This window comes from Lepidochelys olivacea, assembly GCF_965140295.1.
Source record: "Lepidochelys olivacea isolate rLepOli2 genome assembly, chromosome: 7".
Classification (NCBI taxonomy): domain Eukaryota; kingdom Metazoa; phylum Chordata; order Testudines; family Cheloniidae; genus Lepidochelys; species Lepidochelys olivacea.
In genome coordinates this window covers 109,242,546-109,314,634 of record NC_140417.1, presented here as the reverse complement: position 1 = coordinate 109,314,634, position 72,089 = coordinate 109,242,546, and the positions used below count along the sequence as shown (strand labels likewise).

General features: G+C 41.5%; 1 protein-coding gene across 3 annotated transcripts; it reads right to left on the bottom strand.

Moving 5' to 3' along the window:
• Positions 1-24,474: 24,474 nt before the first annotated feature.
• TIAL1 (TIA1 cytotoxic granule associated RNA binding protein like 1) lies at positions 24,475-52,006 on the bottom strand. Of its 3 annotated transcripts, none has more exons than XM_084635445.1 (12): positions 51,780-52,006; positions 42,149-42,245; positions 38,125-38,223; positions 37,835-37,889; positions 35,873-35,960; positions 33,841-33,916; positions 31,020-31,128; positions 30,614-30,709; positions 30,429-30,513; positions 29,650-29,773; positions 29,021-29,160; positions 24,475-27,607 (listed from the first exon to the last, which is right to left on the bottom strand). In XM_084635445.1, exons 1-12 carry the CDS (start codon positions 51,806-51,808, stop codon positions 27,490-27,492), a joined length of 1,116 nt encoding a protein of 371 aa, XP_084491571.1. In that variant the 5' UTR covers positions 51,809-52,006; the 3' UTR covers positions 24,475-27,489. The 3 variants fall into 3 exon arrangements, with proteins under 3 accessions (XP_084491571.1, XP_084491570.1, XP_084491572.1); XM_084635444.1 differs by having other exon boundaries at positions 38,125-38,274; positions 51,780-52,005; XM_084635446.1 differs by lacking the exons at positions 35,873-35,960; positions 37,835-37,889; positions 38,125-38,223; positions 42,149-42,245; positions 51,780-52,006 and adding an exon at positions 34,389-34,488.
• Positions 52,007-72,089: the final 20,083 nt, after the last annotated feature.

Genomic DNA, 72,089 nt, shown 5'->3' with positions numbered 1-72,089 from the left:
CTCAGAGGGACACAGAGCTATAACAATACAAAACAAAAACATAGCTGAACATAGCTCCATTGAATTCAATAGAGCAATGCCAGTTTCTTCTTCTTCGGCTATCCCTTGATTCAAGGATGTCTGCCAAGCGGGTTCATGGGTGAGGTTTTAAGTGGCTGAGGAGCCCAATTCTTGCCTTGCAGATTTTCCCACAGAAATGACAGGTGTAATCTTGAAGGAGACATAGCTGTTGGCTGGAGTGTTGTGCCCTTTCTTTTCTCCTTTATTGCTTCTCTGTTTCATGAGCACATCTATTCCAGTTTATACCAGGTGGGGATCTGGCCCCATTTTTAAGTCATTATCCTTCTTTACTTATGCTACTGGAAGCATTGCAAATAATTAAAACAAAGCATGAAAATTCAATTTCCTGTACTTAACTCAGCTTACACAGTGAAATCAGACCAGTTGGTCTGAATGTCTTTTATCATGTACAGTGTACATTTGCAGCACTCCTGGGGAATGTTTAGATATGATTTAAAAAAAAAACCTCCTTAGGATTGTTAGCATTTTACTATTTCATTTAAAATTGTATATTTGTATTAGGTTTTGTAAACCCAATCCCACCCCTCCCCCTGCATTTTGGGTGTAAAGTACTTGACAGCATCCATTCAACCAATACAGTACATGAAAATATTGTAAGACACGAAACCTTGGACCCATTCCTTGTCCCACTGAAATCAATGCCAAAATTCCCATTGACATCAATGGGACCAGGCACTGGCTCCAAGGTTCTCAAATAAAATAAAGTACATAATCTGAACAATAAAAATATAGCTTCTCTACCAACAAGAGAAAAAACTGAAAATGTGCAAAACATCCACAAGATTGGGCATGCATTCAGTTCATCTGTGCTATCATGCAAGCAGATCCTATTTAAATCCTACTCATGTCCTGGATTTGAGTTTAAATACTTTCTTTATTGAAAAGAAATAAAAGTACTTCTGCTTACTTATCTTTCATATAAAATCTATTCTGGCAATATTTACCATGAGTAAACTTACAGAAAATTTACATAACAGCAGATGGTTGACGGTTGATTTAAAGGCCAAATTCCAATTGGAGGGTTCAGAAAACTTTATAGGATACAGTGACAACTGGAGCAACATGTATGTCGGTTTAAGGGCCTGATCTCACTTATACAGTTATATGTTTGAATTGTTAGAAACAAACACACACCTAATTTAAAAGGTTTTTTCATATTACAGTTCGTTACTTGCTGTATTTTTGTTTGATCTTCTATCTGTAAAAAAGGTATATCGCCTTTTCCCAATGGTAGGGTTTTGAGGTTTAATTAAGTTTATGTAAAGCACATGAAGATAATGAAAAAGTACAGAAGAGCAAGATAATGAAAAAGTACAGACGAGCATGTATTATACCAATTTAACTCCATTGGTTTCTGTGAAGCTACCCCCCGATTTACACCAGTGAGAGAGCAGAATCAGGACCTACATTTACAATCAGAAACAGTTTGGTTTTCTTTTAAAATGAAAACAGGTATCTGAAAGGATTCAGTAGCCCAGTGCTTGAGTCCTTTTAAAAAACAACAACAAAACCCCCCCTCACACACACACTAGAGTGCCAGAACACTTTTCTGGTACTATCGCTCCTAGAGTGATGATAATGCAAGCTAGGGCAGCTTGCTCAGGCCAAGGAAGCCCAAGGCACCAGGTTCCACCCAGCACCCTCCCCCCTACCCAAAGGAGCCTACATCACAGTCCAACACTCACTCAGGCTCTCTGCTAGCACTGGCAGCAGTGTGTCCCAGCAGCCCGTGAAGCACCCTCTCCTTCCTGCGGCTTGGGACAAAGCAAGTGAACGAGAGCTGGCAGCACACCAAGGCTCGGTGAAGTCTCTGCCCAGAGCCAGCAGGAACCACGCTGACAGCCAGCAGCCCGTCAGTTGGTACAGACAGGGAGCTCTGGGCTTAGGGGGTGGGAAATGGCTCCAAGACCCAGTGAGGTGAGGGGGGGGGGGCAGGTGTAAACCATCCAGTCCATGACCCGCAGCCTCCCTATAATAGTGATAGTACCAGAAATACTGGAGCACCATTCCAGCTCCCCAAACAAGTGCTAGAATCATATTGTGGCACGAGGAGTCTTATAGACTATATAGGAAATCCTTTAGAGCCAAATTCTGGTATGACATGGAACAGGGACTCTAGGGGGTGAGTGAGAACTGGGTTTGAGACACACACGGCATACCCTATAGGTTTGTACAGCACTCTGAGAACATAGGATGGAATGCATTATATGAGCATTAACTGGTTTGTATTACACTTAAGTCATCTGTTCTGCAGGAGATGCTCATACCAGTAGGTGATGTTTCTGATGCCAACTTTCCTTTAGGTGCCTGCCAGGGAAGGTTGCTTTAACTCTCACCAGAGCACCCTTGACAGAAGCTGCTGAATCAGCACATTCTCTGGCTGCCTTGCCATACTACCTTCCCAGCTAGAACTGTTCCTTGACAGCTTATCTCCTGGCACCACTTTCACTGCCAGGGCCTATGACAGCGTAGACTCTAAAGGGAATTTCACCCTGCATGCACAACAATATATTGTACTTCAACAACGCTATTTCAGGCTCTCCTACTTTTTATTAATCAAATCATAACACCTTGTGAGATTGTAACAGACATGAGAAAAATCTTGGCTTGTAATTGACTGTGAAGAAGCATAACTACTGATTAGACGGGACATATTTACTTACCTCAGAGTAAAATACTAGTAAGTAGCCAACATGCTCGCAGATACCTGTAAATGATTATGTCCTGATTGGCTACACTGAGTACCAAGAAAACTTTTCACCCCCCAACTTTTTGTTTGTCTTAAACCCCCAAGGACTAACAACTTCATCCCCACTATTCAAACATTAGTTTCAAAGGAAACAAACACAGCTATCATGTTATAGCTTTGAATAGGATTCTAGCCTTTTTCAACAAGGCTTTCAATTGGTCAGTATTTAGCTCTCAAATCCATAACATGTTCACTTCAGTAGAAAGTAATAGCTGTTTACACCCATTTTCCAGAAAGCTAAAGTGAAACAGCAGTTGTATCATAACAGATATGATTACTGGTCACCAAAAAGAGAGAAAGTGTACGATAATCAGTTTATGCGGTACCAAAAATATATACATTAGCCAGAGATTGTCATTTTAATCCATGATATAAAAACAAACAATCTTGGTATTTGTTTTATTTGACCAAAGCACTGATATCACAGCATAACTAGTTCTTGGAGACATAAAGGTTATTTATATCAAAATATGTTTCTGGCCCTAAATCTAGACATGTTATTTTTATTGGTTTGCTTCAAAGCATCAAATGTATCTTTGTATTCATTGTTGTTTTGGCAAACATCCTTTAAAACATTTTGTCTTCCAGGAAAGTGAATGTTGAAATATATACATAGAGTCCCTGTATCCAGTGAGACTTTAAAAATATTTAGAGTAAAAGATCCCTCCTGTATATTCTCAGTTTACACACAGAGGAATCAGTGACAGATTGCTCCTGGCTCATTGCTTGAATACAGTATAGAGTGTGGGTTTGTAAAACCTACTCCTCTTGAAGAAAGAAGTGTATTCCACAACCCTGGGTGTTGCCTATTTTCCAGTGTCAATGTTCAACGCCCAAGAGTCATTCTTTGGAAATGTTAACCCTGGAAGAGCAAACGATCTGATGGGAACAGTTTCATATTGTAGGTCTCAGTTAAATGCATCCACTCCTTTGAGATGCTTATGTAGCTGGACACAAAACTATAACAGGAAAGGAGTAGCTGATACAAAATTTCTTAATTTAAAACAGTCTTAAAGATGAACAGCATTATCTTATCCACTGCGTTATCATTACAGTTGGACTTGTCATATGGGTTTGAGGCATAAAATTATATTCACTTCATGCTTTATGTGATATAAAACTACTTAATTAAATGTTAATTTGCAGGAATTTAATTACAGTGTAAGCAGTTTTTATTATTGTTTATGGTTTGTATTACAGAAGTGCCTAGACCCCAACCAAGATCAGGACTCTATTGTGCTCAATACTGTGCAAACACACAGCAAGAGAGACAGCTACCCTCCTGAAGAGCTTGCAGTCTAACTAGACAGACAGAGGATGAGGGAAAAGGTACATAACAGAGAAGACTGGAGACTGAGGCACAGAGAGATTAAGTGACTTGCCCAAGGTCACACAGGACTGTAGCAGAGCTGAGAATTGAAACCTTGATCTCCTGTCATAGTCCAGAGCCTTAACCACAAAACTATCCTTCCTCCTATACTGTACCATACAAATGATGGTGACTGAATCTGCTACTGAAATTAGTCAGGAGTCCCACATGAAAAGGACAAAACAGGTGACCGGAAAATGGGGTATAGTTGTTGTGACCTCCCTCTTCCCTAGGGGGTCATTAAGAACCTAATTTTGCAAGTGGTTGGTGTTCAGCTCCCAGGGACTCAAATGGGAGAGCAGTACACAGAGGGTTTTGTAGGACCAGTGCCTAGGATTTCAGGACCCTCCTTAGGATACTCTAAGTTATGCTCAGTGGGCCCAATTCCTTCTCCTGAGGGTGTTGAAGTTCCCCATGCAGTGGGACTAGTGAGGTTTCACTGCACTGGAGGTAGAGGACAAGGAGACATCAGTATTGCCAACCGTGGCAAAATTTGGTGTTTTTCGTAAGGTCCCAGCTCCTGGAATCAAACCATCACAGGAAATGCTCACATTTCATTTTTTAAGATTTACCAGCCCTCGGGGTTGTAGAAGAAAGCTTGAACGTGTGATCCACCTGCACCCTAAAGTTGCAGAACCCAGAAGACAAAGAAAAAACAATCACTTATTTTAAAAATTCCATCAATCAATTTTCTATTTAGTCAAAGTCATGATTTATGGAGAACTGATTCATGATGATTTTTTGTATGTTTGGGGTTGTCAATTCTAATCTCTGTGGAGAACGTGATTCCGCACAGCATGGAACTCAGCTCCAGGGAGAGCCTGGGCTCCAATCACAGGAGGAGAGGCTGGGAAGAAGCTGCTATGGGGATCTTCCTTCCCCTAAGAAAGAGCACGGCTCAGGGGCTAGTTAGAAATATTGCCCATTTGTTTCCCTTCCTTCCCCTTTGTTTTTCGCAGCCCTCCAACTACACAACACATGGGGTAGAAAAGAAACTGCACTCACTCCCTTGCTGCTTTGCCCCCATACCCTGCTTGGGGCATCTAAAAGGAGTTCTGTTCATGCTTACCCTTATTTCCTTTCTCCATTTTCCTTCTCCGCTTTTACCCATTGGACAAACCTGTTTATAGATTTCAAAGACCTCCACAATTGGGTATCAAGACAAAGGCCCAGCTTCTGCAAACACTTAGTTAATCTTAAGCACAGAAGAGTCTCCTTGAAGTTAAGAAGACTAATTATGTGCTTCAAGTGTTTGCAGGGGTATGGGCAAAACACCCTGACCTCAGTCTGAGTGAAGTACACTTTTCAAAGTGAAGCCACCTACACAGTGGGTAAAATTCAAACAGGGTAGTATGAGCCATACAAGGCTCCTAGGAGAGCAACACGATGATAGTTCTGCCATGCCAGAGTTTGGGCACCGAGAAGGGGCAAGTCACACCAATATCAAACAAGCTGACAGACAGGGCTGCTCAGAACATGGTTGAGAAGAGCTTACTTGCTCAGATCCACATGACATATGGCTTCACTGGGGGGAAAAAGTGTTCTTTACTCAGGTTAAAATAGCAGAACACATGGCAACTCAGTCTTTAACTCAGGTTAGCCGCTCTAGTTCAACTCCAGCCTCCCCTATAGGCTTTAATTCATGCTCACCCGAGTTCCTGTGTCTTCACTGCTATTTTAACCCAAGTTAGCTTAGCTAACATTTTCTTGGAAGGAGGGGGGGCAGTGAAGACATCTTTATAAAGATCCTGTAGCTTGGGGTAGGGATCTAATCTCCACAAAGCTTGATTATTCTAGCATTGTGCTCATGTTGGAAGGAGTGTGTACTTGTCCTCAAATGCAAATTTGAAAACCAAGTTTGCAATGAGAGTAAATTATTTTTATAAGTGAGTGCACTGAGCCATGGAGTTTATCCTGGTACACCAATAAAGTTACAGAAATTACACATACATTTGTTTGGGCTGTGTGACATTGTCTAATTAAAATAGAACCATGCAAATTATTATTGCTAGTACTGTTATATAATTGCAACGAATCTTATACAAAATATAACTCATGGCCAGAAAGGGTTAAACAGCTTGTAGACTAACTAACCCAAAGCCGACCTTTAAAGACATGTTAGAAATGGTAATTAGGGCCATTCTATGGCTAGGTAGGCTAGAACTTTGAAATGCAAACCTATATTGTTAGAAGTTAGAAATGATATTAATTGTGTGCATCTTAGATACTACCAATGTAAACAGACAGTTCCTGTCTGTCACTATAGCTACTAATTCAGAGATCAAAAGGGAATATTAACATTTAGATGAATATTGGGTGAAATAATGTCATTGTCTATATGTCTCTCTGAAGTTTTTGATAGACTGCCTCCTGGATAAATTGCCCTATGTTAATTTATGTAACTAATTACTGGTGGTGTTTACCCAGGACTGTAAGGTCAAGTGGATGCAAGAACACTGAATAAAAAGACCCTTGGTCTTGATCCTGTTTATCTCAAATTTGCTTGAGGCTTCCCCTGCATGAAACCTAAGCCACAAGGACTGAGATCCCAGTTCTGACTCTACCGCCCTAAAATATAAACATTGGACTATAACCTATGGACTAAATTCTAAAGGAACTCTTTACAACTACAAAGCTCACCATCTCTGCTATGTATCTGAACCTCCAGAATTGAACTCATGTCTGTATGTATATTGATCTTTTAACCCCCTTTTCTTTTTTAATAAATTTTAGTTAATAGGAATTGGCTGTATGTGTGTATTTGGGTAAGATCTGGAATATTAAATAACCTGGGAGGTAATGTGTCCGAACCTTTGGGATTGGTAGAGCCTTTTCTTTCATATGATGAAATAAGATATTCAGAAATCATCATATTTGACTTGGGTACCTGAATGGAGGCCTGAGTCTGGGTTACTTCAAGGGAACTGTGTTGTTTGTGACTAAACTAACTACTTTAACCTTCCATCTCTTCCTCCACTTGTATTCCACCCCAGTTCCTCAATCCTTTTCTGGCAGATCCCACTAGTGGCTGGCAAAGCTAGTTCCTCTTGTTGGCTTTAGTTTCTGACAACTAAAGGGGGAGGGGAAGGCTCCTTCTGAGGGGAAGGCGGGGAAGGCTTTAGTTTCTTGTGCCTTCCCCTCAGCTGTAGCAGTAGCCTGCAGAAGAACCTAGAAACTGTGGTGAACCAAGTACTACACATGGCCTACCAGTCTGAAAATCCGTTGCGTGCAGAATGGTTTTGAAAAGTTATTCAAATCCAAATGTATAAGTTGTCAGACTTCTACAGTTTGATAAAAAGCACTCTCCACTCATTTTAATTTTGTGTGTAATTCCATCAGATATCTGGTTTGGGTAACAGACAATTCCATAAATATGCTTATCATTGGAACAAATGGGAGGAACAGGCATATTTTAGAGCCAAGTTCTGTGGCTCTTATTTGTGCCTGCCAATGAAGGAATGAAAAGCCTCCATTGGTTAGTTAAGTACTAATTAGTCATGCTCATTAAATGCTTCACTTCTAAAAATAACATCAATCTTTACTTTTCTGTAGCTTCTCTCATTAACACCAATGAGCCTTCATCCATTTCCTGACTAAACAGAGGAAAAAGGTTGAGGGGAAAGCACTTTATGTTTCTTTTCCATTACCTTTGAATTACAGATGGAGTAATTTTAGACAATTTTAGACTCTCCAAAGATCAGCGATGTCCATTCAAGGCTGGTGTTTCATTTCTTCCAATATACTCGCAAGACTTCAAAGCAACCTTAAAAGTAGCATAATGCATTACGAACAGGGTGAGGAAGAAGGACGAGATAGGGGAGACCTTTGATAATCAGCTATTTTCATAGTATTGATAATGCTTCAAAGAGTCAACAGAAGCCTCAGAGCAAAACTCAACTCAGTAAGTCAATGCAGTTGCTTCAGCTGTAAATGAATTACTTTAAAGACATAAGAGTGAAATGCTTACACAAACTCTTAAGGCCTTTCAATTAGTCACAAGACTGATGACAAAACCATCTCTTAATAGGTTCAGTATGAGGTTAAAGTTCAGCAGCTATCCACATTTGGTGGCCCTGAGCAATCAAGTACATGCCTTCTCATCAACAGGCTCTGCAGTTATTTTAACACCATATGGCCAAATATTGAATAGGTTGCTGTAAAATGTCATTTTTTATGCTGTCCTCAAATTCCTTGACAAAGTTTTCCTCTGTCCTTAAAAATTGAAAGCTAAAATACAAAAGGCGCAAAGATAATGCTATCACACTGTTACAACAAACAGCAGTTGGTGCTGTTATCTATTGTGGTGGAAACAGGAACTTGTAATGTATCATGGATATCAAAATAGTGCTTAGTTTTGCCAAAAGGACTCAACTTTAAAAAAATGGTGTTTTCAAGGAACTGAAAGGGGAAGTTTTAAGAGAGAATTTCTACTGTACTTTCAAGGGTTTAAGAGTAGTCCAGGGAATATTGATAATGTCTATTTGAAAATAGCTATGAAGTCTTTTAACAGGTCTGAAAAGGTTTCACTGACCTTTTATTTACCCGTAGAAGGGGTTTCCTCTACAGGAACATGGCTTTTGATTTCCGTAAGGTAGGCCTTCTCCCTATTCTTAATTGATACTTATATATTTAGGAGTTAGAAAAGTAGTGTCAGACATCTATCCCCTATATGTATTTACACACCCTTCATAGCTATGTTTCATTAAAATACCAAATTTATAGCCCTTATGATTGCAAAGATAAATGTCTGAATATGAACCACTACAGTGGTCTTCACTGGCTCAGGCCTGGTATATGCTTAAAGTTTCAGTTAACATTGCTATGGTACTCAAAGGTGTGAAAAATCCTAAGCCCCTGTGTTAATACAGCTAAACTGACCTAACTACCGTTGCTCATGAAAAAATCCCTTCCATCACTGTAGGCTAAGTCTAAGCTACAGGGTTATGCCACCATAGCTCCGGCGCTGTAGTGTAGACATGGCCTCAGAGAAATGGCTGACTCTTAAGATTAGTGTTGACAGCATCAGGGAAACTGTGTACCCATATCAAGTACTTTCATATGCAAAAATACAGCAAAAAATGGCACAACAGCACTGGTCATAGAAGTGCAAACCCCGCTGAGTGATACTCAATGTAAGAATATCTTTCATAACCAGAAGTCTAGTTACTACATAAAGGATCAGTCTACAACCTCCTACTTTCATCCGTAGGATATCAATTACAGATTGTGGCTGGTATATGGAGTTTTGGCCTCTATACTAATTACTTTAATTTGGCACTTTAGCACTCCACAGTTAGAGAAAGGCTTAATTTGCAGATTAAAACTTCACCCCTTTTAAAGATGAGCCAAAATAAAAAAAAAAAATTGAGAAGCATTAATAGATACAAGGAAGCAGAGGTCCTACAAATTAGCTTTCTCCTTGTGGGAGCCAAGAACTAGCCCCCGGAACATAAGCTATGTTTGTACAAAAGCTTGAAATAACATCTACGTGTGCTCTTTAAACAGCTGTACATGTGGCTTTAACAGGCCAGTTTTCATCTAGAAGATGGAAGCTTCATCCCTTACTTTGCCTCCCCCTGCCCCTCTTATGCCCTCCAAAAAACCAAACGGGTTAGCAGTGGTGCTGCTCTGGTTATTTTACATGACTTTACCCCTACTCTGCTCCAAAGAGAATGCTATATTTTATAAGAATCCTGCTCTGAGGCATTCAACAAATAGACATTCCTGTATATTTCAAACTTCTACCAGTGACTAGGAACATAAGAGATAGGTGCAAGACGGTACACACAGACACCAACGCAAAACGGCAGCTGGATCTACTACCATGACCACTTAATACCATGTTTGTTTTTTACAAACAGCTGTCCAAAAGCATTTGTTTCCTTCATGTTTCATTAACTCCTCATGCATTCTAACTTGGCTTCCAACCATTAGTTGCAAATTTTCCCAGAAGAAAAAAAACAAAGAATCTATAATTAGCTGTTAGTAAAATTTGATCTTGAATTTTTTTTTTAATGTTTAATTACTTTTGTTTTAAAGTGTCTGCAAGATACGGACAAAATTTCCTATTTGAAAACTATCCAATCAGATCAATACTAACTTCTAATTCCTTAAAGCCATCCTACTGCAAAACTTATGTTTACTCCGATACACAGGAATAAGAAGTTTTAGTGGAATTTTGATAGTTTACGAATACAGGCAGAACCCTGGTAAACTGATGCAGTAACCTTTCTTCCCATGCTACATACACATAGGGGACGTAGAAAAAAAAGCGCTAGGTAGGTGGTTGACAAACTCATTTGCTGGATAATGCAGCTAAAGTGATCAGTGGTCAAATAGTTAATACTGACATTAAAGTTGCCATCATTAGACTTCAGGGTTATCAGAGTGAAATGAGGCAGAGTAAGCTGCCCAGAGTCATCATCTGAGATTGTTAGCACTCTCTTTCTGAATCTGCTATCAGTTTACATTAAAAAACTAGAGCATTGGTTTTAAATGAAAACTTAATATATTACAGCACAGGATTGTGGAATGCATTGGGCCATGCTCATGGTACTAAACAACCATATTTGAACTCTCTTCAAAAAACAAAAACAAACATGCACTACCATAAGCCATTTAAAGCGGGTAAGTGCAGAATTAATCTTAAAACAGCATCAGAGCTGCAATTACTGTTTCCAAATGTAAACAATGCCTTTCCATTACACAATTTATAACCAAAGCGTCAGTTAATTTTTCCATTGTGTGTTTAATTATGCATTTTTGCATGATTGTTTATAGACTGCTGCTTTAATGCCTGTGTACTTAGGAGATCAGGACTAAGCATGTGCTTTTTAACTACGTTGTTTTCAATTGCCAAATACATAAAAATATGAGAAATTCAACTTACTCTTTAGACAAGCTGAATTCTATATTTATGTTTCAGCTGGATCTGATGGAAATTGTAGGCATCTCTTTACACAATTTGAGCTCAAACTGTGAGCAGCTACAGCAGAGATTTCCTGTAGTCACAAGGAATAGTACAAGAGCTGTACCTATGTTATTACAGGAAAAATGCTTAGTAATGACTGCAAGAGAAAGTTACTCAACTTGTGCAGTAACGATGGTTCTTCAAGATATCCCCCTATCGGTGCTCTGCTGTAGATGTGTCTGCGTCCCCGCGCCTTGATTGGAGATTTTACCTAGCGGTGTCAGTTCGGCCCACACATATGCTCTTCCTCCCTCATGCTCTGCCTTGAGGCTAACTAGTGCTGCATGGGCAAACCACCTTCAGTTCCTTCTCTACTGCAGAGCCCCTATTGAAAACTCTGAAGTAGAGGGGAGGAGGGTGGGTTGTGGAGCACCCATAGGGACACACATCTCAAAGAACCATGGTTACTGCATAAGGTGAGTAACTTCCTCTTCTTTGAGTAATGTCCCTATGGGTGCTCCACTGTAGGTGACTCCCGAGCAGTATCCCCAACGGAGGATTGGGACTTTGGAGTCAAGTCCGTTATTGATGATAATAAGCCAAAGATAGCACTAGAAGCTGAGTCCCTAGTAATCACATAGTATTCTGCGAAAGTATGCGCAGACACCCAAGTCGCTGTCATGCAGATTTCTACTATGGGAACATTTTAAAGGAAGGCAATGGAGGTGGAAACTAATCTCAGGGCATGTGCAGGTGAATCGCATCATATGCGCATTTAACTTACACGAATTCAACTATACACATTCGGCAAAAAAGAAAAACAACAAGATACTTGTAAATAGTGTGTGCGATTCCACCCACCATTCCACTCAATGAGCGTATGCCCTGGAGTGAGCATGAGATGGGAGACATGAATCTGCTGTTCCCTCAGTCAGTCTCAGTTCCCGCGTGCCTCTCATAGCGTGAGCATCTCACTGCGCTGAGTGTGATTCTAGTGTTTAAAGATACTGTACATATTGTTCGTACAACATGGCCCCTAAATGCAAGCCAACTACTTCATCTGGTGCTCAACCGAAGAAACAGTGATCTGTCCCAACGCTGGAGGAAAAAATGGCTGTGTTGGACTTACTGAGAGATAGTATGTTGGTCTCCAACGTGGCGTGTAAATATAGCCACAACGAATCTAGCATCTGTGCCAACAAGATTCGAGAGAGAGAAATTCGTCAAGCCGTGGTATCAAGTGCTCCAATAACTACTAAGGTGACAAGCCAGGTGTGTGATAAGACTTCAGGGAAGACTGAGAAGGCATTAAACTTATGGCTGGAAGACATGAACCGTAAATGTGCCCCTATTGATGGCAACATGTTGTGAGAAAAGGCTCTTAGCCTCTATGCGCTGTTCAAACCTCCCACCAAAGAGGGACAGACTTCTGATGAGAAGGAATTGAAAGCCAGCCAAGGTTGGCTTAACAGTTTTAGGAACCACTTCAACCTCAAAAACATGCAGACTACTGGTGAAGCTGCATCTAACCAATGAAGAGGCAGCAAAAGTCTACCCCGAACAATTAAAGAAAAATCAAAGAAGAAAAGGGCTGTCTTCCGGAACAAGTTTTTAAATGCTGATGAGACTAGGCTCTTCTGGAAAAAAATGCCCAGTCTCATCAGCATTAAACGCACTTACACTTTGAAATCAGAAAGACAAGCACCTGGCTTCAAAGCAGCTAAAGACTGTGTGACTGTGTTGTTTTGTGGCAATGTGGCTGGGCATTTAATAAATCCAGGCTTGATCTACAGGGCTCCAAATCCCCGTGCCCTAAAAGGCAAGAACAAAAATCTCCTGCCTGTGTCCTGGCAATCAAATAAAAAGGCTTGGGTAACAGCAGTATTATTTCTGGATTGGTTCCATAAGCGTTTCATTCCGGAGGTCAAGCAGTACCTTGAAGAGAAAGGACTTAACTTTAAAGTCTTGCTGATGGTAGACAATGTTTCTGGCCACCCTGCGGCACTTCGGTTTGCACATAATGATGTTGAAGTAGTCTCTCTCCCCCAATACAACCTCCATCCTCTCAACCAAGGCGTGATTCGCTGTTTCAAGGCCACGTACACGAGGTTTACATTCTCACGGATACGTAGTGCTATGGATGCTGATCCCCAATCTTAATGTGATGGAGTGTTGGAAGTCCTTCAACATTGCCGATCGCATCACTTATATTAAACAAGCAATGGATGCAATCAAGCGTGAAACATGCAATGCATGTTGGCGAAACCTATGGAAAGAATGTGTGAATGATTTTAAGGGTTTCCCGACCATTGACAAAGAAGTGAAATGCATTGTTCAGGTGGCCAAGCAAGTGGGTGGTGATGGTGATCCTTAAGGAAGAAATTGAAGAATTGAGAGCAACAGAGAAACATTGACTAACGAAGAGTTAGAGGAACTGATAAAAGCATCTACAGAAGACTAAGGTGACAATGATGAACAGGAAGAGCCAGCAAGTTGGAATCTTCATCAATTTTCTGAAGTGTTACAAGCAGCGGAACACTTGAATGATTTAATTTCTGAATATGATCCCTCTATGGAACAAAGCCTGAAAAATCACACGTAGCATTACGGACTATTTGAGACCCTATCAAGAAATGTTTGAGCAGCTCAAGAGAAAACAGCGACAGTTGCCCATCACCATGTTTTTCAAGGAAAAATAACCAGCAGCAGATGAGCCTACTAAATCAACTTCTCGAGCTGAACCAGAGCCAACCACTTCGTCTACGACTCACTCTCCATCACTCAAGCTCTCCATCACCTCCGTCTCCTGGATCAACATCAAGCCCTGATAACCCCCTGTAATTAAAAATACAGTACTGTAAAATTATATTTTGCATATGTACTCTATTATATACTGTACATTACTGTATACATTATACATATTACTGTACAGGGTTGTATACACAAAACCATGTACAGTATACTGTACTTTATGAGCGATTTAAGGGATTTTCAAGGGTAATTTTGACCATACGCGATTTTTGCCTTATGCGTTGACTTTAGAATTTAACCCCCACGTAAGATGCGACTCCACTGTATATGGATTCTGAATGCAGGTAGCAAATTACAAGCATAACAGCAATAGTTAATACTATTGGAGACCCATTTGGAAAACCTCTCAATGGATATTGCTTTACCTTTTGACCTGTCCGCAACTCAGAGGAAGAACTTCGGAGATTTTCTAAAGAGCTTTGTCCTGTCCAAATAAAAGGCCAAGGCTCTCCTAACATCAAGTGTATGTAGTATATAGTCTCCCTGTTGCCACCATGAGACTTTAGGTGGGAAGGTGAATGAACTGGTTCATGTGAAAAGACAAGGTCACCTAGGGGATGAACTTCAGGTGCGGCCTCCGAGTGACTTTGTCTTTAAAGAAAATTGTAAAGGGGTGTGTGTGTGCCATTAATGCTGCTATTTCCTCTATTCTTCGTGCCAAGGTGATGGCTACTAGGAACATGGTCTTCATTGATAGATGCTAAGAGAACAAGTGGCAATAGGTTCTACTTAGGCTCTTTAGAACTAGATTTAAGTCCCATTTAGGTTGGAGCAGGGTGCCTGGTTTTCAGAAAGAGGTTTTCTACGCCCTTGAGGAATCTCTGTCATTGGATGGGTAAAAATAGAATATCCCTCTATCATTTGGCAGAAGGCTGTTATGGCCACAAGATGTACCTTGAGGGAGCTAAGAGATACCCGTCCTCTTCAGGTCTAGTATGTAGTCTAGCATGAAGGGGACGGAGGAAGACACCCGTGGAATTTGTTTGGAATTACAACAAACCTGGAATCTTTTCCATTTTTTCAGGAAAGTGCAGTGGGTAGCTGATTTTCTACTGGGTAATAATACTTCTGCTGCTCCGCGTAGGTGCAAGCTTTCTATGTTGGAACCATGAAGGAGCCAAGCCTTGAGCTGGAGGATCCGTAGGTTGGGATGGAGGGTTTGTCCGTCATTCTGGGAGAGAAGGTGAGGAGTGGGTTGAAGAGGTACTGGTGGACACATTGCTTGCTGTGACAGGTATGGGTGCCATAGTCTGTCTCAGCCAGGTGGGAGCAATCAGTATAACTTTTGCCTTTTCTTTCTTTATTTTTAATCAGAACCTTCAGCATCAGAGGGAACGGAGGAAAAGCATATAAAAGGCTTCTGTCCCATGGGAGGAGGAGAGCATCTCCTAATGAGTGTTTCCTGAGGCCAGCTCTGGAGCAATAGAGTGGGCGTTTCCTGTTCAGGTAAATGGCAAACAAATCTATTACTGGGGTTCCCCAGTGATCCAATATGCAGTGGTGCACTGCTGGGTTCATTTCCCATTCATGGTCATATGAGAACTTGCGGCTAAGACTGTCTGCTACTTATATTCTGTACTCCCGGCAAGTAAGTGGCTGATATGAGAACATTGTGGCAAATGCACCAATTCCATAACTTTAGTGGTTCCGTGCACAGGAAGGATGATCTGGCGCCACCTTGTCAATTTACGTAAAACATGCACACTATCTTGTCTGTCATAATTTTCATATGAGTGTCCTTGATTAGTGGCAGAAAGTGTGCACAAGGATTTCTGACCGCTCTTAATTCTAAGAGGTTGATATGAAGAGTCGACTCTGTGGGGGGACCATTTGCCATGAACCTCTGGGGTTCCCCAGCATATTAGGGATGCATCCATTGTTAGAAGCAATATGGGGAGGATGGTGCTGCTTGAATGGGACCACGGCACAGATGTTCATAGGGTCTTTCCACCATTTCAGGGAGTGTTTGATCCTGGAGAGTATTGACAGAGGTTTGTCTAGTCTGTTTATCTGGAGTGTAGACCAACCTGATCCCGGCTTAGGCACCTCATATGTAGTCTGGTGTGCGATGACAAAAATATGCATGCCACCCTGTGCCTGAGGAGCTGGAGGCAATGTCTGGCTGGTGTTTGTGGATTGGCTTGAACCGTCTATGAGAGTGGTCAGGGTGTGAAATCTGTGTCAGCAGAGGAGTGCTCTAACTTGTACTGATTTGAAATTGGCCCCTATAAACTCCAAGAACTCTACTGGAATTAAGGTCGATTTTTAGGCATTGATTTGCAAAGCCAACTGTGAGAATAAATCCATAGTCCTTTGGGTGGTCCGTAGGACATCTTCGAAGGAGTGGGCTCTGGGGAGACAGTTGTCCAAGTAAGGGTAAATCACGATCCCTGATACACATAGATGAGCAACTTCTACAGAGGACCTTGGAGAATACTCTGGGTGAGGATGAGAGACTGAAGAGAAGTATTTTGTACTGGTAATGGTCCTGACCTAAGGCAAACCTGAGGAATTGTCTGTGGGATGGCTAGATTGATATATGGAAGTAGGCATCCTGGTGGTCCAGGGCTCAGAAACTGATCTCCCTGCTCAAGAGATGAAATAATCACTGCTAAAGTGATATTTTTGTGCCTTCATGTATTTGTTCAGTGCTCTTAGATCTAGTATGGGTCTCCAACCTCCCTTTTTCTTGGGAATTGGAAAATATTGAAAATAAAAACCTTTGCCTCTGAGATATACAGGAACGGGTTCTATGGTGCCTAGGCATAGAATGTGATCCATTTCTTGTCTTAAGTCTCTCATGAGAAAGGTCCCTGAAGAGGGATGGAGAGGAAGGGTGGTGAAGTAGATAGAGTACCCATCGGAAATGATCTCCAAGACCCATCTGTTGGAAGTTAGGTTTCCCCAATTTCGGAGGAAAAGAGTGAGGTGACATCCAAAAGGGATGTAGAAGACCTATAGGTTGCATTTGATGTTGTGGGGAGTGGCCTCTAGGGCCGCGACCAAGACATCAAATCTGGTATTTTGAGGACATGGGCTGAGATATTGAGAACTCAGGGTCTGATAATTTTCGCTTTTGAATCCTAGGCCTCTTTTGCTGTGGCACATAGCCCTGGTCTACACGAGGAGTTGAGGTCGAATTTAGCAGTGTTAAATTGATTTAACCCTGCACCCGTCCACACAATGAAGCCCTTTTTTTCGACTTAAAGGGCTCTTAAAATCTATTTCCTTACTCCACCCCCGACAGGGGATTAGCGCTGAAATCAACCTTGCTGGGTCAAATTTGGGGTACTGTGGACGCAATTAGACGGTACTGGCCTCCGGGAGCTATCCCACAGTGCTCCATTGTGACTGTTCTGGACAGGACTCTCAACTCAGATGCACTGGCCAGGTAGACAAGAAAAGGCTCGTGAACTTTTGAATTTCAATTCCCTGTTTAGCCAGCATGGCAAGCTGCAGGTGACCATGCAGCATCAGGTGACCATGCAGGTGGCCATCAGCAGAGGTGACCATGATGGAGTCCCAGAATCGCAAAAGAGCTCCAGCATGGACAGAACAGGAGGTACAGGATCTGATCGCTGTATGGGGAGAGGAATCCGTGCTATCAGAACTCCGTTCCAGTTTTTGAAATGCCAAAACATTTGTCAAAATCTCCCAGGGCATGAAGGACAGAGGCCATAACAGGGACCCGAAGCAGTGCCGCGTGAAACTTAAGGAGCTGAGGCAAGCCTACCAGAAAACCAGAGAGGCAAATGGCCGCTTCGGGTCAGAGCCCCAAACATGCCGCTTCTATGATGAGCTGCATGCCATTTTAGGGGGTTCAGCCACCACTACCCCAGCCGTGTTGTTTGACTCCTTCAATGGAGATGGAGGCAACACAGAAGCAGGTTTTGGGGACGAGGAAGATGATGATGAGGAGGAGGTTGTAGATAGCTCACAGCAAGCAAGCGGAGAAACCATTTTTCCCGACAGCCAGGAACTGTTTCTCACCCTGGACCTGGAGCCAGTACCCCCCGAACCCACCAAAGGCTGCCTCCCGGACTCGCCAGGCGGAGAAGGGACCTCTGGTGAGTATACCTTTTAAAATACTACACATGGTTTAAAAGCAAGCATGTTTAATGATTAATTTGCCCTGGCATTCGTGGCTCTCCTGGATATACTCCCAAAGCCTTTGCAAAAGGTTTCTGGGGAGGGCAGCCTTATTCCATCCACCATGGTAGGACACTTTACCACTCCAGGCCAGCAGCATGTACTCAGGAATCATTGTAGAGCAAAGCATTGCAGTCTATGTTTGCTGGCGTTCTAACAATATCCAATGTTTATCTCTCTGTTATCCTCAGGAGAGTGAGATATCATTCATGGTCACCTAGTTGAAATAGGGTGCTTTTCTTAAGGGGACACTCAGAGGTGCCCGCTCATGCTGGGCTGTTTGCCTGTGGCTGAACAGAAATGTTCCCCGCTGTTAGCCACGGGGAGGGGGGCAGGTGGAGGGGGTAGCCACACGCTGGGGGGAGGCAAAATGCGACCTTGTAATGAAAGCACATGTGCTATGTATGTAATGTTAACAGCAAGGTTTACCATGGAAGAGTGTACCCATTGTTCTAGAAAATGTGTCTTTTTAAATACCACTGTCCCTTTTTTTCTCTCTCCACCAGCTGCATGTGTTTCAAGGATCACAGGATCTTCTCCTTCCCAGAGGTTAGCGAAGATTAGAAGGCGAAAAAAACGCACTTGTGATTAAATGTTCTCTGAGCTCATGCTGTCCTCCCACACCGACAGAGCACAGACGAATGCATGGAGGCAGACAATGTCAGAGTGCAGGAAAGCACAAAATGACCGGGAGAAGAGGTGGCGGGCTGAAGAGAGGGCTGAAGCTGAAAGGTGGTGGCAGTGTGATGAGAGGAGGCAGGATTCAATGCTGAGGCTGCTGGAGGATCAAACCAATATGCTACCGTGTATGGTTGAGCTGCAGGAAAGGCAGCAGGAGCACAGACCGCTGCTACAGCCCCTGTGTAACAAACCGCCCTCCTCCTCAAGTTCCATAGCCTCCACACCCAGACGCCCAAGAACGTGGTGGGGGGCCTCCGGCCACCCAGCCACTCCACCCCAGAGGATTGCCCAAGCAACAGAAGGCTGGCAGTCAGTAAGCTTTAAAGTTGTAACCTTTTAAAGTGCTGTGTGGCCTTGTCCTTCCCTCCTCCACCACCCCTCCTGGGCTACCTTGGTAGTTATCCCCCTATTTGTGTGATGAATGAATAAAGAATGCATGAATGTGAAGCAACAATGAATTTATTGCCTCTGCAAGTGGTGATTGAAGGGAGGAGGGGAGGGTGGTTAGCTTACAGGGAAGTAGAGTGAACCAAGGAGCAGGGGGTTTCATCAAGGAGAAACAAACAGAACTTCCACACCGTAGCCTGGCCAGTCATGAAACTGGTTTTCAAAGCTTCTCTGATAAGCACCGCGCCCTCCTGGGCTCTTCTAACCGCCCTGATGTCTGGCTGTGCGTAACCAGCAGCCAGGCAATTTGCCTCAACCTCCTACCCCGCCATAAACATCTCCCCCTTACTCTCACAGATATTGTGGAGCACATAGCAAGCAGTAATAACAGTGGGAATATTGATTTCGCTCAGGTCTAACCAGCGCGCTTTTAAACATCCAAATGCACATTCTACCACCCTTCTGCACTTGCTCAGCCTGTAGTTGAACAGCTCCTGACTACTGTCCAAGCTGCCTGTGTACGGCTTCATGAGCCATGGCATTAAGGGGTAGCTGGGTCCCCCAGGATACATATAGGCATTTCAACATCCAACCGTTATTTTCTGGTCTGGAAATAAAGTCCCTTCCTGCAGCTTTTAAAACAGACCCGAGTTCCTGAAGACTTGAGCGTCATGAACCTTTCTCGGCCATCCCACGTTGATGTTGGTGAAACATCCCTTGTGATCCACCAGTGCTTGCAGCACTATTGAAAAGTACCCCTTGCGGTTTATGTACTCGCCGGCTTGGTGCTCTGGTGCCAAGATAGGGATATGGGTTCCGTCTATGGCCCCACCACAGTTAGGGAATCCGATTGCAGCAAAGCCATCCACTATGACCTGCACATTTCCCAGGGTCACTACCCTTGGTATCAGCAGATCTTTGATTGCATTGGCTACTTGCATCACAGCAGCCCCCACAGTAGATTTGCCCACTCCAAATGGATTCCCGACTGACCGGTAGCTGCCTGGCATTGCAAGCTTCCACAGGGCTATTGCCACTTGCTTGTGCACTGTGCGGGCTGCTCTCATCTTGGTATTCTTGCGCCTCAGGGCAGGGGAAAGCAAGTCACAAAGTTCCATGAAAGTGCCCTTACACATGAGAGAGTTTTGCAACCACTGGGAATCGTCCCAGACCTGCAATGCTATGCGGTCCCACCAGTCTGTCTTTGTTTCCCAAGCCCAGAATCGGCGTTCCACGGCATGAACCTGCCCCATTAGCACCACGATGCCCACATTGCCAGGGCCCGTGCTTTGAGAGAAGTCTGTGTCCATATCCTCATCACTCATGTCGCCGCGCTGACGTCGCCTACTCGCCCGGTATCGCTTTGTCAGGTTCTGGTGCTGCATATACTGTTGGATAATGCGTGTGGTGTTTAATGTGCTCCTAATTGCCAAAGTGATCTGAGCGGGCTCCATGCTTGCCGTGGTATGGCGTCTGCATAGAAAAAAGGCACGGAACGATTGTCTGCCGTTGCCCTGAGGGACAGAGGGGCGTCTGATGACATGGCTTACAGGGTTGGCTTACAGGGAATTAAAATCAACAAAGGGGGTGGCTTTGCGAGAAACTGAACGGCCCCCCTCAAGGATAGAACTCAAAACTGGGTTTAGCAAGCCGTTGATTTCACAGAGGAAGGGAGGAGAAAATGAATACAAAACAAATCTGGTCTATTTCTTGTTTTGAGCCACTTCATTTATCTTTATATATCTTGCTGGCAGCAGAGTGTGCAGTACGACCGCTAGCCAACGTCAACACCTGGGTGCTTGGCAGAAGACGGTACAGTATGACGACTAGCCATCACCTTCTGCTAGCTGCAGGTTAAAAGACAGTGCACTGCTAGTAGGACTCAATTGCCACGAGACGAAACAAGGGAAATGACCTGGCTGAGTCACTCCTATGTTTGCCCAGGCGCCCGGTTAAAAGAGCACCAGTCATACTGCACTGTCTGCTGCCAAAAGGCAATAAATTGCTGCTGTGTAGCAATGCAGTACCACGTCTGCCAGCACCCAGGAGACATACGGTGACGGTTAGCTGAGCGGGCTCCATGCTTGACGTGGCATGGTGTCTGCACAGGTAACTCAAGAAAAAAGGCGCAAAATGATTGGCTGCCCTTGCTTTCATGGAGGGAGGGAACGGGGGCCTGACAATATGTACCAAGAACCACCCGCGACAATGTTTTAGCCCCATCAGGCACTGGGATTTCTACCCAGAATTCAAATGGGAGGTGGAGACTTCGGGAACTGTGGGATAGCCATCCACAGTGCAACGTTCCAGAAAGTCGACGGTTGCCTCAGTACTATGGACACACTCCGCCGACTACATGAACTTAGAGCATTTGTGTGGGGACGCACACAATCAACTGTATTGTCAAAGTTTGACTCAGACTCACAATTTATCAGACCACTCTGTTTCATTAGCAAAGCTGCTTTGCTAATACATTTAGAAGTGAGCCCCCCGAGTGGGGCTTGCGTCTCTTAATTTATACAGTTTTTTGGAGAACAAGTTACAGAGAAGTTACAGACAAAAGAAGAAAAAGATTTTAGTCACCACCCTTCGAGATCCCTGAGACCAGTCACATATCTTCAATTACCTGCCACCCTTAACAATCTCCTTTAACAGCTTCCAGTTAACTTAAGTAATTGCCCTTCACACCTTCCATTCTGATGCCTGCTTCTTAGACATGCTGGCTCTATCTTAATTGCTTCTCCATTCAAAAGCTAACTGTCCCTACGTGTGCTCCCTCAGATACTTTGTAACATGTTTTGGCATGCCCTCTCATATACAATGTATCCAGCATGTCCCCTTATACAACGTTATACTTATACAATGTTATACTTCCACATTACAAAAACGCTTTCTACAATTCAACCTAATTTCGTAGTGTAGACATACCCATAGTAACACTATGGTGGTGGGTACTGGGGTAGCCAGGATCTATGGGATGACTGGGGACTGAATTTCCTTTTCTGTCCTAGTGTGTAGATCCCTAGCAAGTGTAGTGCGGCTCTGAAGTCCTTGAGTATGGAGTGATGAGTTGGTCTTGTCTGCAAAAAGTTTGGAGCCCTCAAAAAGGAGGTCCTCAACAGTCATCGGCATCTTCTTCAGCAGTCCAAGACGTAACCTGTCACATCACTGTTGTAGATACTGAGTGGGCTGCTGTATCCACGACATCTAGTGCGGTCTGGAGTGCTGTACTCGATACTAACTGTCGCTCACGTATGATGGCTTGAAACTGTTCCCGTTGTGCTTCTGGCAGATCAATAAATGCATTACATTTAGGATAGTTCATATGGTCGTACTTCGCCATTAAGGCTTGGTAATTAGCAATCCTGAATTGGAAAGTCACCAAAGAGTATGCCTTCCTATCAAATAAATCATGTCTTTTCCAATTTCTGCCATAAGGGGTGGATTTAATATGATGCTGTTGGCCATAGGAATGCACAGCGTCCATAACAATGGAGTTAGGTGGAAGATGTGAAAAAATAATTTTGCATCCTTGGAGGGCACATAGTACTTTTTATCAACCCTTTTACATGTTGGAATGATAGAGGTTGGCGTTTGCTAAATGACCTTAGCAGGATCCAGAAGTACCTTGTTGACAGGGAGAACAATTCTCGAGGAGGAAGAGGTGGTGTGCAATATATCTATCAACTTGTGGTGGGTTTCTTTCACCGCATCAAAAGGAATTTATACTCTGCCACCCTTTTTGTGAGATCCTGAAACAGTTTAAAATCATCCACCCTGGATGGCGGAGGGGGCATCACTGCCTCATCAGGGCAGGGGGGATATTTATTGGTGGCATAGCCTCCTCTTCTAGTCTGGCCCTACTGCTCCTCAAACGTTTCCTCTTGAGGCTGTGGGGCTCTAAATATAGAGGTTTAAGGAGACCATCTTATTGAGTCTCAGCAGGAGACACTAAATGCCCAAGAAGTATGGTGCCTGTGGGCTTCCCTCAGGTCCCAGTATGACCACTGCGGTGGGGGAAAGTGCATGGGTGGTGGTACCCACAGGTGGTCATACCAAGAGGGTTGAGGCTCAGACTGAGCATGCAACTGGGAGAGCCTTGGTTGATGTAGAGATGGACCATGGTGTGAGTATAGTGAGAAGATATCATCCTTGTCACTATTTGAGTCCTTGCTGGATAGTGGTGGAGCTGGCAAGGAGACTGGAGGCAAACACCATGGTACCTGTGGTGATTCCGGGGATCAAGATGTGCTGGTACCAAGCAGCAGGGACTTTGGAGTCTCATTCACCAGGAGATCTCAGGAAAAACAAAATTCCTGTGATACCGTGCTGATAAGTACCATCAGGGCTTGTTGGTTCAAACTTGCCAGTACCAAGGAAATCAGTGGAGATCTTGTATGAGATGGTTGGTCCAACAAGGATTGTTTGGAAGTAGTTGGTACCAAAAGTTTCCCTGTCAGTACCGCCTTTGCAGAGATAGTGTGGTCTTTGCTCTTGCCTTTGACAGCTGGTGCCGCCACCTCAAGAGCCTAAACTCTTCAGGTCTTTATGCTTACAGGCAGTATCTGCACTGGAGGAACCGTACATCCTATGGGTACTATGTTTCGGAGTCATCAGTCCAGAGATGACAGATCACAATGGCAATCTCCTCCGGCCGGTCAGGGGTCAGTTTGCAAATTGCATGAAGCAGGGTTTTGAAAGAACCGTGTCTAATCTATTGTAAAATAAATTTCAGTGAACAGAGAGCTCTTACTTGCTTCATTGGAACAATATTGTGCAGGACAGAGCATTTCAATGCTATCCACAAAATAATTCTACATGATAAAAGAAATGTATCACTATTCACACATGAAGCACTCAAAGCTCAAAATGCCAGAAGGTAATGTTCCCCACTGAATCTTAACTCCGCCCCTTGTGTAGACACAGGATAGCCTTTAAGTAGTCAATCATACTACTTTTTATGCAGGACCCAGCCTCATTCACTGCAAAAGTTAGTTGATATATGAAATGAGTGAAGTAGTTTCAACACAATGATCTCATCAACCTTTCACAATGAACAAGGAATGGGACGGTCTTGCAGAAAAAGACAGTAACTGAAGACTATTGGAATTCATATGCTCAAGGAGGCAGGAGTTAGGTTTCATGTGCAACTTTAAACTTTGAGACATTAACGTATTTAACAGTGATCTGTATGAAATAAATATTTTAAAATTATATGTATATAAAATACCTTACACATAAATGTATGCACATAGTTTACACGGTCAGTCTTGTATTATTGCTAAGAATTTAAAGTAAGAGGTAGAGGCAGGACAACTTAAATGACAAAACAGGATAAACCATTTATAACTTTTTGCTTTTATTTAAATGTTTTCTGAAAACATTGATTACAGCCTTGCCTCAAGTTCACCCATCAACTTCAGCCACGAAAACTCAATGGTTGTTTGAAATCTGAAATCCTAGTGGCAAGGGGTAATGTAGTGGTTGACTTCGGCAACTGGAGAGCATGGTGGATCACAACATAGTCATTCATAAAAACAAAATGGTGCAAGAGGCTCTTTGGTGCCAAAAAAAATGAAAGGTAACTGTCACTGGTGTATTTATGAACGTTATTGAGAAGAAAGCAATCAAAGTATAAACTCTTCCTCACAATACTATGGAATCATTAGTCTAAAGACACTGGAGACTCCTGTACCTTGAGTATTCTGCAAAGAAATATCAGTGTTAAAGAAAAGCTGTATAAAAAAGAAACCATTAGAAGAAATTAATTATCTGAGAGAGAAGAATACTGTGGCTCTCAGGATGAGGAGAAGAGACATCAGTTACAGCCCAGTCCTGCAGTGGCCATATCAGACTTCTAAGAAGATCTGTGTGCTGAGATCTTGCAGGATCAAGGCCTTAGTTTTCTTCCCAATTTCAGTTGGGTGTTTATGTGGTGATGTACCTGCAGCATCTAAATATTGAGTAAACTCATGAAAGAGCATACTGCTCAAGTCATAGTACAAACTCAAAAAACCTCAACAATTTTACTGCTTTAGTTATATTCCAACACCTAGCCTTAAGGAGAAACCCCACTCGTCACATGGAAGCAAACAACAAACCTTAAAGTAACTTGCAAATTCAAATAACTCATGATTCATTAAATATTTTTAACCAGATAAGCATTATAAAAAGTCAGACTTATTTGTGAAATTTATAGACTACAATGTATTAGCCGATCTTCGCTTAAAGATATACATATTTACAAAATGTAGACAAATTTCTAGCTTGAGTAGAACAGCAGGTAAACAAGAAACAGAGAGATAAAGGGCCAACTTCTGCCATCACAAGCACTTGGGGTTCCACACTGACTCCAGACACTATTGCATGCATAAGGTGTGCATCAGAGTTGCATATATGTATCTGTAGGTATAATTTAGCTCACTATCTAGTTTCTGTTAGAACTCCTTCCTTTCACCTTGATCCAAGAGATAAGGGTTCTATAAGTGATTTGGCTGCAAAAGGAATGAATAAATCATTCGATTCTCTAAAACAGTAATATGTGCAGTCATTTTAACTACTTGGATAGATTTATAATATTAAAGCAATTTTCTATTTCAAAATCCTATTCTAACTTGAAACTAAAATAATATCTATGAAAGAAATAGAACAGACTAAAATATCAGGATTCTCAGACTTTCTTCTGGAATTATAAACCCTTTAAATGCAACAATCCATTTTTAATGCAAGTTTACTTCACTGGACTATCACAGCATGTCCTATTTGCTTTTTAAAACCAGTGCTTGTCTCAGTGTATTCAAATATACAACTGAAACATTTGCACCCCCTAGCTGTCACAGGTACAACACAGTACTTATAGCTAACTTACATTCATTTTCAACTTCAAATTTATTGAGGCAGTTTATATCAATGTATCCATAAAATAATTCAGAAATAACCCAAGTATACCATTTAAACATCTTCATGATTTATCCATTTATACACTCAGTACACAAACAACCCAGCCTCTGTACAGGTTCATCACATGCAAACCACCCATAAAGACAAAAACTTTAGTTAAAAATAAGTCACAACTCAGTGTACTGTTTCAACTGCATCTCCATTTACCAAATGGCACATTGAATATTCTGTAAAATAAGATGTTTTTAACAATCTTGTTAAAAAATCCTTGGGCAAAATATTTCTAGACTTAAAAAACATCCCAAGATTTTTCAAAACACTCAAGATACTATACAACTTATAATAACCTTGAAATAGGCTTACAAGGTTGTTAACGAAGGTATTTACATACCCGATAATGTAAAGCAAAAATTCAGATTTCTAATAACAAAAAGGTGATGCATTAAAGATTTATGAAATTAAAATTAAGGCTCTTTGTATAGTAATTTATGTAACTTTACATAATAGCCAACTTTGGAAATGTCAGTCTTGCACATTCTTGTCAGTCTACTGCATTTAAAGCAGTAGAGTATATTAAGTATTACTTTGAATAATTACAAGCTACTTCTATGTTTGAGCATGCTTTTGAAACATTGTAGTTATTAAATATTTACAATGTGTAGCCTTCAAACTTTATGTAAAAAGCACAAGTATGACTGCCTGACTAATACAAACACCATACTTGCAAAAACATTTTGCGTCTCAAAATTAAATGCAATTACTAGAGTTTTAAAAAGCAAACCAGATTTGAAAAGTTTTAGTATGTGCCTGAATGTGGACAGCAAAATTTGCTCAAATAACTCAGACAGTAATGTTTTTCAGCTTAGATTGAAAGTTTATTTTGTATCAGACTTCAGTTTAAGCATATAGAAAAATTAAATATTTAAAAAAAATATTTCCAAGAGCATGTATGTTTTCTGAATGATGCCCTCACATTTGTTGAAAACCCACTACTGTCTTACAAGGTGTAATGACCGGTCCACAGTTAAATTTCAGGATTTGTGTTTAACTGAAAGCAGCTTACTGTATTTCAAATGTCATTTCTCTTAAAAAGCACAGGGATGTAAAACACTGAAGACAGAACAAAAAAAATGGAATGGTAATCTAAGGATCAAATTCATTAGCCATTTATCCTACTATATCAAAATTTGTAGTCAGAGTTGTCTTTATTGACTTTATTTTAGTTTTTGTACACAAAGAAAAACATGTTCATATCCATCATGAACAAAAACTTAAAAAGGCAGAACTAGAAGACGTGTGTTCTTCACCAAAGCAAAGCTGTGCTAAAGGTTCCAAACATTTCCATTTTTAAAATAAATATTTTCTTCTTCCGGTGTCTACATTCCAGTCTTCAGAGTATCACTGGAAACTGAAGCCTATCATGAAATACACACGTTTAAACAGAGTCCCAGCTCACTGTGTTTGGTAACTTGCCATACCATATCCAGCTTGGTTAGGTATTACAGGAGCACCTTGTCCCTGGGCAGGCTGAGCACCAAATCCACCCATCCAGGCAGCAGATGGAGATTGGCTTTAAAAAACAAACAAAAAAGGCAAGCCAATCAAGTTATTTACAAAGAGACAATCTGATATCGCTTCTGTTACCTTCTATTCCTGCCAAGGTCAAAAGCTTCCCAACTTCTCACAAAAATAATGCACATACAGGAAGATTTTAAAACAGGTTCTCCTCCTAAAATGTGCCTGCTTCTTGGAAAAAGCCACAAGCCAAGAAACCTATATACTAGCTGCATGGGCTAGCAATCTCCAAAGCAGAAAGGTATTGTTCAAATACATAAAAGGGAATTATTAAATTAAATCAATTTTAAAATGCAGCCCCATTCAAGTTAAACAAAACAGACAATTTGGTTTGGCTCAGACAGAGAAGAAACATTCTATTATTTTCAAGAGCTCTCTGGACCCTATACAGTTTTCTTATCTACAGGAGATGATGACTTGGCAAATTGCCAGCATTTGGAGCAACTTAATTTTATAAACTCAATATGTATCACACCTTTTCCATTAATATTCAAATGCAAGGAAGATTTAAATATAGTATTTAGGGAATACGTTAATCAAATTAGACAGATTTTGTGTAGTACTTAAATATAAATTCTTCCTATAGCCACACTCAAGTTTCTTTGGCTTTATTTCAAATGCAACATGATCAGTCTGAAGCCACTTAATTGAAGAAACACACTTGGGTACAGAAATAATATGAACTTCTCCACTGATTTTACAGCAAGAGTTAACATTATTCCAAGAGCTGTGCAAACTTCTATCAACATCACTGATGCAGATGTATAAAAAAGGAAAACATAATGGAGACACATCTGGGTGGGAGAGGGGGAACGCGCTGATAAGTCAGCAGTGAAAAATATTACTGTGAAATCCTCAAGAGAATATTACAAAATTAAGATAATGTTTAAAAAACTGTTCTGGACATATATTTTAAATACTCTTAAGAGCAGATGAATGCTCAGTTATGCAGTCCATGCCCTTCAGAGTTAGTATGCCACTTAGGTAAATGCTTTTGGGTTACATGGCATTATGACTGCTCTCAGCTACAGGCTGTTGGTTTTTTTGTTTTTTAAAATAATCGCCACCCAAGAGCATTGAAAATCATCTGCTAAGTTCTTTTAAATCAAGACTCAGAGTCCACCAAGGAAGCAAAATGTGTCTACCAGCCATCTTTTATCTCAGAACATCAATATACACAAAATGTTGAAACAAGTGCATATCATAATGCACTGAATAACTCCTCAGAGAGCATGAGATTCAACAGACTTAAGCTTCCTAGTGAAGAGGGTTTGGCCGGAAAGGCTTGAAGCAAGAGCATTCCTGATACCAAATTAATCTGAAGTGGGGATTACTGAAGAGTTTTAACATTTTTGGAGAACTGCAACACACCTTTTTTAAAATATCTGAAACAAGTATAATCACTTACTCTACTCCAAATCCTTGTTGATTCCATGCTTGACCATACATTCCATAAGATGGTACTTGCCATCCGTTGGCCATATATTGCCCGTACTGCTGTGGATTTCCATAGACTTGACTCCATTGCCCCCACTGACTGTAGTCAACCTAGGCAAAAAAAATAGTTCGTAGTACAACTCCTACAGACACATTAAATTTTATGATGGCTGGCAAGGGCAAAACCTTAATCTATGGCGTTATGATACCGCTGGAGTTACAATTCTTTGCTTTAATTACTGAAAAGAATTGCCTTTGCAATAAGAATAAGGTTTCAATAGCACCATAAAATATTTGACTGGGGATGGAGCTAGTCTTCAGTAGCTCAATTAGCTAGAATTCAGAGATTTCCCAAAGCTGCTTCCCATCTTGAATCATACAAGAAGTTATGTTCCTATAAAGTTGCAAGCCCAACCTTGTAGTGAACCGCAATGTGCGCTACCAAAAAGACCAGACCATGCAATTTCACTAACTGTATGTATTAATACTTTATTAATAATGTATCAATGGGGAGAGATAATGGACAAGAGATTACACTTAACACAGCTGGCTTATGCAAAAACACTCAAACTACTAAAAATAGATTTAAAATGTAATTACCTGTTGGAAGTTTTTAGTCATATCAGGGGATTCTTTACCCCAATAGCATTTAACAACATGTCCTTCAATTGTAGTTCCATTGACTGAAACAATAGCATGTGCTGCACTTTCATGGGTTGAAAACCTAGAGATAAGATAGAAATGAAATTAACACTATGTTTTACTATAATTGATAGTGCTATTACTTTAAAGAACTGTGACTACATGCATGCGTCACAAGTAGAGCTGGGTGAAAAATTGTTGGCTGAAACTCTCCTCCCCTCCTACTCCCCAAATACAGATTCGGGTCCACCGAAACATGTGAATGTGCGTTAATTCACCAAATTAGTTTTTAAAAGAAATCCAAAACTTTGTTTAGAAATTTACTTCAATTTCATTTTTATTAACTCAAAATCTAAACAAGTTTTGGGGTTTTATTTATTTTTTTCCACTTTTCAGTCTGCTGAAAGTTTAAAATGTTTTGTTTCGGGTTGACCCAACCTCACCCCCAATGACTAGCAAATCAATAACCAAAAAACAAAAAAATAAAATAAATCAGATATTCAGACAACTCTAATAATAAGAAATGCAAAAATCTTACACCAAATTGAGGCTGCCTTTGTAAGCCTTTATTTTCTGAGAAGCAAATGCCCATAACCTTTAAAGCTTCAATTTCTTCAATGTATACTGCAAGCGAGAGCTTTTAATTTAACAGCACTGCTAATTAAAGTACATGTTACATAACAATACATGAAATTCTAATATATTGAACAATCATAGATTTAGTTTAACAGCCTTACCTGACAAATGAGTAACCTTTTTCAGGAAAAACTCTTATTTCCATAATCTGTCCAAATGGTGAAAACGTCTGCCTCATAAGTTGATCTAAAACAGATGATATTTTCAACCAATTCATTAGCAACCTTGGGGCTGCAAACTCATTAGTTAACACGTCCCCCGTACCCTCAATAAAAGTGAATCATACCTGTTAGTCCAGAGGCAATTCCTCCACAGTAAACAGTACAATTTTTTGGACTTGACTGATTTACTACATCTTCAAATCTCAGCTGTTTCGTGCTATCTATACATAGAAAGGGTCATTTTCAAACATTAAAACAGTATCTGCATTCCAATAATTTTTATATAATTACAAAATTATACATTTGACAAATCTGCTCAATATTTTAAGACAAATCAACAGGAAAAATAAGAAAGATAATGATTTAATATACTAGGCCTTTTATTCCTGAATATCTGGGAGTCAAACACATACTAAATTACAAGTTAAGTGAATTTGGTGGCTTAAGCGTATTGCTAACTGTACATTGTAAAGTCCAGCATAACAGTACGTGTGCTGGAGAGCTAATAAAAGGTTAACACAAGCATCTTACTTTCTTGTGTACTTTTAGGAGCAGGTGGTTTTCGTGTTGCCCAGTTAGTTCTGATCTGACGGCCGCCCAACCACTGGCCTCCCATGTGCACAATTGCATTTTCTGCATCCTGAAGGACATCAGAATTAAGACTCATTCAACATGTATGGACAAGGAGAGAAGACAGGCAAGCCTACTACTTTTGAAAATGTACTCATCTGTCACTGGGATTAATTTATATATAACAGCAATACCAGTTACTAATAAAGTTACTGTAGTTTTCAAGATTTGGGGCATTTAATATATTAAAGCAGCGACATCATAAAATTCTGCAGTAACAACAAAATCCAGTAATGAAAAAATTACTTCACTAGTGAATTGCTATTTCCAATGCACAGAATACACAACAGAAGACAATGGAAGCCATGTATATAGCAAGGATACTATACCTAGACAAGCAAACAGAAACAAAGCCTATAATTGAATACCCAGTGATCTCCTGATCAATGTTCTATGATTACCAAAAGCAATCTTAAATAAATTAAACCAAAATATAAGAGTTTAGTTATACAAAGCTCAAATTATACTATAATTAGTCTTACCAATAACTATATGGGGAATGTAGTATGCAAAAAAGCATTAATAGAAACAGATGGAAAGTAACAAGAACCTATTATACTTGGATATAGAAAAATTCATAATTATGAATTTCCTTGATCTTACTGCTTTATCTACAATATTCATAATGAATACATTTCTGACCCACAGATTTCCAGTGTGACAAATTATGTATCAAGAAGGAATTGCTGCAAAAGGGTATTGCATCTTCATGTTCAAAACCATCATCAACTTGGTTGCATATTGGTTAAATTTTGGTAGTAAATGGTGATGTAAGAGGAAATACTATACTCTGAGAAGGCAGAACTGTAGGTAAGAGGAATTTGCAAAGCTGAGATCTACCCCACCTTCTCTACCACCCAACCTAACCACCTCCTATTACCCATTTTTCCTGCTACAGCCTCCCGTTTGCCCCTTCATGGTATTCAACTTATATCACCTCTGAATGCAGTCCAACATTTACAGAGCCATAAGAGCAATCATCATCATACAAACACGGAAAATAGACAGTCCATAGCCTGAACAGCTTAATTCAGACATAATTCACAAGTGCACCACTGAATGCAGATACTTTGAAGGAGGAGAGACAGGGTCACATGGCACACAGTTTGGAAGACTGTTTCAAAATCATGGGGGCTAGAACAGGTTCCATCTCCCTGAACTACAAGGTGCAAAGCTGAGAATATGTAGGGATGAATCAGAGAAAATTGGGAGGAACTTAAAAGACAAAAGCAGGAACAGTAGCAGATGAGAGAACAATCCTGGTCCTACAGTGTGCCGAGCACTTTCAAGAGAAAAAAGCACAAAGCACTCAGAACTTTGTAGGACTGCCTCCAAGTGTTTCATATTTTTGGAAGAAAATAAGACTTAAATGTGATAGAGAAAGGGAGGGATACCAGAGAAGAGTAGATGGGCACATGCAAGAAGTAATTTTAAAACACTTTTTTACACTTAAAATAAGCAGTGGCTGATCTACAGAGACTAGCACTCAAGAAAGTAACAAACCCAGCCTATCAGTTAAGAGTTTTATTGTTTTTTTAATTAAAATATCTGGTACAAAATTATGTGGTCCTATTTGACACTAAGAAAATACCAAGTTCCAAACTGAACTGTACTATTCACTGGTACACTCTTAAAAAGGAACAATCACGTAATTTAGGCTCTACATACATATAAACCATCTAAACATTTTTTCTGCAGGGCTGAAAACTGAAACAACCTTATGATAATGCATGAGAATCAGAAAATAAAAAAAAGACATATCTACTTTTGCTGTCTGTACTGAGGAATGCCAACTAGACAAAGCATAAGTGGTAAAATGTAAACTAGAGTTTCAGTGATTTCAATTTTAATAAACCAAGGTTTCTTAATATTATTTTCATCATGGAACGTCCTTTTAACTATGAAATCACTGAACTTCATTTCAACATTACAAAAATGACAAAAAACAATGTGAAATACTTCCAACAACAAAGCACTAGATATGTTTGTTATAATTCCGAGCCCCTGAAATATTTGTACATTTGTCTCTTTTTCAATACACAGAACGAGCTTAGGAAGGCAATATGGAGGAGCTATGTAAACAATCCCTCAAGTACTTCTGTATAAAAATAGCTCTGTTTCTCATAGCTACCTTGTGTGGGCAATTCGTTTCACAATATGTTCTCAGATATTTTAGTTAACATATGGTATAACTTAAAATTACTCTTTATAAAAAGCACCTTGTTGCCATAAATAGTGAGGATGTATCATTAACTATGGACACTGTATTTATTTAATATAATTCTAAAAAATAAGTTTAGCAAGCCTATTAAAGGGCTAGTCAACGTAAGTCACTTCTGTCTGGAATATTTTTATCCATTACTACTATATTTAAGATTACAGGGGGAAAAAAAAATCTCTTCACTTTTACTGTATGTTTACCTTTTGTTTGACAGTACTTTGTTTATAGTCAATTTCAATATTTTCCCCTGAATAATCAATTCTTTTCCCTTAGGAAAGGGATCACAGCAAAGGAGGAGAGGAAAACCTTTTTTTAAAAAATGGAAAAAAAACCACTGGTAAAATTACAAAAATTGGCAGGATGACTCTGGCAGGATTAGTACCTGAAACTTTCAACTTTTTTTTTTTTTAAATACAGAGGACTGACTTCAAGACTCTTTAATAACTGCTCTGCATAAATACTGGTCTGTATAAAGATTATTCCTGCAGTGTGGTTACTCACCAGTTTATTATAAAATGATACAAAACCATAGCCTTTTGATTTTCCAGTTGCCATATCTTTAACTACCCGTGCATCCCTGTGAAAAGAAGCACAGCTATATGAGGGAATTATTATTAACCTTCAAAATAAAAACTAAAAGGAACCACACACACTGTATTGTGAGCATATTTGTTTTTCTTTTTATAAATTCAGTTAGCCCTAAAACTATAGCCATTCCTGAACTCTCCCTATTGCTTCTTTACCTGTTAGAAAAAAGCAGTAGGACAAAAAAATAACATGTAATAAACATGCAACCTATCCACATAACCTCTTCTGGCTAAAACTAAAATGTTCAAATTCGAAGTTTAAAAAGGAACAAAGTTTCCTTTTCTAATATTCTATTAACTAGGGTCCTCTAAGGTTTACTGTTCTATAAATTACTGTAACAGTTCTATCTACTTTACCATGCATTTTCTAAATAGTTAAATGTCTTCTGCCTAGTGATACAAAATATATGAAATATTAAAAAATTGAAAAAGAGGAAAAAAAATAGGAATTAAAAGGCATACATGGCCTGGTTAACAGATTTCTTTATTTTTCTTGGTCAATTCTCTACCATCATTTTGGAGTTTGGGCAGCTGTAAATTTTGAAAAATTGACATTTTCAGAAATTTAAGAAAGGATAATAAAACTAACAACAATGCTAAGCACACCAGTACGAAAACAACAAATTTACACAGAAATTTTTAGTGAGTAAGTTAAAATGATTGGAAATATAGAACTGCACTGAATATAGAATGTTAAAATGTAAATACTAAAATATGTATATATAAATAATGTATAATAAGAATAAATAGAAATGAGAAAAAATCTACAACTGAGTTCCAGTGTGCACAGTTCCTTGCAGTTAGCCTTCAAGATCCTGTCCATTCTTATGAGCAATTCTGCAAAATAACCAGAATGCTATTACTTTTAATTGTGACTTGGACTTTAGAAAAACTGCAGGTCTCAGGTATAAATATAGACTGAGAAATAGAAACCTGTATTCTTTTTATATTGATTTTTAAACAGTATTACTTACCACATTTAGAGATAAAAAGCAAAGTAAACAACAAAATAGCAGAAGGTAAGAAATAAGGTTTATGGTTCATTTAAAAGTGTACAGAGCAAGAAAAATGAGAATTTTTGTTCTTAGCAGAAATATAGTCCTGTAAAGTAGCACAAAAAGTTCATGTGTAATTTTTTTTAAAAGGATTTTAAAAAGAAAGTGATATGAGATCAATGTACTTTTTGAAGCCACTACCTTATTCAAAAGAGACATACATGCTTTAGCACTTCAAGAATTCTTGTAATATTTAACATGTTCAATTAAAACACAATAGATGTTTTGAAATCTAATCTCAAATATGTAATATAGATAGGTATTTATCCCTTAACTGACAGAAGTGTGCACAAATATAAACAGCATTTTTTCATTGAAATACAGCACTTTTAACTTCACCCCCCTTCGATTAACTGAAAAGTTATTTCATACTTTAGGGGAAAAAAAAACAACTTACATTTATACAAGACACATTCATAACTTAGCTAAGTTTTACAACTAGCTACACTTACTGCATCTCAAAATAATACCTTGATATTTACCTGCTTTCCTATACTGCCTATAGGCAAGTCTGATGGAATACACACCACTTGTAATTTTTGAAATCACTATTCTGCACACAAACACTAAGCAAAAAAATTAGTTACACTAACAAAAGCTGTTGATTTGTTATTTTTCTGGTTATTCAATTAAAAACTGTAATGACCTTTATATGTAAATTAGGTTAAAAGCGTACTGCTTTCAACTGGATTGGAGAACAGAATTCATTAATTGTATTTACAAACATGTGATGCACAACCTGAAATGAAGACATCTCACCACCCACCCTAATATAATGAAAACCTTATCGCACAATCTGCAAAAAGATGAAGAAATACTATTTCAGACAAAAAACAAATTTATGCTAGTTTTCCCTGAAATGATGTTTGCAGTATTGATTATGATACTTACGATATTTTACCAAAAGGAGCAAATGCTGACTTGATGTCTTCTGTTGTTATTTCTGGACTTAGATCCCCAACAAATACATGGAAGTGATCTGCAAATAAAGCATTATATAATCAAATATTTAACTGCTATCTAGTAATTTAACTCCTTGCATACTTCTGAGAAAGTGAGTCTTAACAAAGAACTGGGATCCAGGAACTCCAAGGAAATTTAATTCAAGGATTCCATCAGACATTCAACAGTAATTTAACTTCTCCACCTCAGATTTTTAAAAAGGCTCCAGAGGTAATCCTGGCAATTACTGGCCAGTAAATTTAACTTCAGTACCAGGCAAACTGGTAGAAACTATAGTAAAGAACAGAATTATGAGAGCCACAGATGAACATGATATGTTGGGAAAACGTCAACATGCCTTTTGTAAAGAGCAATCATGCCTCACCAATCTATTAGAATTCTTTGAGGGTGTCAAACAAACATGTGGACAAGGGGAATCCAGTGCATATAGTGTACTTGGACTTTCATAGAGCCTTTGACAAATTCCCTCAACAAAGGCTCTTAAGCGAAGTAAGGAGTCACAGGATAAGAGAAAGGTCCTCGCTTGGATCAGCAATTGGTTGAAAGACAAGAACGAAGGATAAGTATACATGTTCAGTTTTCACAGTGAAGACATGTAAATAGCAGGGTCTCCCAAGAATTTGTACTGGGATTAGTGCGGTTTTCAACATATTCATAAATGGTCTGGAAAAAGGTGCAAACAGTGAGGTGGCAAAGTTTGCAGATGATACAAAATTACTCACGATAATTAAGCCAAAAGCTGACTGTGAAGAGCTACAAAGGGATCTCACAAAACTGGGTGACTGGGCAACAAAATGGCAGATGAAACTCAGCGTTGATAAACGCAAAGTTATGCACACTGGAACACATAATCCCAAACAAATACAAAATAGCGACTAAATTAGCTGTTACGACTCCAGAAAGAGATCTTGGAGTAATTGTAGTTCTCTGAAAACATGTGCTCAATATGCAGCGGCAATCAAAAACTATCAGGATGTTAAGCACTATTAGGAACGGGACAGATAATGACAGAAAATATCCTAATGACACTATATAAATCCATGGTACACCCACACCTTGAATATTGCATGCAGTTCTGGTTGCAACATCTCAAAAAAGATACATTAGAATTGGAAAAGGAGAGAAGGGAAACCAAAATAGCTTCCATATGAGGAGAGGTTAAAAAGACTCGGACTGGTCAATTTGGCAGAGACAACTAAGGGGGAATATGATAGGGGTCTATAAAATCATGAATGGTGTGGAGAAAGTGAAATAAGGAAGTGTTATTTACCCCTTCACATAACACAAGAAATTGGGGTCACCCGATGAAATTAATAGACAGCAGGTTTAAAACAAATAGAAGAAAGCACTTTTTCAAACAATGCATCATCAGCCCGTGGGAACTCATTGCTGGGGATGTTGTGAAGGCCAAAAATATAACTGGATTCAAAAAAGATTTAGGTAAGTTCATGGAGGGTAAGTCCATTAATGGCTAATAGCCAAGATGGTCAGGGATTCAATCCTATGCTCTGGCTGCCCCTAAGCCTCTGACTGCCAGATGCTGGGTCTGGACAAGACAGGATGGATCACTCAATAATTGATCAGTTTTGTTCATTCCCTCTGAAGCATCTGGGATTGGCCATTGTCAAAAGACAGGATACTGGGCCACATGGACCATTGATCTGACCCAGGATGGTCATTCTTATGTTTAGTTTCCACCATTTGTAAAATAGAGTAAAATACAGGGAATGTTTTAAGACTTCAATTGTAAAATATGAATGTGGGTATTTCTTCTATTAAAACTCAGCATGAGAGGTAAAATACAATGATATTTAGACGTGTCACTGCAACCTATTCTTACACTAATCGCTATACAAATATTTCACAATGTAATACTGCGGTATTACTTACTGGATGTATCTTTTTTCTGGCTACTCGGTGTTGTTGCCCAGTTTACTTTGACCTCCTGAAAATAAATGTAAGATTTAGCATAAATGCATAAAACTAGAAATTAATGTACACTCAAAGGCCACTTACAAATATTAACCTACACAAATTCTTTCTTTTAGAGGAGAACAAGAGTTTTTTTTAAGGCATCAGAGGACGTATTGATCATTTTCAGTGAAATTCTTCACATCATAATTTAAATATTTTACATAAGTCTAATTTCTTAAACCTTAGCATTTTTATACACAACTTACCTTTCCCAAAATTTTTCTCCCATTCATAGCAGCTAATGCAGCAGCTGCATCTCTGTGTTCATAAAATTCCACAAAGCAATAAGGGTCATTGCTTGTATGCTGCAAAACAGAAAATCCAACAGAAGAGTTGACCCTTCTGCTATCGGGTTGCTGAGAAAAAAATCCAGGAAAAAATATTACTTATAGCTAGAAACTTTAACAATGTTATTTCATTAGTATAAGATAACCTTTAAAATAACATTAAGAATGTAATACATTGAACTCTAATTTTTAAAATTCAACTCTTTTTGAAGATACTTCAATTATACTGAAAAATGTGGACATTTCTTATCAAGGTTAAATCCATTTTTTAAGTCTTCATTTAGCATTAGTCTACTAAGCTTAACACATACCAGGTTACCTGCAGAGGGGAACAATGGGTTTGGGAAATTCTGCATCTTTAACACATACAAAGAAAGCCTGAAAGGTTTTATCATTTCCCTCCTATCCCCTTCAAGTTTTTCTTCTTCCTCCTCCTGATTGACAAAAATCTTTCCTTTATTTGCCAAAGGACTCCTTGGTAGACCAGAAACCTGGAGTGGGAGCTCTCTTAGCTCCAACAAGTGAAAATATTAAATCTTGTCAATAGTTGGATGCAAATATCTTTTAAAGGAGTCAGTGAGTTAATAGTAAAGTGTAAAAGTGACTAAGTATCCTCTCTTCACAAGTGGTCAAGTTTTAGTCTCGATGCTTGTGATATCATAATGCTACATGGTCTCCAATCATCCATACTGTATGCTAGGAACTGCTGGGGTTGGAAAGACCTGAATTTCTAATGTAAAACCAAGCAGACAAACCTGTCGGACTTTCTTTAGACATTTTGAAGCAGGGAAAAGGAAGGGTACAAACAGCCCCATCTGCCCTTCAGGTCACTTTTAAATAATACTAATTGCTAAAAAGTTTTATTAAATACAACAGAGATATTAAATGTAAAGACAGTCAACGACTTCTGAGAAGCCAATCAAATCGCAATCATTACAGTATGAAATTCAAAAACTAGATTTTAAGCTTTGTGAAAAATGTTTGCAGCGTGCACTAAGCTGGGGAGTTTTACATTGGGATATGTACAATCCCAGGACCAAAGAGCTCATAAAGCAAGTTCTGAAAAATAGCTAATTTAAAACAAAATTAAGTTCACTTTAAGAACCCCATTTTCCCTTCTTTCTTCTTTCACATGTATAGGAAAATTTCTGTTGTAAATTAATTGCTAACCCACCGTGCTCTTGCACAGCAGCACTTTCTCCAGTAGTGCCAGCAAAAATGTGGAGATTGGGTCTTTATTTCACACCGCTTTAACCGTTATTAGCCAATATGTTGGTTCATATACGAAGTATAAGATACAAAGAAATGCCTATTTAAGGGACATGTGCTCAAATATAGTTTCCAGAGGGATATAAAGGAATGCAGTCACTCACATCTCTGATATTGACAAAAGAGAACTGGATAGTAGGGCCCTAAAGTGGCACTAAGGGACAATAAAGAGGGCAGAAATAGCTCTCCGAAACACCCTCAATACAGGGCATCTGCCAACTGGTGCAGAGCCAACACATGGGCTCTACGCTGGCCCTCCTCTCAGCCCTTATGATAGGGACATGTCAGGAGGAGGACAGGATGTGGCTGGGGGCCCTGGGAAGCATATTTTAAGAGTTAGAGAAGTCATGAGACTGCACTAACCACAGGACTGGGGTAGGTCCCCAGGTGCCCCAGAACACCAGATACAAGTAAGGCTTAAAGCCCCTTTTCTCTCTCTCCCCCCATCACATTCCTGCTGCAGGAAGAGGAAGAATGGAGGAAACTCAGGATACACAGTGCATGTATTAGAGTTTATTCTTCCATTAGAAAATGCCCCATTTTCACCCTCGTTTCAAAGAAAGGGCCTTTTAAGGAGTGATTCTGGGTACCTCTGTTTTTGGGTGTCCAATTCAAGATTCCTTTAAAGGTCCCAATTTGCAAAAGTTACTGAGCAGCCACGCTCTGAAAAAAATCAAACCCATTCAGGGCATCTCAAGAAGGGCACCCAAAATCTGTAGTTATTTTTGACTATTTGGTCCATGTCTTCTACAAGCGGGATAACAAAAATGGAAACACAGAACTGAGAGCAAAGTAAAGTAGCATGCTAATTAGTCCTGGGGAAGAAACTATGCACCATCACAGATGGACTCATTCAATACTATCTCCACTTGGGGGAGATGAGAGAGAAGTTGGTGACTAGGTCTTGAGCAAGAGGCTCTTAAATAGGAGAGCTAGTTTAATGCCCATGAAAAGATGAAAAGTGCTCTGATTTTAGAGAGAAGGACAGGATAGGCAGGTGCAGCTCAGCCTGTATCCATAAGTATAGTTTTGCCATGTCTTCCCCTGCAATACACCCACTATTCTAGTTCTGGAAAAGAGTCTGCAAGTTGAATGTGAATTATGTACTCATTTTCAAGTTGTATAAATGGGAACAAGGAGTAAAAGGGTTTTAAGGCACCTATTACCCAAACTAGGTTTGGGATGCATTTCCACAAATTAAAGGCTGTTGTACTGACCTACTGTACCACCAGCATAATATTTCCATCTAAATCTGAATGAAATGCAAATACCACAGACATTCAGACCTTTGCAGTCTATTAAATACAATATAAAATACAAGTGTTAGCATGCTGTTTGTAGTGAACCACCCTAACAGAAACATCATACATTCCATTTTCTGTTTTCTCTCAATCTGCATTCCTGAAACTCAGACAAGACAAAGATGCCAGTTAATAATTTCTAAAAGCAAGCATTTAAATTTGGTACTACTACAGGCCACCAAATTCAGGGTGAACTTTGAACGCGCACACACACTTTAAAGGCCATAAATGGACACTGCACATTTGGATACTTTATTACAGATGAAACCTGTAATTTGACTAAGAAAATGGCACTGATTCTACTCTTATTGATCTATCTTCTTTCAGATTAGATAGATGTCAGATTACTAGTCTGTCCTTGAGTTGACTGGCTGAAGAGTCCTGGGTCAGTGAAAGATGTTGGAATATCTCAACCCTTCATCCATTCTAGACTATTTATTGACAGCTACTGAAGTCACTGGGTAAGGAAATGAACATGTGTGACTGAGAATTTACCTACAGCAGATTACTAGAACTCCATTTAACCATCTATGGTTATTAAAAATGTAGAACTATAAAGACTGGGTTAAAATGTCTGCAGTGCTAGAAATTCCCATCAAGTGTCACGAAACCAAAGGATGCCAATACTCAATTATACAAGCTGAAGACTGTCTTGGAAGGAACTTATTCCTAAAGAGTAAATGGCAACAAGAATTCTGTTGCATCAGATGACAGCCTTTGAGCACAAGCTGACAACTGCTTAGTCATGCATAGCGTTGAGTCCAAATATATAGAGCCCTGTGCAGATACAAAATTATATTCGCGGATGCGGATATCCGCAGATATAAATCAGTATCTTCAGAACTGCAGAGCTCTCACAGGAACCGCAGCAGCGAAAGGAGCAGAATGTGGGGCTGCCGCTCCCAGGAGCCAGTGCCCCGCGCCAGCGGCTCCTCCGGTGCGGCTATAGTGTCTCCATCCCCGCTTACTGGGGAGGGTATCAGGCTCACTGGCAGCTGTTCCTGATCGTGCTCATGTGTTCAAGTGGCACGCATGCCCACAGACAGGAGACGCAGATAGCTGCGTGGAAGGGCCAGAGGCAGGACTGGGGATGGTACAGAGGAGGAGGAGGAGGAGAGGAGCTGCCTGCATGGGGTCCTGGGAGCGGCGGCCCCACGTTCTGCTCCTTTTGCCACTGCGGTTCCCAGGAGAGCCTTGCGGGTCTGCAGGTATAAATTTGTATCTGTGCAAGGATCTACAAATACAGTTTGCCTAGGAAGCTATATTCCACCATACACCAGTGTTGCAGAGATATGCTGCCAATCTGATTTTCTGCATTTTAATGCAAACCCAGTATGCTATATTTGATACCATTTGAAAATGGAAGGCCTTACCTCTGTTATCATTTTACAGCTTTTGCATGGTCCAATCTGGCTGAATAACTGAAGTATAAGTACTTCAGTCACATCTCTGGAGAGGTTTCCTACATAGCTACACAAGGAAATAAACAGTATTTTAAGTCCAGCAACTTTATCTCCAAGTTTATAATAGATTTTAACATATTATACGATTTCTATGTAAAACCTCCTTTTAAATATCCCACACTGAACAAAATACTTTACATTTGCATATGAACTTATTCACAGTTACTAAATTAACAAGTTTCCTAAATTATAAGACTGGCAGTGCAACTGAGATCATGAAACTAGAAATAATCATGTAATAGTAGATAGCAATAATGCTGCTGTCAGCAGCAACAAAAAGGGAGAACAGGCAATCAAGTTGGGAATGATGTTTAAAATCCAGTTTTGCTACCCACTGACTAGAAAAAATTATTCTTTTATATAACCAACATAATATTTCTTAATATTTTATTGATATATAACGCAGCCAAATGTGATGACAACAAATGATCTCATAGTCAGAGAGCTCAATTCTTTGGTTCTATTGCATCTAGTCATTTGGGGGAAAACAACACACCCACAAACAAGAATGTAACTTAGAGGGTAGTACAGAGAAGGAGTATTCCATTAGGCATCTGTTGTGGTAACTGAGAATTCCAGAGGAAGGGTAAGTGTGTTAAAAAACAGTACACATGCAACAAAACTCTTGCAAGTTTTGACCAAAAGTCATTCTGATACTAACTACTACACTGCCTTTTTCACCCCCCCCCCCTTTTTTTTTTTTTTAACTTAAGAACTTTTTAGTACTTACTCAACCTTCGGGACAATTCCAAATTTAAAAGTGTATGAGTTGGTCAATTTCAGGTGAAAAAAAGTTTCCTACTCAAACTCCAACAGGAAAGTTCATCTACTTTCTTCAATACTGAAAGCTAGTAGAGAATCTAGAATGCACCTCCACAAAAGATAAAGCCATATCATGAAAACCTGCTGAAAATCCACATTTTCTAATTTGAATTATCAAATTTCAGTAATGAAATGTACAGCTTTGGAACTGAATTTATATGTAAAAATTGTACAATGATATTCAGTACATTTGTCAATAAAGTCTCAAATCTGGAGCACAGGAACGTTCACATCATGTAGGTATATTTACAACTTAAGAAAAGGAGTACTTGTGGCACCTTAGAGACTAACAAATTTATTTGAGCATAAGCTTTTGTGAGCTACAGCTCACTTCATCGGATGCATTCAGTGGAAAATACAGTGGGGAGATTTATATACACAGTGATATACCGATGATATAGTGATAATCAAGGTGGGCCATTTCCAGCAGTTGACAAGAACATCTGAGGAACAGTGGGGGGTAGGGGGGATAAACATGGGGAAATAGTTTTACTTTGTGTAATGACACATCCACTCCCAGTCTCTATTCAAGCCTAAGTTAATTGTATCCAGTTGGCAAATTAATTCCAGTTCAGCAGTCTCTCGCTGGAGTCTGGTTTTGAAGTTTTTTTGTTGAAGTATTGCCACTTTTAGGTCTGTAATTGAGTGACCAGAGAGACTGAAGTGTTCTCCAACTGGTTTTTGAATGTTATAATTCTTGACGTCTGACTTGTGTCCATTTATTCTTTTACGTAGAGACTGTCCAGTTTGACCAATGTACATGGCAGAGGGGCATTGCTGGCACATGATGGCATATATCACATTGGTAGATGTGCAGGTGAACGAGCCTCTGATGGTGTGGCTGATGTGATTAGGCCCTATGATGGTGTCCCCTGAATAGATATGCGGACACAGTTGGCAACAGGCTTTGTTGCAATGATAGGTTCCTGGGTTAGTGGTTCTGTTGTGTGGTGAGTATTTGCTTGAGGTTGGGGGGCTGTCTGTAAGCAAGGACTGGCCTGTCTCCCAAGATCTGTGAGAGTGATGGGAGACAGGCCAGTCCTTGCTTACAGACAGCCCCCCAACCTCAAGCAAATAAAACTATTTCCCCATGTTTATCCCCGCCCCCACCCCACTCGCCACTGTTCCTCAGACGTTCTTGTCAACTGCTGGAAATGGCCCACCTTGATTATCACTACAAAAGGTCTCCCCCACCCCTGCTCTCCTGCTGCTAATAGCTCACCTTAAGTGATCACTCTGGTTACAGTGTGTATGGTAACACCCATTGTTTCATGTTCTCTGTGTATATAAATCTCCCCACTGTATTTTCCACTGAATGCATCTGATGAAGTGAGCTGTAGCTCATGAAAGCTTATGCTCAAATAAATTTGTTAGTCTTGAAGGTGCCACAAGTACTCCTTTTCTTTTTGCGAATACAGACTAACACGGCTCCTACTCTGAAACCTGTCATTACAACTTAAGAGTATCACAATGCCACCCAACTTTAAGTATTCAAGTGTGCCTGTTAAACCACAGACACTTCGCTTTAGTGTATCACTTTCAAACAACTTCACAATGAAGTTTAATACATATGGGTAAAAATGGAGGCAGGAATACCACTATATACTAAGCGAAAGCTATTTAAAGTCTGTTTGAAAAGTTGCTTCCTTCAACTAACAAATGAGAAACACCAAATATCTTTAAAATCACTTTTTAAACACTTACAGTTACTCCCTTTTATCCGTTTATTACCTTTGAAAAGCCTGAAATAAACTCTCTGCCAATGTTATAGTTCCCTATGGTCAGTCTTCTACTCGAATGGTGATGAAATCAACACTACATACTTGATTGGTTTTGCACCAGTACCACACAAATCTAAATCAAGAGAAAACCTTTTAGGTTTAAAAACAGTATTTGTTAACTATTGTTTCAGTGAATGTAAAATATTTGTTTCTCTAATCTCTCAACCAGGTCTTAAATTTTAATCGGGGTCCAGAAAAACTTTTTTAGATATCAGCTGGATATAAACTTTCCCATTTAGAATATGCATGCATATTTACAAAGTCAATTCTATATATAGTAGGGAAAACTCACTATCAGAAACTAATGGTTCACAACATTTTAGAATAAATTTCACTGAACAACTTTTTCAAAAAAGCTATCCAGACAAACCAGCTATTTGGCTTTTATTTATATATATTACACACACACACACACAAAATATACAGCAGCCAGCTACACTAACACTGAGAACTACACTTCTGTCACTACTTGTAACACCGCTGTCAATACATATCACATCTTTCACTGAATTGCAACATAAGATTTAGAACTTTCTTCTAGGTTACCTAGCCACAACAACATGAATTGTCTTTTCAAACTACATAAATATATGCCATACTAAAATTAGTTTAAATTTTAAAACAGACTAAACGATACTTAATGTTTAAAAAATGTGTAGACTATTCATAGTCTGAACCCAAAATTTAACCTTTGAGGATGTTACTAGAATCAGACAAAAAAATAACTGAGATTATAAATAAAACAATCCTTGTGAAGAAATAACCATTAATTTTGTAGGACCTACATAATGAGCACTTGTGTTTCCTCTGCTATCACTGCAGCAGTATAAGCTAACACATTCCCAAATGGTGTACATAGTCCACACTCATCAATTGCGCTGCACAAACATGAATGTAAACAGAGTGAAGTCAGGGTGGCTTCATCTCCATTGACTCAAAGAAATGAGGGAAGATTATGTTTGCAATATAGTAAAATATCAGAAAGAGCATCATTCCAAGGTGTATATTAATACTGTGCAAAAACTATACAAAACAGAACTTCTTTCATGCTGGCAGGAAACTAGAAAAATCATTCTTCAGGAATTAGCATAAGCTTTACTCCACACTAATTTAATAAATTTCCAAAAAGGACAATAGGCAGGTTTATATAACTACTAAAAAATCATTATGAAAAAGGTTAAGAACTTACTATAAAATTCATGTTTCAGCCATTTTGTAGGCTGCTTCCTTATGGAAAAAAGCAATACTACTCTGGGTCAGTTAGCTCCTATATTTGAAGGAAGTGTAATGCTTTATTGGCTTAAGAACAAGTTTTTAAAAATTCCCTGAATGAATTTCAGATAATTGCATCATTCTATATTGTAGTATGTTTTCCTTCAGCTTTCAGTGTTATAAAAAATATACAAAAGCAGTTAACACTATTCTCAAATTGCTACTACCATTCTGAAACTGCAGTACTGTAGACTCAAGTACACCTATACTACACACACACACAAAAACTGCAGCAGCAAGTCTCAGAGCTAAATTCAACTGACTTAGGCTCAGGCTATGCGGCTAAAAATAGCAGTGTAGATGTTCCCTTTCGGGTTGGAGCTGGGTTTTGGAGCCTGGGCTCCATCCCAAACAGGAATGTCTACAATGCTATTTTAAGCCCTTTAGCACAAGCCCCATTACCTCAAGTCAGCTGACCCATACTCTGAGACTGGATGTCCTGGTTTTGTTTGTTTGTTTTTAGTGTAGATGTACCCTCAGACCAATCTGTAATATAATGTTAAACAACATAAGCATAGCAATATCTGCAGAGTCCAGATTTTTAGAACCATTTGGCCATGCAAACTTATAGAAGTTCGGGCCAGTGGGAGTTAAAGATGAAGATTTAGCTTCAATATTTCATGTAGTCTTTGTACTTAATATTAGCACTACTCCCAATATATTCAAAGAGGACTTAAAACAAAATACAAATATCAAACAACTTTGGTGTAAAGTACTTGAATATCCCAAATAGCCAGGGTACGGAAGACATTCAACCCCTTTGGAACTGAAGTCTTATGTTACCAAAATCCACTCCCCATGAAGCCACAAAACACCAGCTTGGCTTGAGTGGCAAGACAATATACTCATGACTTCACAACAGCCAGGGAAACAGCCACTTGTAACATGCAGCCAGCTTAGAAAGTTTTTTTAATATAAATTATGCATAGTTTAAAAGTTGTACTATCTATTTAGACTATAAAATACTAAGTTCGCAGAACTATGCAATATGACGTTTGGAGTAAAGCAAAGTGCTTTTAAAAATACTACTTCTATGGTCTTCCAAGCTTTTTATATTATTATAACCCACAGGATAATAGTTTCAATTTTGCAAAACCATACATTATACAGTAAAAAAATGTACTTACTATACCTCTCTAGGCTGTCTCCTTAATTCATGGGATATCAATATGCTGTGGCTTCATGCATATTGACATATTTGTACAGTGTGTTCACTTCTGTAAAATTGTGGCATTTACATACTACATTGATAGGCATAGTTTAAAAACCTAGACCAGATACCAGAAGTCCAAGATATTATACTACTGAATGATTTTGACAATGTCTATAGACCAAGGACTTGTCTTCACTACTGAGGTGAGTCGACCTAAGTTACGCTACTCCAGCTATGTGAATAGCTGTGAATATCTGGAGTTGACATAGCTTAGATCGATTTACCCCGGTGTCTTCACTGAACTGCATCGATGGGAGACGCTCTCCCGTCGACTTACTCCAGCTCCCCAAGAAAATTAAGGTAACAGGGTCGACTGGAGAGCACTCTGTGGTTGATTTAGTGGGTCTTCACTGGACCCACTAAATCTATCCCTGCTGTATCGATAGCAGCAGTGTGGATCTCCCCGTAGTGAAAACCAGCCCCAAGAAACAATATTTGAGGTTCACAGATCCTGTTAAGCTAGTAGAAGAAAAATTCTAACAGCAGAGCACATCAACCATCAACTAGGCTGAGGATCAAAAGAGCTCTATGAGGGCGACACATTTTTTATCGCTGTACAGTAGGCAAGTGAGGACAGCTATGTTCATAGCTACTTCTTTTTGGCCCATCAAAGTTCTTCCAGGTTCTACCTTAAAGAAGGTTATTGAATGTTTGCGGGGAAGGGTAAGAAAAGGGGAAAGTTATATGGTGAAAATTTCACATGAATTCCAACTCTCTGAATTGGTCAGATGGCATTGTCTCACAGATACTACTAGTGAGCTACAGGAAAGAGGAAATGCTTTGGAAATTCCATATTGTAGCTTCCAGAAATGGAAGCTATTACCTTTATCTATGAGACTTGGCTTTAAGTGAAGTTTGAGATTCAAAGTTTTAGTCTTAGCTCAGTGCCCCATGGATCAGATCCACATTCCAAAATACATAATTTGGCATAGTGGGTGATATAATACCTTTGTGTACAGTGGTGACTATGCGATGACTGCTAATATGGAGAACAAACAACTTTAGCGTGCTAAAAGGACAGTCCCAAGTCAGAGTACAGATCATTGGCAGGACTCAGGTTCTAGCTTCCCAGGGAATCAAAGTAATAAGACTTCAATGTCTACTGTTTGTGAAGGATCCGACAGAATTTACAAGAGTAAGTTTGATTCCAACTGAAACTTTCATCTCAACAAGATGTGTTATTAGTAAGTTCTAAAGTACTCTTATCAAAAGAGTTTTTGAGGCCTCAAAAATTTAATACAATTTGTTAGTCTAATATATTTTATTACTGATTTCAGTCTCAACTAGCATGGCATTGAGAATCAATTCAAAAGTACTTTTTTGCTGTTACTTTCTATATAATGTTAATAAGGAGAGGCTTTGATCAGAATCCAGACACAGAATCCAGACATATGAGGCACTGTAGAGGTAAACATAGTTCTCTCTTCCTTACCATACTGCCATGTTATGCTGATGAAGTGAGCTGTAGCTCACAAAAGCTTATGCTCAAATAAATTGGTTAGTCTCTAAGGTGCCACAAGTACTCCTTTTCTTTTTGAAAAATAAGCTGATAAATTATCGAAATACTACCATTTCCTTGGACAAGTGAGCCAACTATAATTTTTTTCAGATTTATATAAAAGCCTGCTAGCTGAGAGAGGTTAAATGGTCTTTGTTTTCTAGTATTTCAGATACTTTGAACCATTAAGAAAGTCATTAAACACCAGAAAGCAATATAATACCACTTAAAATACTGCAAAATAAGTTAATACTGTAGGCAATTAACATTTAAAACAATTACTTAGGACCTAAGGCCTTTGAGGTTTTTTTTGCCAATTAAAACATTTGATCCCTAGCTGTGCTGTCTATAGGAGAAAAAACAGTAACATACAGCATTTTCCAGTGTGGCAATAGAAGAGAACTCCTGAGATATATTTTCTCTAATAAGTGAAATACCGCATGGGCACAAAACCATGACACTTATTTTATTGACCACGTGATTATACAATTGGTCAATTGGGTTTAAAGATAAAATACCTACTACTTACTTTATAGAAAATTACTTAAGAGTTCAATGTGCAATATTACTATTTGGTACCAGATGTCAGTGAGCATCTTATTCAAATGAAAAGGCATGAATGCTATACATGAATGGCTTAACGTAGGCCAGTAATCTTAAAAAAAACCCCACAAGATGAGGATTTGAGAGAGAATCCTAAATTTAAAAACATTATTGGTATTTCAGATAAAGCTAGAGGTGAGTGGAATGTCTAAGCAATTCTACAGCAGGATTTTTTATATTATTATGCAAGAGAAAATTATTTGTATTTTAAGAAAAGCACTTACTGTATATTAACTTGACAAATTAAGCAGAGATATAATCATATGTGATTATTCAATCTTCTTCTGCAGCTCTTCTGAGGTGTTATTTCAGACATCTTAGCACAAATGTAATCTTGTCATTAAATGGCTAAGGGTTAAACTACTTCACTTCCAGATGCCTCAGTCAAAAGTATAAACTACTAACACCACCAGAACTTGACAGCATCAGTCAAAGCATATTTAAAACTTAGCCTAGTTCCAACTTTCCCAGAAGTGTTTTTGTTTTTAGAGGGGAAGTCAGGAGTATCTTTCATTCATTAAAAATAAATGAAATTAAACCTCACTGTGCATCTTACTCTTTCTCCTTCCCCCACTTAAAAAAAAATCCTAAGATTATTCCCCATTGTTATAAGTGAATTCCAAGTCCTTTTAGGCAGTCAATATCCATTTCTAAAAGTTATTTGGGGTAGAAGGACTCAAAATATGTACCTCAAAGAGCAAAGGCAGGCCTGGTAACTGTTGTTATACTAAATCAGGAATAATCGAATCCAACTTTTGTGGATTGGGGAAGAGGAGGGTAAGAGACAGACAATATCACCTACAAAAATAAAATTGGTTAGAGACCAATTTTATTCCCAACACAGTCTGCATTTTTAAGTGTCTTAACAACCCAAATTAGGCCCCAAAGGCCATTTCAAAGCTATTTTCCCAAGGTAGGCAAAAGGGCAACATCTTTCTTACCCACATGCACAGTCTGAGTTTTTTGTATTTCATTTAGTATATATACTGTTCTTCACAAAACTGGCAGAGGGAGCTGAGATTATAAACTAGTTGAAAATAGTCTGAACAAAACTTATTTTATTTAGACTTTTAAAAATGCATATAAAGTGCCAATTTATACTTTCCAGGTACCTCCCATATAACTTAAAAATACAACAAAATATTCCAACATAACGAAAGCACAGCAGATTTCAGTAAGACTATCAGCAAACTAAGCAATTCAAAACCTCCCATTTTTTAAAGATTAAGCTCACTTGCTTAGAAGGAAACCTTCAAGCTGTTAGTAAGTCACCCCATACTGACACACTCAAGATGATGTGAATTCTCATGACAGTGTCTAGCAAAAAACATACTAAGTAAGTACTGGAGAAAAAAATAAATGACTTTTCTAAACATCCAGTTTTAGGGAAAGAATCCTCTTTCACAATGGTCTTCACCTCACCCCAGGAAAGAAAATGAAACAATGAACATCTGTTTGATGACACCACAAACTAGAACCATGAGAAATCCATTTACCTTGGAGTAGCTGTGAGCATTCTTCTGCCACATATACAATTCAGATGGGTGAAGGGAGGGTTTAGTCGCAACAACAAAGCAGGCCGACATATATGCCTACCCTACTACTCTTCCCTTAGCCTCAAGAGTACAATAAGGAGCAGGCCTTCCTCAAAATTGTCAGTCATTGATTATGCACCCCATTCACAATTCTGGATCTCTCCCCTGCCTCCCTCTACACTCACACGTCTTCTGGCTCTCCACTTCCCCTCCCAAAGTCAGAATCATCCAACCTAGTTTCCTCCTCCTACCTCACTTCAGTTTTTGCACTTTGCCTTTCAGTTACTGGATCTTCCCCTCCTCCCAGTCAATATACTCATCCTCCCCCCCGTCGGTATTCTACTCCTCCGCCTTCCCACACTTCCAATTTCTGGACCATCTCCTCAGTATCACCCGTTGCCCTCCCCCGTCAATATCCTCTGCCTTCCTCCATTCCTCCAGGTTATGTGTTCTCTCCCCCCAAAATTCTCCTCCCCCTTTCCCTGTTTCTGTAGCTACCTCTTCCCTCCCTCTTGCAATTTCGGTCCCACCCCAACTCCCGTCAGTATCTTCCACGTTCTCCTTCCTCTCTCCGGTTTCTGTGGTCTCTCCTCGCGCCCCCTCCCCCGCGTCAATATCCGCCTCCCCCCGGCCAGGCCCCTCATGCTATGGCAGCACGTCCCGCGCCACGCTCTGAATCCCCCCCGGCCCGCCCGCCCCGTCAATATCCTCCCTCTAGCTCCCGACGCCCCCCAAGCCCCTCTCCACCCGGGGGCTCCTCCCGGCCAGTCCCCACGGGCCCCCATTCCCCGCCCGGCTCCCGCTTCTCTTCACTCACAGGGTCCTGGGCTGCCCGTCGTCTTCCATCACGGCGCGTGAGGGCCGTTCGTAGCTGTCTCCGGGGGGCGCGCTGGGGGGGGGCTCCGCCGCGCACTGAGAAGGGAAGGGAAGGTGAGGGCCCCAGCTCCCCTCGCTCAGTCTCGCCCCCGCGCCAGGTCCCGACACCGCAGTCCGAGCAAGAGAGGGAGGCAGCACTACAAAATGGCCGCCGCCGCCAGCCACTCAGGAAGCCGCGAACTGCGCAGCCGCAGCCCGCTCCCTCTCCGGCCGGATTCTCTTTCCCATTCCCCGCCACCGCGCTGCGGTGCCGTCTGGGGGTCGTAGTCACAGAGGATAAGACTTGGGGAGGTGGATGGGGTCGCCCCACGGCCTTCTGGGAATTGTAGTTTTAGGAGGCGGGACTATCTCAATACTCCCAGAAAACTGGAAGGGATGGGAGGGCAAAAGACTATAACTCCCAGCATGGCCAGCGGCGGAGAGACCAGGCATTTTAGGGAGAACATGGGGCATCCCCTGACCCTCCTCTGAAATGCCTGGTGCCACAGTTCGTTCCCGTTGAGCGGGGCGATAATTGGCAGTAGCTGATTCGCCCCAGATCACCTGGGTGGATTTAGTTGGGGCCTTTTAAACCTTGAGTAAATCGGCCTGTTTGGACTGAATAAACATAGACAGTGTTAAGTTTCAGATTGTTCCTTGCCGGAGTGAAAGGCCAAGTGTATGGTGAAAGCCCAGATCCGCAGGCAGCGCTGGGCTTACGCCACCACTTCTTCTCCCCCCCTCCCGCCGGTTGCTAAGTCTGGCCGCAGCTACCAGGAACGGGAGGGCGGGGGCGATGGTGACCTCACTCGCTCCCGGTGTCAGCCTTTGCCGGGCGGCGGGGGGGCCGCTGGGCCAGGAACATGAGTAGGAAGCCGGGCGCCCTTCTCTGTGACCTCGGGGGGGGCGGGGGTTAGGTAGCGTTAGGACTCAGGCTCCCCACCCCAGCCACGGGGCAGGAAAGGCAGGCGCCCACCCCAGCCCCTCCCGAAAGTGTTAGTAGCGCGGGGCAGAACGTATCCGAAACTCAGGGACCGACATTTTGTAAAGCATTTGGGGTTCCAGCTTTTTACGCGATAAAGGGCCCTGCTTCTGAACACCCGCCCTCTGAAAGCAAGGTCTCGTGTTAGGCACCCGTCCCAAAATCACCAGTTGCTTTTGAAAACATAGGCAAAGACGCCTTCTGCTCTGCCTGCATGGACGTTGGAGTGAGCTAGGCAAAATTAGCATGTACATGTTCCCACCCAACCAATAACCCGCTTGTTCTTTTACTTTCATGTCCCAAAGTACGGAGTAGGTGTAGGTTGATTAAAATCCATGAAATTTTGTAATGCTGTGTTTAAGACCTCAGCCCACTTTCTGTAAAAAAGGGTATTTGCTCTGATGCTGCTATCTTTCCCCAGTGTATCAGTTGTTCCTCCGCAGACATGGTTGCATTTCATAGATTCATAGATTCCAAAAACAGAAGATACCTGTGATAATCTAATCTGACCTCCTGTATAACAGGCCATCGAATTTACCCCCAAATAATTCCTTTTGAACTACAGCATATCTTTAAAAAAATCTATTTCAATGCTGTTACGTGTATCAGCACAATTAGAACCATTAAAAAGTGTTGCCATTTGCTACCTGCAGTGTGTGTGATGTTCCTTATTCTTAGAATGTAAACAATGGAGGAAAATTTTACTACCACACCTGGGTTTGTTGGGTTTTTTTTAAGAAAAACACCCACTGTGCAGTAGATAGGGCTTGATCCTCTAGAGACATATAAGTAACTTTACTCAGATGAGAGAGACCATTGAGGTTTACACATGTAACTTTACATGTCTATAAAAAATTGCTCTGGGCTTCTTTGAGATGCTTGATAAATGTAAAATATTATTACTGTTTGTTGTTTTAGCAACCTAAAATTAGGCAGACCTGGGTTTTTGGGTGAAGAAGACTGCAATAAGGTGTCTTTTTAAGATTATTTTTATAAATTTATTGATAACCATTATGCTTGGCTCCATACAAAACACACTGTAAATTCCTTCGTCTTACACTTTAACTTGGACAGACAATAGTTCGAATGAAAACAGTTCAGAAGAATATTCTGCTGAATGGTCAAAGACTAGAAGGTCTAATTAAAGATGAAGAACATGTTCAATTTTGTAGATGGATTATTGTTGAAACTAAGGCTTCCTAGAAGTGCTTGAAGCCGTGAAGCATTTCACTGCTAAAACAAATGCCTCTAGCAGGGCCAGTTTGTATGTATGAATACTTAACAATACAAAATGATGCATGCAAATTGAGGACCTGATCGTCTCAACACTTATTGTACTACCAAGTATTGTGCTTTCTACAACCTAGCTGAAGTCACAGTTGAAAGTCTCATTGGTACTGTGGCAGGATCAGGTTCTTATTTTGAATAGCATATTTCTACAAACCATATGCCCTCAAAGTGCTATACATTATTAAATTCTACAGTTACAAAGATAAGTGACAGCAGAAGGATGAATACATTAAGAGGTAAAAAGGGAGAAAAAAAGGAGGTTGAAGTTGAGATCTGAACAATATTTTAATTCCATTTTTGCTAGCACTTTTTACTTAGTGCATTGCCTTATTATTTAAATGTCAACAATGGAAAATTAGCTACTGCTACATACATTGTGGTACTGTCAAGTTTAATGACATTTTAAAAGCCTGGTAGAGGTGACAGAACCCAGTGTGAATCTCTTTTTCTGCCTTCTCAAAATTTCAGACATTACATATCTTCCTCCTAATATTGAACAAACTGTCAACATGCTGAATTGATGGTAGTAATCCCAAATCCCATTTGATATGGGTAAGCAGGGGAAAAGGAAGATATAAATGACAGCTATGACAGGCAATAGTATACATAAATGACATACTATTACGGTATACAATATCATAGGAATCACAAATACATTCAGCAAAATATCCTGGCTTTTAATCTTACATGTCAAGAAAGTGAGACCATCCATTTAATTAAAATCCTGTTTTATTAATAAGCTGATAATTAACTCACTAGTTTCACTAAATTCTATGTACCGTTCAGCTATGTTGAGTCTTGGCATTTTTATAGTACCTAACAACTAGTGTGTCAAAATGGTCTTAGAATTACTGAGCCATATCCTACTGTTGTTTAGGTGTTCCCACACAAGAGCTAGAACAGAGGTGGGCAAACTGCAGCCCGCGGGCCACATACGGCCTGGAGGACCGTCCTGCCCAGCCCTTGAGCTCCCATCCGGGGAGGATAGCCCCCGGCCCCTCCCCTGCTGTCCCCCTCCCCCGCAGCCTCAGCGCGCCGTGCCGCCAGCGCTCTGGGCGGCAGGGCTGCGAGCTTCTGCTGGGCAGTGCGGCTCTAGCCTGTGCGGCCGCATGGCTGGCTCTGGCCAGTCGGTGCGGTTGCCAGTCCTGGTGGTCTGAGCAGCATGATAAGGGGGCAGGGAGCAGGGAGGTCCTGGGGGGCAGTCAGGGGACAGGGAGAAGGGGGCGGTTGGATAGGTGTGGGAGTCCCAGGAGGCCTGTCAGGGGGCGGGGGTGTGGATAGGGGGCGGGGCAGTCAGGGGACAGGGAGCAGGGGGGGTTGGATAGGGGGTGGGGTCCTGGGGGGGCAGTTAGGAGCGGTGGGGTCCCAGGAGGAGGCGTTCAGGGGACAGGGAGCAGGGGGGGTTGGATGGGGCGGAGGTTCTGGGTGGGGCGGTCAGGGGACGGGGAGGTGGGGGGGGGTTGGATAGGGGGTGGGGTTCCAGGGGAGCGGTTAGGGTCGGGGGTTCTTGGGAGGGGGCGGTCAGGGGGCAAGGAGCGGGGGGGTTTGGATGGGTCGAGGGTTCTGAGGGGGGCAGTCAGGGGGAGGGGGCGGATAGGGCACGGGGGCCAGGCTGTTTGGGGAGGCACAGCCTTCCCTACCCGGCTCTCCATACAGTTTTGGAACCCCAATGTGGCCCTCAGGCCAAAAAGTTTGCCCACCCCTGAGCTAGAACACTGTGCAAGGATCTTCTTACAAAGTTTCTCCTGAATAGTTCCATTTGAGAGGGCACTGGAACTAGGAAGGGGATTGACCCACTGTCAAGGCTGATTCCTCACTCTGGCACTTCGAGTGCAGAAGGTGGGTGCCCGCAAGGATTCTAAAAATTAATACTGACCACTCTAGGCTTGTATTAAACTCTTAAGGTTATAGCTTCTCTTTGACCTTGGATGGGTAGATGCTGCCACCGCTCAAGTGCAACCTCCCCCGCTTTTTTGGAACCCAGGAAGGCGCACTTGGGAATTCCTTCCTGTGGGGTACCCTCAAGCCCTTTCACACACACCCCTCCTGGGGAAGAGCTGAGAAAGAAAGCAAAGGAAATCAGCTGTTGCCACCAGCTAATGAAACAACATATGCACAAACCTCTTAGGACACAAAAACCCAATCCTGTTCTTAAAAAAGGTAAATTTTATTAAAAACAAAAAGAAAATACATTTGGAACTTAAGCTACTGCTAGATTTAAAAAGAGCAAATATAATAATTAAGCATCAAGAATGGCTTTCTGGAGGTCCAGCTTAAAGGTTACAAGTGAAATAAAAGCACTTGGGTTAGCACAGAGAGAAGTCCACAAGCCATAAAGAAATAAACCTAATCGTGTCTTCCTAGACATTTCCTGATCTACTTACATATCTGGGGTTTTTAAAGGAGTAGTTTCTAGGTATGAGCTGATTGTTTTTCATACCTGGCTTAATGTTTTTTACAGCATAGTTCCAGCCCCATCCCTGCTCTGTCCCCTCTCTCTGGAGAACAACAACAGACAGACAAAAGGGGAGTCTTGTTTCAATTTTAAAAAGTTCTAGCCCTCCCATTGGCTCTTTTGCCAGGTGCTCACTCACTTCCTTTTTCCTATGCATTCAGTCAGACTTTTTAACCCTTTACAGGTAAAGCAAGTAGAGAACAGCTATCAACAGGGATTTTATAGCTAACTGTCTGGCTGGGTGTCCATAAAAGGGAACTACCCCTCCCCCCCCACACACACTTCATTTATCACACCCACAAAACCCATAGATGCTCCAAGATTCACACAGATTTTGGGACATTTCCAAAGACCCAGAGCATACATGCAGCAGCCCAAGGCCTGTATCCTGCTCTTTAACCTCTCCCATTGCAGCACATACTGATATACAACCCCTAACTTGAGGCTTCACAGAAATCTACACTGGAGCAATGGGTTTGTGTTTTAATATAGGGGGATTTACTTTTATCTAGCAGTAGCTGCTACATGAATTGATGCTTGGAAATCCATCAGGATTTGAGAGAAGCATGCCACAGAATGCAGCTATTCCTCAACTAAGTATACAGGATGGAAAATGCAGCAGAATCACTGCTCACACGCACTCCCACTGAAGATTTGAGGGATTTTCTCGCACATTGTTTTTAGCTTCCCAGCAGAGGGTAGTATGTACCCCAAAGTTTTGATTTTATACTACTTACTTGCAACACACCTAAAATCTGGAATCTCTAATGCTCTCAGTCTTTCTTCCAGAGGGGTAGCTTCAAGAACATCAGAAATTCAGGATCTGAAATTTGATGCTACAATATTTCAGCCATTTTTTTCATAGCGCTGACAATTTTTTCTGTATAAATTACATGACTTGTGGGATAGCCTGGGATATACTGGGATGTTTCTTATCTAAGTTTTGCTAAATTTTAGATGGTGATTCTTTAAATATAGATTCCAGGTTGTATTCATATTATTACCATAAGGATTCCATACAACTGATTAACCCTAAACACTGAAACATATTAGGTATCAGAAAATTGATGCAGTACTTCCGAAAGAATTGGTGCTTTGTATCTTATCACTGTTTAATATTAACATTGGTTTCAAAAGCTTTTATTTCAATCCAAACTCGATCCTCTTCAAAAGGCCTCAAAAAATAAAGAACCATGCTGACTGAAATTGAGGTGTTTGGAAGCAAAAATGGAAAGTATTGTACCAAAACTACTGGCCCTTTTTATACTGTCATTTTAAAACTGAGTAAATAAATATAAAAAACTACATTCAAATTCGGACTTGAATCAGCAAACTGGTTTTTACCTTACTCCCTTACATCTAAGGATTCAAACTCAGTGCAGGGAAGTTACATGCTCATCATAGTCATAAGAGTGTTTCAGTGCAGTTTCTAAGAATGAGGTGTCTGCATCACAACTGTCATCTTTATTGGCAATTTCAGCAGAGAGGGCAAGCAATAAATGAACATGGAAATGGAATTATCCTCTCTCAACTAGAAGTGCTGTCTAAGTCAAGTTTCAGGAGCGTCATATGGAAAAAAATGCATACTTCAGCCTGTGCTGAAGACAAATAGAGGACTTTGGTTTTCAGGGCTGACCCTCCGTTACCTTTCAGAAGCACTTATTTCACAACAATGTTAAAAATATACTGGACAAAATATAGTGCTCTGTGAATGATTTTCTTAAAAGGTGTTGAGTTTCTGTACGTATAAACACAATCTCTGTTAAGGTAAAAATGAAAAACATAATAAGAGTTCGCAAACTATTGCTACTTATATATTTTGTAATATTATAGTCACTTTTCAAGGTGTTCTGTCCTGCTTTTCCCATACGCTCTCTAAAAAGGCAGTTTTTAGGGAAACTACATTTTTGACCAGACTAAGATTCCTATACCTAACACATAAACTACTACTGGCATGATTAAAATGTTCTCATTATGAAGATTCTGAATAAAGGCTCCATATAAAAACTAGCATAGGAACATCTTTATTTTTCTTTACTTAATGATGTCTATTTAGGGCTTTTCTACACAGGGAAATGGATCGGACTAGCTTCTTGTATGGATGCTTGTGTCCCAGAATAAGAGTGCTTTTTCTGATTTAAATTAATCCACTTTGGAAGTGGATTAAGCTAAAGTGTAAAAAGGCACTCTTATTCCAGAATAAGAGTGTCCACATGGGAGTTATTCTGGACTAGCTATAGCACTTCAGATTCACATCCTACCTTCTTCTGGAATAACTTCCCTGTGTAGGCAAGTCCTTTAATACTTTCTCCCATCCCTTCAAATCGTGACATAATAAAGAAAACAATCTGTAAAGAGGTTTGTCAGGACATTTACAAGTCATGCTGTTTATGCACTGATGTTTTCACATCATTATTTCAAACTGTCATAAATATAAAGGGAAGGGTAACAACCTTTATGTATGCAGTAATATAAAATCCCTCTTGGCCAGAGGTACAGAATCCCTTTATCTGTTAGGGGTTAATCAGTTCAATTAACCTCGTTGGCACCTGACCAGAAGGACCAATGGAGAAAGAAGATACTTTCAAATCTGGGGGGGAGAGAAGGCTTTGTTTTTATGCTCTGTGTGTGTTCTCTCCGAGACAAAGAGAGAGACCAAGCAAGTAATCCAGCTCCTACTGAATGATACATCTAAATTACAGGAATAGTAAGTAAGAGCAAGGAAATGTGTTAGAGTATCTTTTGTTTTAGCTTGTGAATTTTCCCTATGGGTAGAGGGAGGTTTATCCCTGTTTTTTTGTAACTTTAAAGTTTTGCCGAGAGGGGAATCATCTATGTTTTGAATCTGATTACCCTGTAAAATTACCTTCCATCCTGATTTTACAGAGGTGCTTCTTTTACCTTTTTTTTATAATAAAGTTCTGTTTTTTTTAAGAATCTGATTGGGTTTAGTGTCCTAAAAGCCCAAGGATTTGGTCTGTGCTCACCTGTACCAATTGGTGAGGATATTATTCTCAAGCCTCCCCAGGAAAGGGGGTGAAGGGGCTTGGGGGGGAATATTTTGGGGAACAGGAACTCCGAGTGGTTCTTTTCTTTGAACCTTTGTCTAACTCACTTGGTGGTGGCAGCGAATACCATCCAAGGACAAGAAGGGATTTGTGCCTTGGGGAAGTTTTAACCTAAGCTGGTAGAAATAAGATTAGGGGGTCTTTCATGTGGATCCCCACATCTGTACCCCAGAGTACCCCTGACACAAACATACATTACAATTGCTGGATTTTGAATCCACATTTTTGGAAGAAGACATTCCGGCTGGAGGCAGTATGGGTTTTGAAAATGTGAAGTGGATAGGTGTTTTTTTTGAAAAGTGTTAAAAAATGCAAGAGGGATGAAGATGCGAGGAATTTTTGGCATGGTGTGATCAGCTATATCAACAATGATGGGTCTTGATTTGTCAGAGATCAGATGAGATTTTCCACATTTCTTTTGTCTGAGAAAAATTGCTCTCTGATGAGGAAGATCTGTGCAACTCAAGGTTGCCTGGTATGGGAGATTTTATGTAAAATGTTTACATGGGGGGGATGTGCACTACGTTGTGTGGTCCATGTAAGATGGGCAACTAGATCTGTGCTTCTGCAGATCCAGTAGCCTGGAATCCTGCAGAGCTGATACAGACGTGTAGTGGCTACTTCTGAAGCCAGAGTCTAGAAACAGCAACTGCAGAGGAGCTACCCATATGTGAAAATGACTCAATTTCATCTATGTCTTTGAGTAGAGATGATTAATTTGCAGCAGCACTTTTAAAATACCCATACCCATTCTTCACAGAGTCAAGTAGCTCTGTAGTAAAAATGATGTAACCAGGATATTTGACATGTCCATGTCCTAGTACAGGATGACCAGCTATAAGCAAGGAACAATGTAGCCAAGATATTTTAACAAATCATAGAAGCAATTGTTATGTGACTCTTATTCTCCTTAGATGACATGGCATAGGGGTTTCAAATATGTTTCACACACACATATTCCTTGTTTAATGATATTTTAAACCCGTTTTTCCTGAATGCAGAAATTAGTGTAATCTGCAAGAGAAGCTCTCAGAAGAAAATTACTTCATCGGATTATTGTTCCTTCAGGGGATCACAGAATCATAGAATATCAGGGTTGGAAGGGACCTCAGGAGGTCATCTAGTCCAACCCCCTGCTCAAAGCAGGATCAATCCCCAACTAAATCATCCCAGCCAGGGTTTTGTCAAGCCTGACCTTAAAAACTTCTAAGGAAGGAGATTCCACCACCTCCCGAGGTAACGCATTCCAGTGTTTCACCACCCTCCTTGTGAAAAAGTTTTTCCTAATATCCGACCTAAACCTCCCCCTCTGCAACTTGAGACCATAACTCCTCGTTCTGTCATCTGGTACCACTGAGAACAGTCTAGATCCATCCTCTTTGGAACCCCCTTTCAGGTAGTTGAAAGCAGCTATCAAATCCCCCCTCATTATTTTCTTCCGCAGACTAAATAATCCCAGTTCCCTCAGCCTCTCCTCATAAGTCATAAATCATGTGTACTTCTCCATCTATTCTGAGGAGAACCCTTGCTTCCATTCACTTAGGGCAGGTCTTAGTTTTTCTAGAGGTGTACAAGAGATAATTAAAATAGTTTGTGGAACCTGAACTCAGACAAATAGGATGGTGCATCTGTACACCCTTGGAGCTTGCAAACTAACTCTACTGGACGTTTGAGAGAAGTTATGAACTCTACTAAGAGCTCAGGTAATTTGTATTATCCAAAATTAACCATCTCGAAAAAACTTCCAGTACATTCTGCACCACATCATGCCTCCTATATTCTCACATTGATGAGACCATACATACCCAGATCTCTTTTCTTACGAGCACGAATTCCCTTACACCATGGCAGGGTCTTGCAGAGAGACTTCTCTGCACAATCTGAAGTCTGGGCCTGAGAAGGGGGTGGAGACTTTTAGTTGAAAGGCACTCTGCCAGAAAATACAACATAAGAACCAAAAGTTTGCCACCTTGTTTAACACCATTTGTACAGCCACTAAAAATGGCTTCAGTTTTAGAGATTTTAAAACACACTGCAAATTGCAGGCCAAAAATGGTTTTAATCCTGCATAAAACTATATTGATACCCAGGGAGTAAAATACTTTATAAAAGCAATTGCAAAGTCTCTTAGCCCTGGTCTACACTAGGACTTTAGGTCGAATTTAGCAGCGTTAAATCGATGTAAACCTGCACCCGTCCACACAATGAAGCCCTTTATTTCGACTTAAAGGGCTCTTAAAATCGATTTCCTTACTCCACCCCTGACAAGTGGATTAGTGCTTAAATCGACGTTGCCGGCTCGAATTTGGGGTACTGTGGACACAATTCGATGGTATTGGCCTCCGGGAGCTATCCCAGAGTGCTCCATTATGACCGCTCTGGACAGCACTCTCAACTCAGATGCACTGGCCAGGTAGACAGGAAAAGAACCGCGAACTTTTGAATCTCATTTCCTGTTTGGCCAGCGTGGCAAGCTGCAGGTGACCATGCAGAGCTCATCAGCACAGGTGACCATGATGGAGTCCCAGAATCGCAAAAGAGCTCCAGCATCGACCGAACGGGAGGTACGGGATCTGATCGCTGTTTGGGGAGAGGAATCCGTGCTATCAGAACTCCGTTCCAGTTTTCGAAATGCCAAAACCTTTGTCAAAATCTCCCAGGGCATGAAGGACAGAGGCCATAACAGGTACCCGAAGCAGTGCCGCGTGAAACTGAAGGAGCTGAGGCAAGCCTACCAGAAAACCAGAGAAGCGAACAGCCGCTCTGGGTCAGAGCCCTAAACATGCCGCTTCTATGATGAGCTGCATGCCATTTTAGGGGGTTCAGCCACCACTACCCCAGCCGTGTTGTTTGACTCCTTCAATGGAGATGGAGGCAATACGGAAGCAGGTTTTGGGGACGAAGAAGATGAGGAGGAGGAGGAGGTTGTAGATAGCTCACAGCAAGCAAGCGGAGAAACCGGTTTTCCCGACAGCCAGGAACTGTTTCTCACCCTAGACCTGGAGCCAGTACCCCCCGAACCCACCCAAGGCTGCCTCCTGGACCCAGCAGGCGGAGAAGGGACCTCTGGTGAGTGTACCTTTTAAAATACTATACATGGTTTAAAAGCAAGCATGTGAAAGGATTACTTTGCCCTGGCATTTGCGGTTCTCCTAGATGTAGTCCTAAAGCCTTTGCAAAAGGTTTCTGGGGAGGGCAGCCTTATTGAGTCCTTCATGGTAGGACACTTTACCACTCCAGGCCAGTAACACGTACTCGGGAATCATTGTAGAACAAAGCATTGCAGTGTATGTTTGCTGGCATTCAAACAACATCCGTTCTTTATCTCTCTGTGTTATCCTCAGGAGAGTGAGATATAATTCATGGTCACCTGGTTGAAATAGAGTGCTTTTCTTCAGGGGACACTCAGAGGAGCCCATTCCTGCTGGGCTGTTTGCCTGTGGCTAAACAGAAATGTTCCCCGCTGTTAGCCACAGGGAGGGGGGAAGGTTGAGGGGGTAGTCACGCGGTGGGAGGAGGCAAAATGCGACCTTGTAACGAAAGCACATGTGCTATGTATATAATGTTAACAGCAAGGTTTACCCTGAAAGAGTGTAGCCACTGTTTTATAAAATGTGTCTTTTTAAATACCGCTGTCCCTTTTTTTTTCTCCACCAGCTGAATGTGTTTCAATGATCACAGGATCTTCTCCTTCCCAGAGGCTAGTGAAGCTTAGAAAGAAAAAAAAACGCACTTGCGATGAAATGTTCTCCGAGCTCATGCTGTCCTCCCACACTGACAGAGCACAGACGAATGCGTGGAGGCAAATAATGTCAGAGTGCAGGAAAGCACAAAATGACCGGGAGGAGAGGTGGCGGGCTGAAGAGAGTAAGTGGCGGGCTGAAGAGAGTAAGTGGCAGGCTGAAGACAGGGCTGAAGCTCAAATGTGGCGGCAGCGTGATGAGAGGAGGCAGGATTCAATGCTGAGGCTGCTGCAGGACCAAACCAGTATGCTCCACTGTATGGTTGAGCTGCAGCAAAGGCAGCTGGAGCACAGACTGCCACTGCTGCCCCTCTGTAACCAACTGCCCTCCTCCCCAAGTTCCATAGCCTCCACACCCAGATGCCCAAGAACGCGGTGGGGGGGCCTCCGGCCAACCAGCCACTCCACCACAGAGGATTGCCCAAAAAAAAGAAGGCTGTCATTCAATAAATTTTAAAGTTGTAAACTTTTAAAGTGCTGTGCGGCATTTTCCTTCCCTCCTCCACCACCCATCCTGGGCTACCTTGGTAGTCATCCCCCTATTTGTGTGATGAATGAATAAAGAATGCATGAATGTGAAGCAACAATGACTTTATTGCCTCTGCAAGCGGTGATTGAAGGGAGGAGGGGCGGGTGGTTAGCTTACAGGGAAGTAGAGTGAACCCAGGGGCGGGGGGTTTCATCAAGGAGAAACAAACAGAACTTTCACACCGTAGCCTGGCCAGTCATGAAACTGGTTTTCAAAGCTTCTCTGATGCGTACCGCGCCCTCCTGTGCTCTTCTAACCGCCCTGGTGTCTGGCTGCGCGTAACCAGCAGCCAGGCGATTTGCCTCAACCTCCCACCCCGCCATAAACGTCTCCCCCTTACTCTCACAGATATTGTGGAGCACACAGCAAGCAGTAATAACAGTGGGAATATTGGTTTCGCTGAGGTCTAAGCGAGTCAGTAAACTGCGCCAGCGCGCCTTTAAACGTCCAAATGCACATTCTACCACCATTCTGCACTTGCTCAGCCTGTAGTTGAACAGCTCCTGACTACTGTCCAGGCTGCCTGTGTACGGCTTCATGAGCCAGGGCATTAAGGGGTAGGCTGGGTCCCCAAGGATACATATAGGCATTTCAACATCCCCAACAGTTATTTTCTGGTCTGGGAAGAAAGTCCCTTCCTGCAGCTTTTGAAACAGACCAGAGTTCCTGAAGATGCGAGCGTCATGCACCTTTCCCGGCCATCCCACGTTGATGTTGGTGAAACGTCCCTTGTGATCCACCAGAGCTTGCAGCACTATCGAAAAGTACCCCTTGTAGTTTATGTACTCGGCGGCTTTGTGCTCCGGTGCCAAGATAGGGATATGGGTTCCGTCTATAGCCCCACCACAGTTAGGGAATCCCATTGCAGCAAAGCCATCCACTATGACCTGCACATTTCCCAGGGTCACTACCCTTGATATCAGCAGATCTTTGATTGCGTGGGCTACTTGCATCACAGCAGCCCCCACAGTAGATTTGCCCACTCCAAATTGATTCCCAACTGACCGGTAGCTGTCTGGCGTTGCAAGCTTCCACAGGGCTATCGCCACTCGCTTCTCAACTGTGAGGGCTGCTCTCATCTTGGTATTCATGCGCCTCAGGGCAGGGGAAAGCAAGTCACAAAGTTCCATGAAAGTGCCCTTACGCATGCGAAAGTTTCGCAGCCACTGGGAATCGTCCCAGACCTGCAACACTATGCGGTCCCACCAGTCTGTGCTTGTTTCCCGAGCCCAGAATTGGCGTTCCACAGCATGAACCTGCCCCATTAGCACCATGATGCATGCATTGGCAGGGCCCATGCTTTCAGAGAAATCTGTGTCCATGTCCTGATCACTCACGTGACTGTGCTGACGTCGCCTCCTCGCCCGGTATCGCTTTGCCAGGTTCTGGTGCTGCATATACTGCTGGATAATGCGTGTGGTGTTTAATGTGCTCCTAATTGCCAAAGTGAGCTGAGCGGCCTCCATGCTTGCCTTGGTATGGCGTCCGCACAGAAAAAAGGCGCGGAACGATTGTCTGCCGTTGCTCTGACGGAGGGAGGGGTGACTGACGACACGGCTTACAGGGTTGGCTTCAGGGAGCTAAAATCAACAAAGGGGGTGTCTTTACATCAAGGAGTATTTCAGGCAGGACTTTACGGAGGGTTCCAATAAGAAATGGTGCACCTAAGTTATCGTTCTTATTGGAACAAGGAGGTTAGCCTGGCCTCTGATTGATACATGGCTAGATTTACCTCGCTGCACCTTCTCTGTGAGTGACTGCAGTGTGACCTAGAGGAATGAGTCCCCTAGACAGGGGAGGAGGCAAATGAGTACAAAACAAATCTGGTCTATTTCTTGTTTTGACCCACTCCATCTATCTTTTACATCTTTGGCTGGCAGCAGACGGTGCAGAAGGACTGCATGCCATCCACATCTCATGGCTGCTCGGCAGAAGATGGTACAGTACGACTGCTAGCCATCCTCATCTCTTGCCTGCCTGGCAGAAGATGGTACAATACGACTACTAGCAATCCTCATCTCTTGCCTGCCTGGCAGAAGATGGTACAGTACGACTGCTAGCAGTCCGTATCGCCTGCCCGCTCACCATAAGACGGTTCAATAGGACTGACTGCAGGACTAAAGAGAATGACCTGGTCAAGTCACTCCAAATTTAGTCCCTGCGCCCATGTCTGCCCAGGCGCTCCCAGCCGACGTGGCCAGGAGTACCTCGGACACGATGAGGACGACTACCAATCGTATTGCACCGTCTGCTGCCAGAAGGCAATGGGTTGCTGCTACTGTTCAGCAAAGCCGTACCGCGTCTGCCAGCACCCAGGAGACATAGGGTGACGGTTACCTGAGCGGGCTCCATGCTTGCCGTGGTATGACGTCTGCACAGGTAACTCAGGAAAAAAGGCGCGAAATGATTGTCTACCCTTGCTTTCACAGAGGGAGGGAGGGAACGGGGGCCTGATGATACGTACCCAGAACCACCCGCGACAATGTTTTAGCCCCATCAGAGTGCTCCATTGTGACTGCTCTGGACAGCACTCTCAGATGCCCGATTGTTTGCCGTTGCTCTGACGCCGGGAAGGGCGACTGAGGACACGGCTTACAGGGTTGGCTTCAGGGAGCTAAAATCAACAAAGGGGGTGGCTTTACATCTAGGAGTATTTCAGGCAGGACTTCACGGAGGGTTCCAATAAGAAATGGTGCACCTAAGTTATCGTTCTTATTGGAACAAGAAGGTTAGCCTGGCCTCTGATTGATACATGGCTAGATTTACCTCGCTGCACCTTCTCTGTGAGTGACTGCAGTGTGACCTAGAAGAATGAGTCCCCTAGACAGGGGATGGGGGGAAGCAAATGAGTACAAAACAAATCTGGTCTATTTCTTCTTTTGATCCACTCCATCTATCTTTTAAATCTTTGGCTGGCAGCAGACGGTGCAGAAGGACTGCATGCCACCCACATCTCATGGCTGCTCGGCAGAAGATGGTACAGTACGACTGCTAGCAGTCCGTATCGCCTGCCCGCTCACCATAAGACGGTTCAATAGGACTGACTGCAGGACTAAAGAGAATGACCTGGTCAAGTCACTCCAAATTTAGTCCCTGCGCCCATGTCTGCCCAGGCGCTCCCAGCCGACGTGGCCAGGAGCACCTCGGACATGACGATGACGGCTACCAGTCGTACTGTACCGTCTGCTGCCACAAGGCAAGGGGTTGCTGCTACTGTGTAGCAATGCCGTACCGCGTCTGCCAGCACCCAGGAGACATAGGGTGACGGTTACCTGAGCGGGCTCCATGCTTGCCGTGGTATGGCGTCTGCACAGGTAACTCAGGAAAAAAGGCGCGAAACGATTGTCTGCCCTTGCTTTCACGGAGGGAGGGAGGGAACGGGGGGCCTGACGATATGTACCCAGAACCACCCGCGACAATGTTTTAGCCCCATCAGGCATTGGGATCTCAACCCAGAATTCCAATGGGCAGTGGAGACTGCGGGAACTGTGGGATAGCTACCCACGGTGCAACGCTCCGGAAGTCGACTCTAGCCTCGGTACTGTGGAAGCACTCCGCCGAGTTAATGCACTTAATGCACTTAGAGCATTTTCTGTGGGGACACACACACTCGAATATATAAAACCGATTTCTAAAAAACGACTTCTATAAATTCGACCTTATTCCGTAGTGTAGACATACCCTTAGGCTTTGTCTACACCAGCACTTTTGTCAGTAACACTTTTGTCGGTCAGGGGTGTGAAAAAACACACCCTTAACATAGGCACTGACTCCGTGGGTGCTCTGGGGCTGGAGCATTCCTGAGGAAACAATGGTGGGTGCTGAGCACCCACTGACAGCCCTCCTATCAGAACCTTCCCCTCCCCATAGCACCTCCTGCCTGCTGGCAGGTCAGGTGGATCAGCACCTCCCCCCTCCCTCCCCGTGCCTCCCACCTGCTGTGATCAGCTGTTTTGCAGCATGCAGGAGGCTGGGAGGGAGGGGGAAGGAGCGAGGACATAGCATGCTCGGGGGAGGGGGTGTGAAGAGGTGGGGAGGGGCGGGGGTGGGACCTTGGGGGAGGGTATGGAGTGGGGTGGGGCCTTGGGCAGAGCTGGGGATCAAGCACCCCCCAGCACATTGGAAAGTCAGTGCTTGTGCCCCTAATCAACAAAAGTTTCACCAACAAAAGCACAGTGTGGAAATGTTATACCAATAAAAACAAAAACCAGCAGGATCTTATTAAAGGGAAAAAGGCAAAATACCACATTTATTGTGAATACAGAAAGAATCATAGTAAGCAGTTATAACTATAGCTATAACATTCCATTCAATCTCATATTTATTCACACATTCATTCATATATACACACACACACACACAGGTTCTGCAAGGTTGTTATCATAGTAAGCAGTTAGTTTTTAGCTATAACATTCCATTCAATCTCATATTTATTCACACAAAGAAAAGGAGTACTTGTGGCACCTTAGAGACTAACCAATTTATTTGAGCATAAGCTTGCATCCGATGAAGTGAGCTGTAGCTCACGAAAGCTTATGCTCAAATAAATTGGTTAGTCTCTAAGGTGCCACAAGTACTCCTTTTCTTTTTGTGAATACAGACTAACACGGCTGTTACTCTGAAATCTGTCTTTATTCACACATTCATTCATACACACACACACACAGACACACATACAGAGGTTTTGCAAGGTTGTTATCATAGTTACCAGCCTTAGAGTTGCTCATGCCAAGCCACTGGCCAGGTGGCCTGGACATGAGGAGGGAGCAGGGCCTTGTCAGATGTTTATCTGATGCTCCTGGAAGTTGGTTTGCAGAATCAGACCCCAAAGTTCTCACTTTCTAGAGTCCATTTTTATAGGAATTTCTTCCTATGCCAGTCTATGGGAATTGCTTCATCATGCTGTTGCTGAATCAATCAGCAGATAGCACATTCCTGATGGCTCCATGCTGCTAGATGTTATCTTGTTCTTTGATTCTCCCATCCTTGAGGCTGTTGGGTGGATTCCAGTCTGCCCTCCGGGGGTCCTCCGGTTATTTCCACTTGACGCCTTCTTCAGCCAATGGACACTGGATTCTTAGGCTGGCACCTCCCTGATCATTCAGATATTATCCACACCAAGCATCCATCCACATACATCCTCTATCTCTATTTTAATCACAATTGTTAACAAAGCAAGATGAACACAACAAAAGGGCGGGGAGTCTCTGGGTGCTGTTTCTGTTGTTACAGAGTATTGTTTTGAGTCTCTCTCTGTGTGAGTAGTTGTTATTACAAAGAATTGCTTTGAGAACAGACTCTGTCTTAGAATGTACTAACGCAATTAGCAGTTTGCAAGTTTAACACATAGAGGGAGAGAAACAGTACCAAAAACCAAGAGACCTCTTAATTAGTAATACCCTGGAATTTAAACTATGGGGAATCAAACTTATTTGTGATTTTAATACAGAACTTCTTTAATATGATCCAACAGACAGTGCTATGCCACTCATTGAGTTGGTTTTATAATGTCGATTGGAGAGCTCTCTCCCGTCGGCATAATGTGGCTACATGAGCGCTTTTACAGTGGCAGAGCTGTATCAATACAGCCGTGCTGCTGTAAGCTTGTAAGTGTAGACATGAACTGGGAAAACTTCTGTTATCTTCACTGAAACAGTAGACTTGGGATCTGACACAGATGATGGTATCAAATAAGAATAACAACAGCTTTAGGGGTTGTGAGGATCAGGAGAGAAGAACTCCAATCAATATTGGTTGGCCTGAATTTAGATGGTACAGCAGTGAATATGGCTATTCAAAGGGTGCGCAGGCCACATTTAGGCAAGATACAGTATAGCAAGCTCAAGTGTATCTCAAAAACTTGACATCTATCTTAGAAAGTTATAATGGATTAATTTTTAACACTGAAAAGTGATAAGAAGTTATAATTCAGCTGTTGCCCATTTGATCATAACACAGAAACTCAGTCAGGGCTGTCGTAGTCCAACTTAGGGGCATTCTATTCAGGCAAGACAGGGAAATTTGTGGGGAAACTGTATTTCATTGTGACTGAAGCCTCTTTTATTTTTCAAGGAGACGATCTCTTGTGTGTGCAGATTCATGATTTTGGCACTCACAACAAGGAAAGGCATCTTGGCCCCTCTGTCTGCAAACTTATTCTTATAGAGGGTAAATCTGAAGAGATAAACCTTTCTGGGCCTTTAGAGTAGGTCTATGCTGCAATAAAAGACCTGCAGCAGTGAGTCTCAGAGCCCAGGTCAACTGACTTGGGCTGGCAAGGCTTGGGCTGCAGGTCTAAAAATAATACTGCACGGAGGGGAGGGAGGTCTTTTGGACATAAGACTTCAGGGGGAAAAAAATCAGAAGCTGACTTTGAACATGGGTGTCAGACCCACCAGGATCTAGTAACCACGATCGATCTGATTTCTTTGCGCTGCTGGAGCAGTGCAGACTGGACAGACAAGGGACCAGGAAATGCCTTGAGGTGGACACCTTCAGCACTGAGCATTTTCACAGCGGCATGTAGCCATTTAAATTCATTGCATAACACTCAGCATTTTACAGCTTCAAAACACTGTTCACTTATTAATTAATCCAACAAGACTCCTTCCAACTAGGTAAATAAGTATAATTAACTCTGTTTTACAGATAGGGAAACACACAAAAGGCTTAAGTGAAATACCTGACCTCACGCAGCAAATCAGAGCCAGAGATGAGACTAGAATACAGAATGTATTCAGCTGTTCTATTTAAATGATTATCAGTTTGTATGGTGTGGTTTCTCTCTCTATTCCCCCCATTTAGCGGAACAAAGCGACTGAAAATCAGACACACAGAATCTTCTGTGTGATTGAGATCCTTACTCAGAAATATCTCTAATCTCCTAATTAAATGGTGAAATCTGTGAGAAAGACTTCTTCCATGGTGGATGTATCATCAATGTATCATACTGAACCTTTGACAGCAGAAGGCAAACAGAGTCTCTTAGATGCTCAGTTGGTGGTCAGCAGACCCATGCTTCAACCAATCAGCTACTCTGACTAATCCATGCCAGTTAGTTTTGTTTCCGGGACTAAATAAGTAGTTAACATAGTCCTGGAAATGTGTCAGTCATCCAGTCCTTCACGCATTGGGCCACACTGTAATATCAGTTGTTCAGCACCATTCCACACTGATTCCAATGGAAAGCTGATAGTTAGAGCTCTGCAAATCTGCAGATATCCATGTGTGCAGATGTGGTTGTATTGTTTACCATCTTTGAGGATCGGATGCAGATCCAAATTTTTCTATCTGTGCAGGGCTCTAACGGTGATATAGAAAGGGCGCTGAAGCAGATACATATAAAAGGTGGAGTGCAGATCGCGGATCGGATAGAAGTTAATTATTGTTGATGTGGATCCAAATTATTGTATACATGCAGAGCTCTACGGATAGCACAATAAGGCCCACTTGGGGGTACTGCACTGGCTATAGACTCTACTGGGGGAATTTTATGAAGTACCTTCTTGATTTCTCTCTTTGTATGTGCAGTTTATATTATAAAACTTGTTTGGCTTCTACACCATCATTTTTAATTATATCCTTACCCATGACAGTCCTGGAAGCTACATTGCAATTGTGAAACTTTGGGATGAGATGATATCTCAGCTCTGATATCTTCTTAGTTTTCACCTCATCTCTAAAAGTGAAATGTTTGTTGATGAAACAGACACATTTCTGGTTTATGGAGCAAACTGACCTACTGTGAGGAGTTAATGTCTTGATTAAGACCTCGGGCCAGAGGCTGCCCCCCTGACACTGTCCAATTTGCACTGATCTGCTGAGTCAAGGGGGACAGAGGGATGCCCCGAGAGAGAAACCTGGAATTCCCTTGATGTCAGGGGAATCCTCAAGTGGCACAAAGCCAGCATAGCTTCTACACTATCTGCTTCCCCTCAGGAATATTGAGCAAGCTGCAGGTAGGATGGGGTGGAATCAGAGTGTAGTGCACTCTTGTGATCCCCAGCCAGGTGAGTGGTCTGTAAGGGACCACTCTAGCAGGCATAGTAGCAGGGCTACTCTATGACAAACTGGGGACTAATTCAACACCAGGTTAATCCAAGAATCATCTTTCCTTCCACCCCAACCTAAATCCTGTACCAAGTGCAACTAGGCTGGACCTGGGGATCTGGCCCCTTTTCTTACTTTTGTAGATATTCCCTTCCCA

Bases quoted from the DNA above. Each gene is read 5' to 3' on its own strand.
- TIAL1 (XM_084635444.1), bottom strand. From the start codon at position 51,808: ATGGAAGACGACGGGCAGCCCAGGACCCT. The intron at 31,129-33,840 runs GTGAGTAACCAC...GATGTCCTTCAG, and splicing joins TATCATTTTATAATAAACTG to GATGCAGAAAATGCAATTGT. The intron at 27,608-29,020 runs GTAAGTGATTAT...TGTTTTTTAAAG, and splicing joins CAACAAGGATTTGGAGTAGA to CCAATCTCCATCTGCTGCCT.